This window comes from Lytechinus variegatus, chromosome 17, assembly GCF_018143015.1.
Source record: "Lytechinus variegatus isolate NC3 chromosome 17, Lvar_3.0, whole genome shotgun sequence".
Lineage (NCBI taxonomy): Eukaryota > Metazoa > Echinodermata > Echinoidea > Temnopleuroida > Toxopneustidae > Lytechinus > Lytechinus variegatus.
In genome coordinates, this window is record NC_054756.1 from 30,073,951 (window position 1) to 30,132,197 (window position 58,247).

Here is a 58,247-nt window from a genome sequence, read left to right on the forward strand (position 1 = left end):
TACTACTACTACTACTACTACTACCACTACTACTACTACTACTACTACTGCTGCTGCTGCTGCTACTACTACTACTACTACTACTAGTACTACTACTTCTACTACTACTACTACTACTACTGCTGCTGCTGCTGCTACTACTACTACTACTACTACTACTACTACTACTACTAGTACTACTACTTCTACTCCTACTACTACTACTACTGCTGCTGCTGCTGCTGCTGCTGCTGCTGCTACTACTACTAATTATAAAATCAATAATAACATTAATAATAATGAAATAACATTCTGCTTGTTATATAGTGCTTACACTGGAATGATATTTCTAGTCAGATACTGGCTTGCTTGCACACAATGTATGCACTTCTCCATTCCCTGGGGAGAATTCCAACAAAGTTCAATTGCTAGGCACACAAGATTCAATCAGAGGATTGAGTTTGACAAATAACTTGATGAAGACAGGTGTATTGGAGATGAGTTACATGGTAAATAAAATCTGGTTGTAGAGGAAACAACATCATGCAATCAAGGATCATGAGACCAGAAAATACAAGATTTACCCCCCCCCAAAAAAAAAAAAAAAAAAAACAAGGTCTACTTTTGATTGAATGTTAAAATACAATCTGCATATGTACAATCACACTCTAAATGAACTTGAACTCTCCTTGATTGATGGTATTAATACCACAAACACTGTACGATAAACATTTCAGTCAGGTGCTTGAAAGGGGAGAAAGGGCTCACATATAAATCAACAAGCTTTAAGTTTGCAAACCGAGTTCTCAAAGTAATTGTATCAAATTTGTTTTGGCAGTGAAGATGCAGGCAAAATAACCAGCTTCATGCATTGCGTACCATTTTGAAAGGGAGGTATTTTCATCAGACTGACAGATCTGTATTTATGAAAGTTTCAAAATTAATAATATGATTATGAGTATGATTCCAAGTTCAAATTTTCTTTCTAGTTTATATCATGATTCAAAAGAAATAAGAAATTGAAAGACAGGGACCTACTTTCTAATTTCCAGCTCATCTAAAGCCATAATGGCTTAACCAATTTTGGTTCTTTGCTGCAATCAAATTTTTATCTAAACAACATCTGGGGCCTGTAACACAAAGTTTAGAAATGATCGTATAACATTTTTCTATGATTGCTTAAATTGACTACAATGCACAATTAATTGTGAAAATCAAGCCTACGATTAATTGTTATGCTTTGTGCTACGTGTCCCTAGTCAAATGCCCACTTTGGCTACATTGTTATTCAGTCTAATGATTAAATGATCTGAATCACATTCAGAAATAAAGGTGTACAATTTTCAGAAAACTCCAAAGGTGCAATCTTTGGCATATTTTTTGTGCAAATATCAAATCTTAACTTGAAATGGTGTAACTTTGCCCCTTTGATAGTCTCAAACAAATGCTGTCTTATAAAATTAAATGAAATTAAATCTTTGTTTTCTTATATCAGTAATCATTCAAGGATGTAACTGATTATTTGATCAGTTATGTAATGACATCTCCAAGCTATTTGGTCTAACATTTGAACCATACTTTCAATGACATTTTTTGAAAAGCTCTTTACCATGTAGAATCAATAACATCTAAACATGTTCAAATAATCAAGGATCACTAGCCACCGGAAAGTGACGCACGAGTCAATTCCTGCCTGGAGAATTACTATGGTAGGATCTTTATCACTACACATACCGTGGTGAATAACTTGGTTTATGAACCTCTGGCCATTTCTGCCTGAATGAGTCAGTAATTTCATGATCCTGAATAAAGTGACTAACTGCATTCAACAGATACATGATCACTCAAGTCATTTGATCCAGTCAGGCTTGCCCATAGATAATACACACTATCCACTCCCTGAGGAGAGTTTACTTTTACATAGCAGTGATCAGCAGATGAATGGACATCATGTTCCATCAGAGCATACTTTCTCTCTTAATACTGGAACCTGGAATAAAACAGTAATTAAGGACAATAAGAAATAGCAATAAATATTAAACTTGAGAACTAATAATTATTTTATGAAGAAACAACTCCCAAAAGTATGAAATTGAGCTCATTATAATTATTCCCAGACAGTGACGAAATCTGTATAAATATAATGGTTGCTTGAATAATTATATAAGTCATATAATATGAACATCAACTGTTCAATACATATTATTGTAAGAAGTCCCAAAGCTGACATGATATGTTTGTTTTTTTGTTCCATGATTCATTCCCACAACATACTTACTTGTTCACTCAACTAACCCTTACCACAACTTACTAACTCATTTAATTCAGCTTACTTACAGTGAGTTATAAGTCATGGAAATGTGTTAACAAAGGTCATACTAGCAAAATTCTGATTTGGGTAGTATGTAGGTTTTAACCCATTGCCTACTAGAACCAGGTGATCTCTGTACAAAGCCTATGGGAATCACAGAATTCAGTAGTCAACAGGTTAACCCATTGCCTACTGGAACCAGGTGATCTCTGTACAAAGCCTATGGGAATCACAGAATTCAGTTGTCAACAGGTTAACCCATTGCCTACTAGAACCATGTGATCTCTTTACAAAGCCTATGGGAATCACAGAATTCAGTTGTCAACAGGTTAACCCATTGCCTACTGGAACCATGTGATCTCTTTACAAAGCCTATGGGAATCACAGAATTCAGTTGTCAACAGGTTAACCCATTGCCTACTAGAACCATGTGATCTCTTTACAAAGCCTATGGGAATCACAGAATTCAGTTGTCAACAGGTTAACCCATTGCCTACTGGAACCATGTGATCTCTGTACAAAGCCTATGGGAATGACAGAATTCAGTAGTCAACAGGTTAACCCATTGCCTACTAGAACCAGGTGATCTCTGTACAAAGCCTATGGGAATCACAGAATTCAGTAGTCAACAGGTTAACCCATTGCCTACTGGAACCAGGTGATCTTTGTACAAAGCCTATGGGAATCACAGAATTCAGTTGTCAACAGGTTAACCCATTGCCTACTAGAACCATGTGATCTCTTTACAAAGCCTATGGGAATCACAGAACTCAGTTGTCAACAGGTTAACCCATTGCCTACTGGAACCAGGTGATCTCTGTACAAAGCCTATGGGAATCACAGAATTCAGTTGTCAACAGGTTAACCCATTGCCTACTAGAACCATGTGATCTCTTTACAAAGCCTATGGGAATCACAGAATTCAGTTGTCAACAGGTTAACCCATTGCCTACTAGAACCATGTGATCTCTTTACAAAGCCTATGGGAATTACAGAATTCAGTTGTCAACAGGTTAACCCATTGCCTACTAGAACCATGTGATCTCTTTACAAAGCCTATGGGAATCACAGAATTCAGTTGTCAACAGGTTAACCCATTGCCTACTGGAACCAGGTGATCTCTTTACAAAGCCTATGGGAATCACAGAATTCAGTTGTCAACAGGTTAACCCATTGCCTACTAGAACCATGTGATCTCTTTACAAAGCCTATGGGAATCACAGAATTCAGTTGTCAACAGGTTAACCCATTGCCTACTGGAACCAGGTGATCTCTTTACAAAGCCTATGGGAATCACAGAATTCAGTAGTCAACAGGTTAACCCATTGCCTACTGGAACCAGGTGATCTCTTTACAAAGCCTATGGGAATCACAGAATTCAGTAGTCAACAGGTTAACCCATTGCCTACTGGAACCAGGTGATCTCTTTACAAAGCCTATGGGAATCACAGAATTCAGTTGTCAACAGGTTAACCCATTGCCTACTAGAACCATGTGATCTCTTTACAAAGCCTATGGGAATCACAGAATTCAGTAGTCAACAGGTTAACCCATTGCCTACTGGAACCAGGTGATCTCTTTACAAAGCCTATGGGAATCACAGAATTCAGTTGTCAACAGGTTAACCCATTGCCTACTAGAACCATGTGATCTCTTTACAAAGCCTATGGGAATCACAGAATTCAGTTGTCAACAGGTTAACCCATTGCCTACTAGAACCATGTGATCTCTTTACAAAGCCTATGGGAATCACAGAATTCAGTATTCAACAGGTTAACCCATTGCCTACTAAAATTGGATGGACCTTACATACAAAATAAAGGGTAATATTTTGAATAGTCAACCGTCTAAGTTATATCTCTTACCTTTGTATGTGTCTTTCACTACACATGATCCTGAGAGAACTGCATGACATCAGAGTGTGTAAATGGTTACCATGATGTCCATATCTTGAAAGGTCTTGGAGATTTGCTTCTTGACTTCATCCCATTTCAATCCATCTAATCCACAACCAATACGAGGCATAGAGAGAGCTTTAATCCCATTTTTCTTGCAGTGTTCTGCCATAGAATGGAGAGAGTCTTGGAGGGATTTGTAAGTGGGCTTGTGCCAGAACTTCTCTTTGGTCACCTGGAAAGATCAAAGAATACATTTTAAAAAAAACTTATCAAGTGACCAGCCCCCTAACATCAGTCTGTAAGTATTATTCTAAAATGTCTTTTCTTCACAGCCTGAATAATTGCCAGACATAGTAACAAATGTTGCTATGTCTGGCAATATGTTTTTCAAATATTGTGTGTCAATCATTAAATAAAGGACAAAAGAACAGAAGAGAAACCATCCAGAAGTGTGATCAGCTTCATAGTTAAGGAATAGAAAAAGATCATCTTGATAAATACTGTAGACTCTGCACAAGCCGACCTTCTGTAATTTGAGTAATCTCTGTAATTTGAGTAATTGCCTAACTTGACACATTCTGTCAAACCAGAATATGCAAAATATGTGTCAATAACATCTTCTATAAAGTCCAATATCTGCAGAGTCCTAAAAATGTTTATGGTCTTGAATGTGGCAGACTCACCATTATGTAGAAGAGAAAACAAATAATTATCTTTTGAAAGAAAATGTTAATGGAACTTTCATAAAAAAAGTCTACATCAGAGTTGCATTTGAAAAACTATTTTCTGCAGGTAAATAGATTTGATTTTCATTTTTTCATCTTTTCTGACAGATAATGAGCAGAAGAAGAAAATATAATGTGATTTAGATTTCATGAAATATCATACTGACAAAAGATAACAATTCGGTGAAATGATTTTCTTAGTAAACAAGGAAAATATGTTGTTGTTTTATGCTCTAGAAATTTTCAAAAAACGGGGGGCTAACATTTAGCATCAAGTACATACAAGAAGTATCCCTAATCAAGAAAAAAAGCCAATTAAAAAAAAAAAGAATTAGAGTTCTTTTTGTCAGTGGATGGCAATGTATCAAGAGCGGAAGGAGATCTTTGGAGACTTTAATCCAATAGAGGCCTATGCCCATTCCCCATCGATAATCTTCACCAGTGGTGAATGACATTCGCCATTTGAAATGACAAGAAAATCTAAAATTGTGCTCTTCACAATCACCACCTATCAACTGAATAAAAAGTTTTATCTTAGAATGAACTTACCATGTAATAAATAAACCTCTGTTCTCTCTGCAGAACTGCTACTCCTCCAGGCTTTACTCCTGTAAATCAAGAAAACATCATCACGAGAACATGAACACTGAGATTACCTTAACAATGTGAAAGGTATTCAATAGAAAAAAACCCAAATCATTATCAACAATATTGATCTATTCAGCCATAAAAACACACAAAATATACAATGAAAATACAATATGAATAACTAAACATAAGTTACTCAAATGACAAAAAACAGGGTAAAAATGATTTTTCTATTAGCCAGGGCTCAGGGAAGTAGCTTAAATGGTGATGTACATATGTGGGCAAAAAGATGACAACTTGAAAAAGATCTAAATTTTTGGATAAAGATGAGTGCCCTGTTGTACAATGAGCTGTGATTGTTCAAATCAATTTCAGGTATGGAAAGTCAGTTTGTCCATAATTCTTCATCTTCACTGAATTCCATAGAGAATACTAGCCATTGCACAAGTACATCACAAAATGATACCTTGAGCAAGAAGATCTTGAACTCCTCCAAACTTCTTCTTGAAGATGGTTGCTATACCCTTGCCCATCCTCACATCTGCACTAATACAATGGGCCAAACTCTCTGTCTGAGGAGCACCAAAAAGGTCACCTTTCACTTCTTTCAAGATAAATGATCCTGTTTTTCGTCTCTGAGGAAATAAAAAAAATCATAGACTGAGGTATTTTAGCCAATAGAGCATGACTTTCATGTCTCAACATCTCTTTGTATGTATATAATCCTCTTCTGAAGCTCTTTGTTTCAAACAATGCTTGTACAGTACAAGCATTTATGCATTAAAAAAAATTAATATGGCCTCATTAGGCCAATATAGGTTTGTTTAATTGTGGTATACATTTCTGCAATCACTAGATTAAAAAAAATAAAATCTACATTAGTTTTGCCCATTATCGCATGGGTTATATTGCTACCTGTATCCTAAACCATCAACAGAGGCCCAAACCACTACTGGGTGCTGCATTTACAATGCATATGGGAACTACAGACTTCATAAGTCAATATTATTAAAGGAACCAACGCCTCAAAAACCCAAAATGTATGTTACTATCTGCCTCAAATTATCCCACAACTAGTGTGGCAAAATTCTCTTATACATGCCAAAATACTTGATCAGGCTTCAATCATAAAATTCAGAAAATAATTCTTTACCTGCAAGAGTAAATCTGTCTACACTCACTGTCAAAGTATAACATGAATTTTGACAAAACTGAGCAATCACACCTTCCAGAAGACAATATAACTTTTTTGAACTGCTGAAGTTTTCAACAGCTATCAATTGGTACATATCATACTCATATTTGAGTGGATTTTATTAAGTGAATCTATCCATGAGGTTTTTCTACAAAAAATTAAGAATAATAATCTGCTTTTATATAGCACTAGTACATTGGAACGACATCTCTATAAAGTGCTTTACAGATAGTTTATTACCCCAGTCAACAGATCCTGACATGCCCACATACAATGTATGCACCTTCTCCACTCCTGGGGAGCATTCCAACAAGAGTTCCAAGACTCAATTGCTAGGCATACTACATATAGGCTTTCACATTCTACCGGATACCCATTTAACACCTGGGTGGATAGTGGCAAAGTGTGGATTAACGCCTTGCAGAAGGACGCTAGGCCATAGTGGGATTCGAACACACGACCCTCTGATTACAAGACGAGAGTCAAAACCGCTACACCAGCTTCCACTAGTATTCATATATAGGTTTTAATATGCCAATTTTAAAAAATAACATGCCATTTTAGATTTTATAATCTGCTTTCCAAACTAAAAAAAGTCAGCTTGGCCCAACTCATATTGTATTTTAACTGGGTGATAATTATTTTTGGACTGTTATACAAACCTTGCTCATCTGGGCCTGCTCCACCTCATCAGATTCTCCATCCCCTTGACCTTTGCCCTCAACTTTGGTGACCTTTGACCCTGTTGATGAAGAACTCTTCTTGACCAGATACTTATCCATAATATAATCACTAGCGTTGAAAACCAGAAAGATGCCAATCTGAAGTCTGACTGTAGCATATGAAAAATTATAAAAAGCCAAATTCGAATGGGCACTGATATTGAATCCTAGCTACATCAGAAAAACTTGGATACTACAACTAGTCTACAATATGTACATCAAGGGGTGATGCCAAGGTATTTTGATTGGGGGGGGGGGGGTGTGGGGGGGAGGAGGAGGCCAGGAGGGTACATATTCTTTTTTCTCATCAGCCGGGTATTAGAGTCTAACAAAGACCATTCCTTTTATTTTCAAGTCTTGTATCTTTTCTTCCTCTCTTTTTCCTTTTCTCTCTCCCTTTCTCTTTTTCTTTTTCGCCTTTTCTTCCTCTTTTTTCTGTATTTTGTTAATTCATGATCCCTTTCTCCTTTCCATTGGAATAAAAGTGGGGGGGGGGGGTAGTTAAACTCCTTCTGAATCCCTTCCTAATGTTTTTTCTTCTTCAAATGAGTAATGATGAACACCAAAGTGCCAATCGAATGGACTTCTGTCTGGAGGCAGAATTTCTTGTCTCTCTCTCTCTTTCTATAAACAATGAATGGAATTTAATGCACATTTTTTAAATTTCAATAGTGATATTTCAAAGATAGTTTTAGTGTGTCTATATAATGATATAATAATAATATACAAAATTTAAAAGCGATTTAAACTGAGGTTTAAAAGCACTAAGAAAGAAGAAAAAAAGAATCTAAGCACAAGATATCTCAGTAAAACAAAGAAACTGAAAGCAATAACACCATTATGAAAAATTAATTAGATCTAGTCTATACACACAAATAAAGAGATAATCGGCAAATATTAAACAAATATATCAGGCTTTGAGAAAGTATAGTGGAATTATTTATCCGAGGTTGGTCTGGCAATTACGATTCATAACAAAAATGGCCGATCGAGACGGGGGTAGGAGAGAACTTTTCGTTTTTTGGAGGTTCCAGTTTGTGCCCAGATGTCAGGAAACTGCCACTCGTTAGACCTTCATCCATATAATCGTGGTAAGTGCTTGATTTCTGTTTTAACTATTTATTCGGAGAATTATTTTGACCATACTTCACGCTTGTCGGGTGAGTATGCCAAATTACACGTAAGGTCCTAGGCTCCCGCCCGCGACGCGGGCGGGAGTTCCCTGGGTTAGACTTGGCCAATGCTCAAGCACTGGCACTTGGCAGCAGCGCCAGAGACGAAATAGATCGAGGGAAGGCCATTCTAAAATCGATTCAATTTGATATATTACTAGTTAGTCGTCGGTCTCATATCCCCCCACCCCACCACCTCCATATCCACTTAAACTCAACACACTATAAACGCACATACACACACCCGTTTCCAAATCATAATATAAAACAGAATTACTTACTTCCCGGTGTACTATTCTAAGCTCGGCTAATGGGCGAGGCATGTTCAGCGCGATCATATCGCACGTGTACTTTGTTTTGATATGCTGCCCTCTACGAATGTTTTGGTGAGGTCGCTGGGCGTTTTGTGTCCAGTGAACTTCAAGCACTGATCTCTCCCCTAGGGGACAGAGGCGTCGATCCTGGGGGGGGCAGGAGGGGCGATCGCCCCACCAATTAAAATATTGGGGGGGCAAACATATCATTTTGCCCCCCCAATAATTCCGGATATGCATTAAAAAAACAAGATTGTAATGTTCAGCAAGCGAGATGGTGATACACAACTCGTTCTTTATTTAAAATCGTGCTTTTCAATTTCTTTCAATTATTTTATTTCAATTGTGCTCAAAATGTTCGCTTTTCAAATTGGAATATACAAATTTTCAGCTCGCGCTTCGCGCTCGCATCATTTCTGTAGCAAAAACCCATACTTTTCATGATTAAATAGGTGAATGTAAATGTCCCACTTTCAGTTCTAAGCCTCAAAAGTACTCCTGCTTCGATTTGCAATCATCTTTTCTTGGATATATATCTTGTTCTTCATCAAAAACGTCCACTAAACTGTCATTTTTTCAGATCGAAATATCAAAATTTTCAGCTCGCGCTTCGCGCTCGCATCTATTGTTCTTTTAGATACAAATCTTATCATTGGTACCAAAAATGCTTAGAATATCAAGTTTTCAGGTCAGAATATAAGGAAATTTCAGCTCACTCTCGGCACTCGTACTATCTGTGTAGTGAGATATGTATCCTCCTCATGAGTTACTACAAACAGTCCTAAACAGGCACGCTTTTCCTGTCAGTATACTAAAAAAAAATCAGCTCGCGCTTCGCGCTCGCATTAATTTGTTTGTGAGATACGTGTCTGGGTCTCATGAGTCATATATATATGCATATATATAGATATATGTGTGTGTGGTGTGTGGGTGGGTGTTTTGTACGATCGAGCGCCTTTGGAACATTAATGATTTTGCCCCCCCAATCTGAAAAATGGATCGACGCCCCTGCTAGGGGAGAGATCAGTGACTTCAAGGCGTGATGATGCAGAGGTACTTTCAATTTGGTCAGTGGTAAAGCTATTAAAGGTCGGTACAGACGTAATGATTGATACACGTCATTAGAAAACTCAAACACACACAACATACATACACAGTCCAGTGGCGGATCCAGAGGGGGGCGCCCCGGGCGCGCGCCCCCCCCCCCTATTTTCGCCGGATTTTTTTTTTTTTTTTGGATGGTTATATTTACTGGATTGGTACAATGTAGTCAATTTCAAGGGCTAGATCTAGTCAAAACTATATTTTAACTTACGCTCATGGCCTTTGTGTTCGCACAAAGGCACCTCTGTCATACTGTATTGCAATTTGTAAATTCCGGAATTCCAGGGCGCTCAAGTCGATTGGTTGGAAAGTTGCACCACTTGTAATCGGGAGTTGCAGTGCAGTGACCAGTGTGAAGATGTTGGACTGGATATCATTTTTTCCCGATTCCCAATCATTCCAACGAATTATCAAGGAGCAAAATTGTATATTCTCAATCACCAGTCGACCCCACTCCGCGTTTGCTGTGTATAGGCAGTATATGTCAGCGTAAGGAGCGAAGATTTTATGTGACGGGGGGGGGGGGGATTAATAAAAATACTTTCGTGCTGGGGAAAAACGTCCCGAGGACACATTGTGTATTGTTAAAAAGTAGAAATTGTGACATTAACCCCCCCCCCTTACCTCATTTTTAATGTCTGATAATCTATAGGTTTGCTGATTACAATATATCTTAAAAAAAAAATTGCCAGCAAAATCGAAAAAAAAAATAGTTTTAAAAATCTAGGGGGGGGGGACGACCTCCCCCGAAATATTTGAGGGAGAACGTCCCCCGTCCCCCCCCCCCGATCGCTGCCGATGATATGCGCGTAAACCCAAATCCATCTGACCAAGGAGGTTGGTGGAAGCCAGATTTCCCCCTCCCTGATGTGTTCCTCCGCGCACCCGTCCGATTGACGTGACTTGAGGCAAGCTATACGCGTGCAGTAATTACTTTGATGTTGTGCAGAATGACTGGATTATTGAAGATGATTTGAAAATAATACGAGGGAAAAGGTTGATTACCAGAAGATGATGTCGTTTTTTTTCTGTAGTTTGTAACAATTTACTGTGCATTTTGGGGGAAAAAAGAACCAAATTTTATGCATGTTGCCATACGACTAAACAATTCTCGTTTGAAACACACAATGTAAATACACAAATGACACTGATAAACAGAATGGATTATTCGGAACTTATCGATTACAAGTCTCAGTTTCGTATCATTTAAATTTGACGTTTCAATCACACGATGCAAGCAAGTGAAGAGCCTTTGCCAAATGTATGTTTTGAATGACCGCTTATACGGTGTGTGACTGGAAACCAACTCCTAAATGAGACAGTATGTGTCTTTTATTCATGAAGTTACAGTGATTTAAGTGTGCATTTTTCTTCTAAAGGTGCTCTCAAAATACGACTTTTGGACATGATTTTTTTGAAAAAGTCCTTGCCGTGGGAGGGGGGTATACCCCCTCCCACACCCTCCCCCGCTCGGTCGCTTCGCTCCCTCGCCGCTGGCGCCCCCCCCCTATTTCAAAATCCTGGATCCGCCCCTGCAGTCTGTATCGAATGTAGAATTCAAATCAATTGTTTACCAAAAATTAAGTTGAAAAGATGTTTGTGTCATTAAAGCCATTATAATGTGAATTTGTCATCGAGTTTCATCTGACATTAAAACCTTTATACAGCATCGTTTGTTAGTTTTTATCATTGAATTATTCGTAATTTTTTTCGTAGGAAATCTTATAGTTGTCTTCAAAAATAGCGATATAAGCATTTTTTTTCGTATGACAAAATATTAAAAAGCCTGACGCAAAGTCTGAAATGCTAGCCAATTAAGCCAGTTCGTACATTCTGTGCATGATCAGATGGTACTAAAGTGACATGGAGGTTTAATAGGCCTATCTAATGAGACAAACACCAACTTTGATGCCTTGATTATGATTTTTTTATTTGTCTTTTTCACTAGATCCAGAAATCAACAAGACGTCCACTAGCGACTGGCATTTCTTTGTTGACAAGTACATTGTTATGCTAATGCCCCGGGGGGCCACTTCCATTCACGAGTCATGCGCGACCATGGGGTCTCGAAAAGCACCCTAAACACGTAATTTCCATATTCTGAAAATGCACCCCTTAACAAGTATTGGCGTGTGAAACCCTGCCCTTAACAAGTATTGTAGACAAAACGATACTCTTGGCAAATATTCCCTGAAATGAACCCCTAAACAAGTACAGGAATGCTTTATTGTTACGGGTCCTTCGGTCGTTGGCTTTAACTTATTTGGTTTAGTATACGACCCCACATTCTACACCTCGCGCAAATCGGACTCTAAACACACACAAAGTGTTGGGGCAAAAAGGACATCCTTTATAAAATATTTTAATTTTCTTTTATCATCCCCGCAAATCGACCCTAAACACGTAATCTTCCTAGCGAAATAGATACCCTTTTTTCATTATTTTTGTGTTTTTGACACCCTTATCACGTTACGTACGTAACGTGCCCTATCGTGAAAAAGACATCCCTTTTACTACGTGTTTTTTTGGTCGCGCATGGTATCCACTCGTCAATGTAAGTGCCCCCCCCCCCGGGCTAATGCATTCAAATTATAGAAATGCAACTAATTTCATAGAGCGTTCATTGGTGTGCTATTCTAGTCATCTGGTCTATTTTATTTATTCACCATGTTATGAAAGGCATGCTTACGTAATATCTTGCTTTGAAATCTGCCTATTCATAAATGAAGAAATGAAAGGTCTTTGACTAACAATGTCCATGAAGAAAAGTAGTCCAGAGGATATATAACTTCAAAATGAAAAGACCTGATAATAACTGTCTGTTACGAATTATGCTGATAGTAATGATCAACGAACTTTAGGAGAAAGTTATATTACAAGAACTAAATGCATTTTGACAAATACATAAAAAAAATAAAAAAGTTTTGTCTTCATTTGGTATAGGAATGTAGAAGATAATTGGATTCTTGGGAAAAGGTGCTTTATATTTATTGCTGTGCTTTATGTTCTTTTCACATCACCCCCCCCCCTTCCTCGAGCGGCCCTGAGTCGCTCTTGCTTTCGCTCCCCCACCCTCTCTCTCTCCATAAAGTGGGATCCAGCTTTCGTCAAAGGGGGTGGCAGAAAATATTTTCATCAACACTTTCCATGATTGGAATCTGGTATACTATTGTTAAGGCGGTAGTCTACAAAAGAATGATTTTTAAAAGTCCATCTATTTCTACTCAAAAAAATCATTTATTAATTCATAAGGTATAAAAAGATGATACGAGCGCGAAGGGCGAACTCATTAATAATTAATGGGCTTACAAATGTACTATGTATCGCATATCTGAAAATCGATCATTCTGAGCTTTTTTAAATCATGAATAAGATGTCCATCTAAAAATAAATCATGAATGCAAGGGGCGCAAGCGCCAGCTGATTTTTTGTTTTGTTTTCGACCTGAAAAACTGAACGCCTTTTGAAATCGTTTAACACGGAGGTATCTAACTAGTCAACTGATGCAAAATTGATATTCAGACCCGAAAACTGAAAAGTTAAACACATTTTGAAATAAATGGGGAACAGCTAGTGCAACATAATGTTAAATAAATTATTTCTTGAAAAGGCTACGCGAAAGTCAGGTTAATTTTCGACACCATACTGACTGTCTTTTTCATTCAAACAATACCCTGAGAATTTACTAAAATCTATCGATTGAATCTTGCTGTATAGCATGTAACAGTATAACAACCATAAATTACCCTTTGTTTTAACAATGTATTTCGAGTAAATAATGAAATTACCCAACTAGACAAATTGATTTGTATCTCCTGCCAATGACTCGTACGGCACTTACGCTGAACACGTTTTTCATTCACTGCCCCCAAATTTTGGAATTCTCTTCCCCCAGTCTGAATATGAGAGAGAGATCTTAAGTATATTTAAAACCACTAATTGTATCTAACGACAACCCCTCCTTGATTATTCGTGAACAACAAAGATCTCTTTTCCCCCTTTCCCTACTCCCTTTTTTGTGTCCCCCCCCCCCATTTATTCTGTTGTTTCTTATTCTTTCTCGGTGGATATCCTCCCCCTATCCCTGGCCCATTCATTATTCAGATATGTTAATCATACATGAACATCTTCCCTGATACCCACCGTCTTTCTGCCTTTTCTCTGCCGACACTCTATATTATATTAACTATATTAATTAAAATCCTGTTTAATTCAATGAATATTTGAGTTTTATTAATGTACTTTTTATGTTTTCAAAAAAACCCAGCGTATATAAGCAATTTGGTTTATTCGGGTTTTTTTTTTCATTTTCATTTTTTTAAAAGCATAATATACATTCAATTATTCATACTTTCGTAAGTGTTTTATTATCTGTTTTAGGAAATGATATGAGTTTATTGAGTTTGTTTGTTTTTATTTCTTCCATTAGCTACTATAAGCTCATTGTTTTTTTTATAATTGATTTGTATATATTTCTGTATGTTGAAAAATGTACATTTATGTAGAATTGAAATAAACCAATAAATTCAAATTAAGAACAAAGTATGGCCTATGAGATGAAGAAGCGCGAGCTGTTTTTTTTTATATATATATTTAGACCTAATAAAAAGGGACATTCTAAGCATATTTTATTAGGATTCGAACTACATGGGAAGCTAAACAAACAATCAATGCGAGCGCGAAGCGCACTAGCTGACTTTTTTTTTTAATATCAACCCGAATGGGAACATTGTGAAGACGATATGTGTCTTCATAAAATTGATAATTGATGCAAGCGAAGAGCGCATGCTGAAACGTTTAGACTTGAATTATGGGACATTCTAGATTCTAGAACCTATTTATAATCATGAAGAAACAAAAACCAACAAAAAATAAAATAAAAAATCAAACACAATAGACCTACATAAACAATCACAACAACTTTTGACCTGCTTTTTTCCATGAAGAATACGTTATTTATTTTCATTCAAGGCAATTATTAAATTCAGGTTTCTTTTAAAAAAAATTGTAAATACTACAATAAACCTTGTAACAAGACACAATCAACTCGTAAATTACATCGGCTCTGTACAAAGACCATCCGGTTCCAGTATGATAGAGGTTAATGCATGGATTAACCTGGTGGGTATTTCATAAAGCTATTTGTAAGCATGTTACTGGTCATCCTTTCTTATTGTGGTAAATGGTATACACCAAATGTTCATTGGTGATGATACTAGCACCTAAAAAGGGATCACCAGTCGTTCCTAAAGTCGCTCTTAACTTACGAACGGCTTTATGAAACGGCCCCAAATGACTACTGAATTCTTTTTTTTTTTTGGGGGGGGGGGGGGGGGTAAAATTCAATAAGATCCCTTTTGTAAAAATACCAGTGTATGATTATCTTCAATTCAAAGGTTTAAAATTTAGATTTTGATGCATGGGCGGATCCAGGTTTTTTTACTAAAGGGGGGGCACATTTTCCCAAGGAAAAATTTGACAAGCAAAAATATAAAAAAGGTCTTCACTTTTAAGGGGGGTCACACTTCTATTTCAATACCATGTTTACATCAAAAATTGTAATTGTGCCTCTCAAAAGGGAAGGGGCGCGGGCCGGCTCCCCCCCTTGATCCGCGAGTGATTTGATGTACTGATGAATAAGAACCACCAATTGTCATATTCTCAAGCATCGCTGCCCAAAGTTTCTTTGTCATCATTTTGTTTGTTTACTTGGCATATCTATATTTTCATTCACTCTCTCCCATGAGAAGAAATTTCAGGTCGTGATGGTCTTGAAACTATAACTCTATACCTAAATAATATGATGTGGAATTATTTTTGACACTAAATTTATATAAAATGAGATTTCCGTCCCTGGTGTGGTGAGTTATAAATGCGATACTCTACTTTGAAAGAGATTGAAGCAAGTGAGCACTATAAAAATAAAAATAGTTATATAGACATTGCATGTAAATCATCAAATTTACCGAATGCTTAAAGGGGAATGAAACCTTTGGAACAAGTAGGCTTATGTCAGAAAAAAAAGAAAGAATAAGAACAAAGAAAGTTTGGAAAAAATCGGACAAATAATGAGAAAGTTATGAGCATTTGAATATTGCAATCACTAGTGCTGTGGAGATCCTCACATTGGCAACGCGACAAGGATGTGTGATGTCCACTCATCTCTCCAGAGAGATCAGTGGTGATGTCACATGTGAACAACTTTCCCTTTGATGGACAATAAAATACATCAAAAATGTCTCTTTTTGCTTTTTCTTATGGTGATACAATCTCTTTATCCATGATGTATTCTTTGAATTTCTGTATTACATGCCCTCCTATAGAAAGAACACATGATCTACTGATAGATGTGATAAAAGAGGCAATTTAAGTGAAATATATACTAAAGTAATGGGGAGAGTTGTTCACATTGCAAGTGACATCACACATCTTTGTCGCATTGCCAATGTGAGGATCTCCATAGCATTAGTGATCGCAATATTCAAATGCTCATAACTTTCTCATTAGTTGTCCGATTTTTCTCAAACTTTCGTTGATCTGTTTTTTTAGATTTTTGGGGCTTTTTTCACACAAGCTATTTTGTTCCAAAGGTTTCATTCTCCTTTAATATTGAAATGAACCGCTTGATTCATAATAAATATCATCATGAATGATTTGTCTGAAGGGAAGTTTAGAGCCACCCAATGATTGCTCACATCAGAAATCTCCCTCCATCAATAGAAATGAGCATACCAGTCACACATCGTGCATCATCAGATATCAAATACTCGGTTGCCTTGACAACCTCATCCACAGTCCCATGGCGACCAATAGGATGCATGGATTTAGACCACGTGATTACTTGTTCGTCTGTCTTACCAAGATGTCTATAGAGAGGAGTGAGTATCACACCTGGACTGTTTGGGGCGGAAGAAAAAAATGAAATCAAATAAAAGGATACTTTTGAAAAAAATGGAATGACTATGTTTGAGACAGAGATTTACAATACATGCCCGTGCTATAGAGAAGGTGTGATTGCAACAAAGGTAAATAAAGCGTAATAAATTGCTATTAGATTTAATTCAATTTTTATTTTATTTTGTTCCCTGAAGCAGAACAATTATAGTAAAACAATCTATAGTAAGAAAGAAAGCCAGCTAATGTGAAGTGTCAAAATAAATTTCTTTTAAAGACTCTGAAATTGTTTTTGGGACACTCTTCATTAAGAAAAAAAAAAAATATTCATACGCTAGACTAGAATGGGATGAAAGATATACTCACTTGAGAGAATTAACTCTGACTCCAAAGGGACCTAATTCTGTACCAAGATAGAAATATAAATAGAAGATGAGGAAACCAAGAAAGAATATGTACAAAAGATAGGTAAGCTGGAGCGATTAGGGAGGGAAAGTAAGAGTGACTGAGAAAGAATATGACAATGGACGTGTTCACACCGAGGAAATGATTACAGAGAAGGTTGGCTCTATAGGGAGAAGAAAGAATGAGGGATGGATGGCAGCAATGTTATAGGTGACGAATGGACACAATGCGGAATACACTTACTGGTAAAAAAAAAATGAATAAATAAGGGGAAGAATAAGTAGTTCCCCCGAAATAAAAAAAAATAGATAAATAAATGAATGAATAAATAAATAAAGAATAAATAGATAAATAAATAGGTAAATAAACAAATATATCAACCAATCAATAATAGGCCACACACCCATATATCATGGTGAACGGCAGACCCCCACCTTTCTCCCAGAAATGATGAAAATCCGTTTTGTCAGATTTTTACTCAGAAATCATCCAAAGTACACCATGAGTCCTATAAGGCTTTTGATATCAGCTCGGTCTCTTCGCTCTCCCGGCTTTGATATTTTACAATACAAATTTTGTTTCAAACAAAAATGATGCAACCCCACCCCCCCCCCATTGGCGGCGGAAGCCAAAAATTTTAGGGGGGACGCAGGAAACAAATTGTCAAGCAAAAAAAAAGTCATCAACAAATTTAGGGGGATCGTACCCCCACCTCAAAGTAAGGGGGGACACGTCCCCCCCACCCGCTTCTTCCGCCGTCTATGCCCCCCCTCCATAAACACATACACAAACCTGCACTCAATATACACTTATTTTATTTGACTTACCCACTGCGAGACTTTTTGTGAATTGATCAAGGGCGACTTTGGAGATTGAATAGGTAGGATTGTAATCACACTGTAAAGAAAGTGAATGTAAGCACCATTATCAATTAATTCAGTGCAGTGCATCCCCATGATTTTTTTAATCTAGGAAAAAAGAGGGCAGAAAGAAAGTGGAGAAAAGTATAAAAATGAGAGATCTGAATCTATATAGTAACCTTGTATTACACCTGTTATTCAACTGAGAATAAATGACGTCATATTCATTTCATCTTCCTTCCTTAAAAAACATGACTATGAATTTGATATGACTGATGGATTGTCTTTATTCATTCATTCATTTATTAAAATGGTTGATTGTTTTACGGCTTTCCCTTGAAATTAATTAAGTTGGCCACATCAGCTATAATTATGGTCTTAGTGTTGACCTCACGTTTCACTTTGCCGTGTGACGAGAATTTAAAACATGATGATTTAATATGCACCAACAAAGAAAAACAAACGAAGTCTGTATTACAGGCCACTTTTTAAGATTAATATTTTGATGGAAATGAATACTGAATATAATTTTCCTACACCCCTTCGATTCCTCTCAAAGTTAAGTAAGTATCCTGACGAAGCCTTACGCAGAAAGTTTTCCGGGTAGGTGGCAAAAAGTTTTTGGACAGATAAATGATATTTATAGTGAAATCCAGTTCGCAGCCAAATGCTAAATTATATACATGACTTTGCTCAGAGTAAAAATTAAATATGAATATATAAACAGATCATATTCATGAATAAGATTTTAACATAAATAACATTTTAGTAAATAAGTTGGAAAGAATAACATTGATATCCGTGTAATTACTTTGATACAAAGAGTGGATTGTATGAAATAAAAGTTGTCTGTTGGAGAAAAAAGTATAAAAAACAGAGCATATTTAACGAAATAATATGCCTAATGGTAAACACTTCCGACTGTTCTGATACAAGGGTTATAGGTTGGTTTGAGCATATAGTGGGGCATCCATCCGAGGGAGGTGGAACTAAAGTGGTATGGGGGTGCACATCTTGGGGAGGTGGAACTAAAGTTTGGAAAATCAGCTGTTGAAAGCAGAAGGGGTACAAATTCCAATTTGCTTGCCAGTGCCCGGACTGCATGCTCTGCCTCAACGGGAGGGTAATTTTAACCCAGTGCACCACAGCCTATGCCCTCGTGATAAAATGGTGTCGGATTATGATGAAATATAAATGAATTATTAGTGCTTTGACACTTACTGTAGTTTTTGAAGCGACACTTGACATGTTCACGACACAGCCTGTGTATAAGAGAAGGAAAAGCTTTATTTTCAATTTAAAATTCATTTTTTTTCATAAGCCAATATAAAATGTGTGATACAATTTTGCTTAAACAGAAAAAAGGGAAAGATAACAAAATATCAACTCTCTAAATAATGAAATGTTAAAATAGACATTTCAAAGGTTGGAAGAGTGGCAACTTTTTCCATTATGTTATATCTAACCCTGCATAAAGCTGAATACAAAATTTTAAGTGTTGTATCGAACCATATAAAGTGATAAATACAAACATTTAGAAAAGTTTGTGTCTCCTATAACCTTTCAAATGTTGATTTAACATTTTAAGAGTGAATTCATTTGAATTATTATTCTTTCTCTCCCCCCTCCCTCCCCCGGGTCCCTCCCCTCTCCCCCTCTCTCTTTCTTCATCATTTTTTTTGTTACTTTCTACGCATTGCCTAAATACATACTTCACTATAGTCCACATTCTTATTGTTCTATACTCCTGATCTTTCTTGATTATACTCCCATAAAGCAACCGGTATGGTCACAAAATTATTAATAATAACCTTTGGATTCTTTCAAATATGGGATGGCAAGCTTTGATAGGTATACAGCGGATCTGAGATTCAGGTTTATGACGTCATCAAAGAATTTCATCTGAAGATCATGAAACCTCCCTTTAGCTGGTCGACCTGCATTGTTTATCTGTAAAATAATAAAAATGATGGAAATAATAACAATAATTAAATGAATAATGATAATCATTTCTTGAACTATTTAACATAATAGGCATGCACTCCAAAAGTTACTTTTAATTATCACTCTGGTTTCAGCCCTGCAAGACTTATACAGTCCACTTTACAAAGGAGAAAATTCAAGCCAGGTGATTGGGAGTGCTGATCAATTTCTTCTTCATTGTTCTTATTTTCCATAGATATTTTCCACCCCCTTCTTCATCCACAGTTTCTCAGCTTCATCTTTTTCCCCTTCATCTCTTCTATTGATAGTCTATTCTTCCTCAGTCCCTTTTTTAATTCTTTCTCTCCCTTTGCTCTCTTCTTCTTCTATCTCCCTCTTCGTTTTTCTAATGCATGTAAGCCACAATTTCAAACCAAATTTTTTATTTGATTTCACTTGGTATTTTCCTTTTACAAGTGGCGTAACGGGGGGGGGGGGGGCAAGGGGGCATGTGCCCTCGTGTTATTATTATTTTGATATGCATCCTATATATTCAGCACACTTTTGAATACCAATCAGTGCTTAAAACGTTCCGTTTTGGGGTCAATACATAAAATAAAACCACGCTTCGCGCTCGAACTTTTTATTTACTGAATTACGTGACATGAATCAGCTCTCATTGCTTCATTTGATCAATGAGATACGTTTGTTCTTGAAAAATCCTTTTTTTTCAGGTCAGTGTACATGGATATTTGCCCGTTCAGATCAATAAGTGACCCAAAATATTTGTTTTGGCACCCCCCCCCCCCCTTGCCATGACCCGTGGGGCGCCACTGCTCAGTTCTAGAGTCTTGTATATTTCACATGGTAAAAAAGAAAATCGTAATTTGGATGATTCCAGTGAAAAATAAGGCTAATGACGAATATTTAGCACGTGTGAAAACCAAACTAGAACATGATTATAGAATCACAAATGCTAATCAAAGTCACGATTACAATAGCAATCATCATTACTCTGGGCCTTTTCACACGTGAAACTCGAATCATCATAGATTCTAAACATGCACTAGTTTGGTTTCACACGTGCTAAATATTCATAATTGGCCTCATTTTTTTTCACTGGATTTTTTTACCGTATGAAAGGGCGGAATGATGATTCAAGATTCACGTGTGAAAAGGCCCTTAATATTCTAAAGATTTTTCTGTACGCTGGAAATTGAAAAGGGGATGACATATATATTCTCATTTTATCTATCTATGCTTAGGTTATTATGTATCCTTACAAGAATATCCAGACGTCCAAACTTTCCTATTGTTTCTGAAAATATCTTGTCTATATCTTCGTCCTCGGTCAAGTCTCCTGGAACAAGTAAAATCTGAAGAAAAAAATATTGTAGAGAAGATGAGGATGATAATAATAATAATAACAACAACTAATAATAATGATAATAACAACAATAATAATAATATGATGGTGATGATGATGTTTATAGTGATGATGACATGATCGGCAACCTTGAGACATGATCCTGGGATGACTATAAGAAAATAAAAGCTGTGGGAGCACAGCACTTTCAAAGATGTTTTACTCTCTCATTTCTCACCATCAGCAAGGACTTGAACCAAACGGTTCCTTAAAGGATGTGCAGCTTTCTGTACATTCAGTGTTTATAGATGCTTTTAACATATAGGTTTGTTTGTTTTCTTTCCGAAGTCATTAAAACACAATATCACATACACAATAACTTACAAAATAACAATAATAATAACAACACGAAACGGTTGGATAGCTCATGTCGGAGCTGTTTAGCATAGCAGCTCTGTTTTACCATAATTACGGTAAAACTATAAACCCAATGATTATTTGAAACTCAACAAAGTTTCGATATTTACCCTTGTTTCTTTTTTGTTAAGGACTACCTCACTGACCTTTTTTTCGCTGAGCCCACATTGTCGGCATGATGTCTCAACATCTTTCAGCTTCCCTGCATCTCTTCCAGTGAGTGCAAGACTGCAACCGAGCTCAGCGAAACGTTGTGCAATACCAGCTCCTATTCCAGAGCTTGAACCTGTTATTAATAATTATGCTAAATTATCACATTTTGAATATCAAGGCAATCGAACACATTATGGGCCCGTTGCATAAAACTTTTTACCAGAGAAAACTTACCTTAAAAAACTCAGGTTGTTTTTACCGGAGTTTTTGCCCTGCGTTAAAGTCAATGGCAGAAATCAGACTTAGTTTTCAGTTTTTACCAGTTACAAAGTTCTATGCAACAGGCCCCTGGTATGCGACTCGATTTTATGATACATAGAACGTAGTAGAATATGATGCGAATATTGAAAATAAAATGTATTTATACGTATACGGATAGGCCTAGTTATGATCATACCCGTGTCTTATATGCTACCATTCTAATTAGAATAAAATCATTTTGAATATCTAAATAATGATTAGTGCAATATTACACTCATCTGAGCATAGTTTAAGGGTGCATGTTAGCTATTAAAGGTCAAGTCCACCACAGAAAAACGTTGATTTGAATAAATAAAGAAAAATCAAGCTAGCATGATGCTGAAAATTTCATCAAAATCGGATGTAAAATACTAAAGTTATGGCATTTTTAAGTTTCGCTTATTTTGCACAAAACAGTAATATGTGCACAACTCAGTAAAATGCAAATGGGACAGTCAGAGATGTCCATCACTCACTATTTCTTTTTTTTTATTGTTTGAACTATAAAATATTTCATTTTTTACAGATTTGAAAATAAGGACCAACTTGACTGAACCATAGTATTAAACAATGCTATATCCCTCATGTTCAGGCAGGAATTAATTGTTGTTTCACTTGACAATGAGGAGAAAATTATAATATTTCATATAATAAAATACAAAAGAAACAGTGCATGGATGACGTCATCATTGTCCTCTTCTTGGATACCGACCACAGGATGTGCATATTACTGTTTTGTGAAATTAAGCGAAACTTTAAATTGTCATTATTTTCTTATTTTACAGCCGATTTGATGACATTTTCAGTGTATTGCTTGTTAGATTTTTCTCTTTTTATTCAAATCAACTTTTTGTTGGGGTGGACCTGTCCTTTGCATCATAGCGCGCAGAAATGAACCATGTTTTTTAATATAACAAGTGAATAGTTCAAGCTTTTAGGGTGCAAACGAGCATTCCCTGGTGCAAAATACTTATGTAAAAAGGTGCATTATAGGAGATTACACCCTGGATACTAGTGTTTCATTTAAGGTGCAAAATTTCTTAGCGCGTATTATATTCAATTCAAATTCAAATTGTTTTATTCTCTCAGTAAAACCTTTACATAGAAAGAAATATTTTACAAAGTTAAAATACATGTATTACAAATCGGTGTAAAAGTCTAAAAATTGCATTATGGTTCAGAATCATACTAATATATAATAGGGCTTACCTGTGATCAAAGCAACCTTGCCTTCCATGATAACACTATGCAGATTGATGTCAGTTTCCTATCAACGTTTACATAGATTGGCCTCCATCGATTGTAGGAATTCTCATGATAGGAGTAAATGGGTAGACTGTGAAAGGAATACTGTGGATGAAATAATGCGGGCGGAAAATGAATACTAATAAAACTGACAAAATAATTTGCAGGTACACTGACTGTTGAAATTAAAACTGTAAAAAAAAAACATTATTACTGGCAGCTGGGACAGTATAATTGTTAAATTACAATGGGCTGTGAGTGCAAAAATACTGGATATCTGTTAAAAACAACAACAACAACAACACCATTTTAACATTCAATTAACTTGAAAATTGCCGTTGAATAGGAACACTATTTGTACGATAGTCGATAGATGAACTGCAATCAACGTAAAAACATGATAGTTTGTAATAGTATTTTTTATAAAGGGTTTTAAAAGGTAAACATCCTGCAAATCTACTATTTTCCTTTGTAAAATAATAGTGTCCCTGTTGCACGGAATGGGAAAAAAGTCAAGGAAAGAAGCCGGGGGGGGGGCTCTTTCATTGATACCATATGCATGACCATGGGGTTTTCTGAAAATGCACCCTTAACAAGCATGGCGTGTGAAACCCTACCCTTAACATGGACCTATTAATAGGTCCATGCCCCGAGCAAGTATTGGAAACAAATCGGTATAAAGACAAGTAATTCCCTGAAATCGTGCTAGCGATATCGTGTCCATTGACGCTGCTGGCGCTCTTCACATTTCACTTTGGCTGTAGTTGGTCAGTTGGAGATCTTCTAAAATAAATCGTAAGTAGTGTTTGATTGTTTTCAGGTCGTAGATCATGCTTATTTTTTCCATTAGCTAATGCATGAGTTAATTTAGTCGTTTCTCTGTACAATGTGGCTTTATCATGCTTTTTAATTGAGGAGAAAAGGTGTTCACGATCGAGAATGGATAGTCACCTAACCCAGGCCAAGGCAGGGGGCTCCCGGCCGCGTAGCGGTCGGGAGCCCAGGATCGAATTCGTACTACGTGCAATTTGGCATACTCACCTGACAAGCGTGAAGTATGGTCAAAATAATTCTCCGAATAAATAGTTAAAACAGAAATCAAGCACTTACCACGATTATATGGATGATGGTCTAACGAGTGGCAGTTTTTCTGACATCTGGGCACAGACTGGAACCTCAAAAAACGAAAAGTTCTCTCCTACCCCCGTCTCGATCGGCCATTTTTGTTATGAATTGTATTTGTAACAAAATGGAGAGTCATAACCTATGCACGTTAAAACCGATGCACTATTCGTCAAAGAGTAGGCCTAGGGTGTTTTACCCGGTGTATTGCACTTGCCGGTCCCGGTAAGTCAAGTCAATCTTGACATTCATATGCCATAATAATCAATACAAAAGATTGTGGGCATTGACTGAAACTAAAGACAAGACACAAATATTTTTAATAGGCCTATAATAAAAAGCATGTAAAAACAGCAAAATTGCTCACCTCGGCCTGCAAAGTGGCTTCCCATGTCTCTTCGTTGAAAATAAAAGGAAGGATGTTAGTCACAGCATCAACAGTCAATCACTTCAAAACAAAACTAGACAAGTTTTGGTCTGCATGGCATTATGCTCATGCATGGGATTAGTACTAGTCACTGCATTGGCACAGCAAAGGACAAATAGCACAGATAGTGATTTATCCAAGCTAGGAAGACAACGTACAGTACAAGATAGACCTGGAAACTTGACTGCAGACACAACTGTATTTTTCCAGTAGATGCGGTATAAAGGTATAAAGGTATGTTGGTGGCGCTAATACAATTCACAACCTTAATTCAGCATGTCGGTATTTTTTTTTTTTGATAAAATAGAGACACCAATAAATACAATAACTTAAAAAACATACTTTTTATATTTTTGCTGACTATCATACTTGTTGGAAAATATTCAAAGATGGCAAATTAAACAAAAGGTATAGAAAATTCTACGTATCTTGAATGAAGCCCCGCAAGTGCTACCGTTCGTTTGTCAATTAACATTCCACCAAAGTCTTTACAGTAAAAAGATTGAACACTTTGCTACTTTGCATAATGCTTTGCATTGATTTACGTGTAAAATAGTTTTTGTGCCTAGTCTTTACCTGTAGTGTCTTTGATATGAAGATAAATTGCGCTGCCCTTTTTAGCTCATTAGACAAAAACTTTGGGAAATTGCAAGCTCGCTCCGTATTTTTTCAATGAGAAGAAAAATCAACGCTTAAATGATGCTAGTAATTGAGGGATATTCATCATAGTAAGGGGAATTGAATTCACATCATTTGGTAAGTTTCGTAGGAGGACTTGATTCTGTAAATCCTCTTCTGAAATTTGCGGGACTTTGTTGCAATTTTGCATGCGCCTTGCCTTCAATTTTCCTGTACACAGCGGCAGTAATGCACCAATGGGTGGATAAAACCTTGCTCTCTGTTGCCTGTGTGGTGAAATAAGGTTGGCAATGTTTAGCTTATTTTCTCTTGTATTAGGGGACAAATGCTTGATTTTTTGTCACTGTTGAGTTCCATTACTCTTTTAATTATTTAATCTAAATATGAAGAGTTTAGTTGCAAAAGGGGTTAGGTCCACTTTGGACAATTCCGAGAAAAACCATGTTTTTTTATTCGCACTTATTGCAATATTTATATACTTATAGAAATATATTTACACTTACATTCTTCTCTTACATGTAGTTTGTTTAATGCTTTATCATATATACTTATATGTCTTTTGCACATTATGAGTTGTTCCCCATTCTTTCCCTTTTCCCCCACTCTTATGCACCAGCTCATTATGGCTCTCTTTGTTACCTGTTTGACCGACCTCTCACTAATTCTCTTTTCATCTCTTCCTCATACCCTCTATCACTGTTTTGTTCCAGATCCTGTTTCATGTTGCCTGCCTCATTATCTTAACTCTTCATGCGTTACGTTTGCATTATTGCACATCCGTAGGCGTGTTTCGTTTGCATTTTTGCACAACCACACATTTCCCATAGACGTCCCATGTCCCATTGTTTTTCGAAGAATTGCATTCCCCGGAGCGTGCCTAGCTACAATGAATAGCCTGGCGTTTGTGTATACTGTACATGTGTATCGATCGATCGCTCGTGCGACATTAGTTTAGCATTCGACGGATTATGACAGTTTACAAATTACAGAATTGTTGAGTTTTCCTTGAAAATTAGTACTTACAAAATGTATATCGCGTTTATTCCCCCCAAAAAATCAATACATCCCGATCACAGCCAGGAAGTTCATTGAAAAAGGAGAGGAGAAAATCAATAAAACCCTCCTCACAAACAATACCATGGCCAGGTTTATTGTTAGGAGTCTGTGACTCATGGCACGAATGTGAATAAGACCCTTTCAATGGAGTACAGTACCTTGACCAGGCAAAAATTTACTCTCTTTTATTTTCCACTATATATAGGCTATTTGTATCAGATTATCATGATTTTGTTATCAATACATAGCTTATGTAATGAACAGTCCAAGTGGATAAATAAAAATCATGCCACTAGCACAAGAACCAAAGTAAAAGGGGGGCTAAATTTTGTTGGAAGTATTAGGAGAAAGCATTTAGAAAATGTAATTTACTATACATTTTTCCATCATTTATCCAATAAATTTCTATATGATAAGAAAGCCCATTTTCTTTCAAAATGATCAGATAGAAAGTTATGGCACTCTAAATAACAGAGTGTATTATACTGCATAGAGGGGATCACTGCTAAAATAATGCAACACACAGGGGGTTTATAGGTGAACGCATGAAGAGTTTATCCCTGTCTCTGCCTACTCCTTTTCTTTCATCCCCTTCACTAACCTGATTGGTCATCTCTTCTCACTAATGCCCCTTTTGTCTCCTTGTTTCTAGTGTTGCTGTTGAATGTCTGTGGTCTATATTATGGTTGTTCCGCTTCATATGTTTGTCATTTTGCCTCCAACGAAGATTCTGCTAGGATCGGGAGCTGAGGCCCCTTTTGACTCTCTGAGAAACTAACTTGTCATGATGTACTACCCTATCAAAATTGGTTTTAAAGAAATCTACCTGTCTTCAATTTTTTATATTTTTTTAGATCAGTGTGGACCTAACCCCTTTTGCAAGTAAATTGAAATGAATCCAATCTCTTTTGATTAAAAAAGTTATTTTTCTTTGCCACTTCCATTCACGTTTTTATTTGAATTTCAAATTTTGTTTTATATTGTCAGAGTGACTAAAAATTTAGAGGTTTAGAGACAGAAAACAACAAAATTTATGAAAAATGGACCTAACCCCTTTTGGCAAATGAGTTCTTCAATAGAGTTTTGTTGCAAAAGGGGTTAGGTCCACTCCAAGAAGATCATTTTTTTAATTCTCCCATATTGCAATATTCTTATGCGAAAATGGTTTTTCATGATACCCTTCCATGAGAACATGAAATTGGGTACTGGTATAAAAGAAACCTACCTGTCATAATATTTGTTATGATATTCTTTTTCAATAAAATTCTGCATGGATCTAACCCCTTTTGCAACTAAACTGAAATGGACCTAGCCCCTTTTAAAAAAAGGGGGTTTTCTTTGCCATGTTAGTTCACTTTTTAATAGGAATTCAACTTCTCTTTGGTATCATCTTATAGAGCTACTAAAAAATCTATATATTGAGACATAAAAATCAAATTCGATGTAAAATGGACCTAACCCCCTTTGCAAGTGAGCTCTTCATATTTATAGAGATTGAAAAATGAAAATTCTCGTGAAATTTTGCTTTTCCACTTATAGAGGGCGTGCACAAAAATAGGCCCAAAATTCAGGTTTTTGAGCTCTCTTGGATTAGTTGGATAATACAAAAATGAAAAATAAATTGTGCACTGCAAATGTAATGATTATGATGGAAAATGGAAATTAGTATTTTTGGTTACAAAGTAGAATTTTATGAATGTTTACAAATGTGTATTGTGTCCTGCATGTCTGCATATCATTTAGATTCCGCACGGGCAGCATGGTAGCAGTGAACAAGTGATATGCTGGCAGAGATTTTATAAAAATTTAGGAGTAGGACTGTTTCATACTATAACCATTTGGTTATACCCCTTTCATAAACCCAATTATGCGGTTAATAGCAGCATAATTTGGTCGTAAAATCAGAGGACCAGAGTTATCTGCAATATTTTGATGCTGCAATTATCCGCGTAATAGCAGCATTGGGACCAGATTTTTACTTTTGAACACATTTCGAAAGTAATGCGGATAATTGCCATGGAGCGGTCACAAGGTCACCCTTTTCCAATGCAACCACATCGGAGGGGATGTGTGCGGTTGCCATGACGATTATCCTTTTTCAGGACGGGCACTCATAAAAATATTTTTGGAGTTTATGAACGCAAGTTTTATTGAATTATCCGCATTACTCTTAGGCGGCTAATTGGAGGATAGGTTTATGTAAGGGGTATTAGCTTGCATGCCCTTTTCCATGAACAATATGATCTTTTTGCATGCGCGTTATTTACTTTAATTAATTTACTATTCAGCGAACATGTGTAATATCTACATGCAGGCCTAATTAAAATTATGGGTGACCAATCAATATTCAATGGTACAACCTTGTTCTCTGTTAACCCTAAACAGGCCGGAGGGGGGGGGGGCGGGGGGTTGAATCAACCCCCCCTCAACATTTTCTGCGATCATTCCGCCGCACAAGTTTTTTTGACCGTGCCACTTGCAAAGTTTATACTTCGTAGTCTCGCGCATCTTTTGAGACCAAATTTACGACACCTGGGTATGCAGTTTCGAAATTATGCAACATTTTGTAAGTGCATGTCAGACCAAAATTTTTTCCAAAACGTGATTTTATGTACAGTCAATGCAAATTGAGTTTTCTTATCTTATTCATAAAGATATGATTATTTTTACTTTAAAGAGCTGAAATCAATTGATTGGTAGCATAATTATGCTTCAAAAAGGTTGTGCAGTAAATCTGGTGAAAAAACAAAGAAAAACAAAAGGTTTAAAAAAAGGAATACATAAGAAATTCATAAAAAAATAAAATACATAAGAAGTTGATTTCCAAACTGAAGCTTTTTTTCAATTACGATTGTTAAGAATGCTACAAAGAATATTTTTACCAAAGATTTGCATTCTAGGAGCTTTATTTAGTGAATTTGAGAAAAAGAATGATTTATGCATAAATTAGCATAATTAATTCATATAAAATGAAATCTCATTATTTTGGAAATTTTACCATACAGCCTTGTAGATTACATCGCACACTACCAGCGTGCCAATTTTTTAGGCGCTCGCGCGATCATCGGTGGCCGAGATCTCAGGGGGGTGAATCAACCCCCACCCCCGGCCAAAAAAGCCCGGCCTAGTTTAATAGGTTAATACTACTCCATGTGTGGTAAAATATATAATTTTTTTTTTTTTTTATTATGTGTTTTATTGGTATTCAAAATCACATATAATCACAATATTTACAGGTAATTGGAATGATTTGAAACAGTTCAAAAGCAGTAAAATCACAAAACAAAGATGAAATGAAAAAATAAATGGAAAAAAATGAAGGGTGACATAAATCAAAATAAAACATTGGACGATACAGGTTACTCTAAAGGGAATACACATCGAGATAAATTTACATGTATAATCAATTGTAGCATATTACTCTGTGCATTGTACAAGTCTCAATTTAAGATACAAAAACAAATAGAATGGAAAAGGGGGAACTACCTGTATCTAAAATAAAAATCATATATCAAATCGCCACTTCTTAAAGTGTACAGTGAGTTTGTTTCTTTTCTTGGCTAGGTGATGCTCAATTTCCTTTTGTTTCTTCACAAAACTTTTAAATAAATCCACATTTGGTAAGGTGTTCTTGAATTTACAAATATAAATATAATATTTGGCCAATAGTAAAAGGTAAGTAACAAATCTATCTTCTATTGACTACAATAAAAAAAACATATTTCAGATTTCAATCTCACTAATTTTCAAAAATTGTTTGGTGTATCAACGGATGGTAAAATAAGGTTAGCAATTTTGGCTTATTTTCTCTTTTTCTTTGTGACAAATGCTTGGGTTTTCTTACAATGTCAGTTTTCATTTAATACAGCTATTCATCATGTAACTTGGTTCTTAAGTGATGTTGTGTCTTAATTATTTTCCTGAATAAAAAAACAGATTTTCCACCAATAGAGGGTGTACAAAAAAATATGCCCCCCAAATCAAGTTTTTGAGCGCTCTGGTGAATACAAAAATTATTCCCAAAATACTAATGAAAATCAAATTGCAACTTTATGGAAATGGGTAGTTTTGGTCACAGAAGTGATATAAATGTATACCATAATGATTTTTTAAAGTGTGCATGTACTGCATTGGCATACCATAGTCCTACCTGTCGATTCCTCACAGGCAGGATGGTTGCAGTGAGCAAGTGCTTATTTTTCTTTATAATCATTACCATGGTTTGACTTTGACATCACAATGGACTTTCCTTACATGTACATGTAGCCAACGACGTCCTTACGAAAGCGACTGGCGCTTATAATCTGGAGAGATTGAAGAGGCCATCATATTCAACAACAACATTTAGTGTTGTATGAAGGGGAGCCCCATGTCTGTGCACCTAAAATTTAACTTAAGATTAAACCTGAATTCAGACTTATTCCACAAAAATTTTCAGTTGATGATGTTCCTTTATATTCTTATGAGTAATAGAGCCAAAAATCTCATGAAAAATTATAAAGGAATATATGTGATTTTCTTGGCTTGGGAAAACCCTCCGACAGTTATTTTCAGATTGATTCATGGAACAAAACATTCATGACAATGGTGCCCCATCATTGAACAAAATAATCATGACAATTGTGCCCTATCATTGAACAAAATAATCACGACAATGGTGCCCCATCATTTAACAACACATTCATGACAATGGTGCCCCATCATTGAACAAAATGGTCATGACAATGAATGGTGCCCCATGAATCAATTGCAGACTATCGCATCCGTTCACTTTACACACGATTCAAGGATTTGATGAGAAAGACTACATTGTGAGGCTGTCACATGAAGTGCCCAAAATTCATTATTTTCCCATCATATTGAGTCAGATTTTTTAATGAATATCTGTCTATGTATTTCAGGTGTAAAGTATGAGGTCATTGCTCATCTTTCTTTATTAGATTTGCGCAGATATGCGTGTGCGCAGACAAGGGCACTTTGCAGATATGGGGTACCTTATTATCTCTCTCTCGTTTCAGTTCCTCTGCTGTTCGGAGATCGGCAGGTACATTTGTATCACTGCAAAAATTGAGTCAATGAGTCTGGTAAATGTCAAGTCCAAAGGGATTGAAAGACAGGCAGTTTGCTGTGAATTGACAGGTTAAAACCCTTCCTGCAACGTACAGTATGTTTGCATTTTTTTATACGCCCGTCCTACATACGACGGGACGTATAATGGTATCACGCTCGGAGTCCGTCCGCCTGTGTGTCTGTCCGTCTGGAAACTTTTCCTTGTAAATGCGATAATTGGTGTGTATGTTACTAGCATTGATCCCAGGAAGCCTATTGATTTTGAGGTGAGAAGGTCAAAGGTGAAGTTGCCACCATCCACTTTTCTTACTTGACCAATAAACTACATTTTCCGCATTACAGGCGGGCGTATTATGTTCTCGCCTTTGTGACACTCTTATTTTTTTATACTTTTGATGTGAAATTATGAACTTCAGATTATCAAATGAATAGTTTGTCAAATTGAATAACAAATTAAAAAAAATGTCATGTATTTTTTGTATGGTTTGGGTTATACACATGTTAGACAGATTTTGTAGGCAGGTTATGAACTTCCTTTTCATTTATGAACTTCCATGTGAATAGTGTCGTGTGGTCCAGTGGTTAGAGCATTGGACTCATAATCGCAAGGTTGTGAGTTCGAATCCCAACTCTGCCATTGTCTCCACTTTGATAAAAAGGCCCGAGAGTGATATCTGTCGTCTATAACGTCAGCCACTATGACTGATTAACATAGACGTTAAATGTTTCATTGGTAATTGGTTATATACCAGCTTGGCGTTTACCAGCAAAATGCTGTCCTGCCGAGTTCCTACGGGAGTTACCACAAACAGAAACAGAAATGTTGTTCTAGATTTGAAACAGTCAAACATGCCATTTTTGCTTGGATATTGCCCTTATCCATTACTATCTGAACTTCTCCTTTAAGTTCTCTCGCATTACGAGGATGATGATAGTGAAAGCTAATGACTAATGTGCACTTCTGCAATTGAAGTTGGTATTTGATTTTGTGAAAAAGTTCCCAGCTAATATCAGTTGACACCACATAGTAAAGGACACACTGTGTGTGCGGCAGTGTGCAATACTATACCCTTTTATATTCAAGGGTGATAGGATGAGAGTGGATTATATTTCATTCTCTCAGATTTGTGGATCACTGAGGGTCATCTCCTTGAGCTGTAGGTCGGGAGAAGAGGAACTTGAGACTCTCAATCAAATACCCCTTTCATAAACCCATTATGCGGATAATAGCCGCATAATTTGGTCGTAAAATCGGAGCGGGACCAGAGTTATCCGCATTATTTTGATGCTGCAATTATCCGCATAATAGCGGCATCAGGACCAGATTTTGACTTTATGAACGCATTTCCAAAGTAATGCGGATAATTGCCATGGTGCGGTCACAAGGTGACCCTTTTCCAACACAACAGCATCGGAGAGGGTGTGTGCAGTTGCCATGGCAATTATCCGCTTTTGTCAGGTTGGGCGCTCGTAAAAAACATAGTGCGGATTATTTTCGGAGTTTGTGAATGCAATTTTTATTGAATTATCCGTGTGCATTACTCTTAGGCGGATAATTAGAGGATGGGTTTTGAAAGGGGTAAAAGATGAATCTTATACTTGATGGAAGGAACGCAGTGATGAGCCTATGAAGGACTAGTCCACGTCCTGGACGATTTTTACTGATTGGGCAAACCATAACCAACATACACACACGCCCGGGCCCGCGCCCTCCACTGATTCACTTACCCCCAGTGATTCACCTTACCCACTGACTATTCAGGGTGTGTGTATGCGTGTACTGTTATGGGCATTTAGTGTGCTGGGTGTTTGGTAGTCGTGTCGTACAAAATAACAACAGTCCAGGAGGTGGACTAATGAAGGACATGAGAAAGAGAGAGGGGATTGTGTTTGAGTGTGTTGGGGGTTGAGGGGGGATGGAGAAGGATTGAGGAAGAGATAGTGTGTGTTAGAGAGAGAAAGGAGATGACAGTTTAACATGGAGAGAGAGTAAAATACAGCAGGAGAGAGGAGAAAGAATAGGGAAGAAAGAGAGAGGAAGGAGAAGGAGAGATGAAAGAGATCAGAGAAAAGGGAGAGAGAGAGTGTAGAAAGAGAGTGAGGGAGGGGGTGGCTTGGACTCAGCAGGAGAATCCTTTAAATTTATGGGGAATACAGTGTGAAAAAGGTATACATGAAGATGTTATTCTTATTTGTCCTTTATTCAATGTTGCTTTGGTAATGACACATCTATTGCTATGGAAATGGTAATTACAATAGCATTTGTTTTGCATTTCCTCACATAATGCTTGCATGATACAGTGGGAATAGTGATCACCTTCAGAGTTATTTTTAGGGTAAGATATTTAAACAAAAACAATTTGCATTGGAATTTATTTCGAACACCCATTTGGATTTGTCCCTTTTCAAAACAAGGTCACTTTCATCAATTGCAATTTACATTCAATCATTCAGTTTTCCCTGCATCCAGATTATGAAACCATTTCTATAACAAAGTATTATAAAGCTATCATTGTAGGTTCAGTCTGTAACATGGAGACAGATAATTGATTTTTTTCTCAAGATAATTGTTATGGGGCCTGTAACACTAAGCTTAGTGATTAATTTATGTATGATTTTCATGATTCATTGTACATTGTATCTGTAGTCAAAACAGTCAATAGAAATTATCTACATGTACGATGATTGCTATTAAAGTCTTTCTGTTACAGGCCCCAGGTGCACCGGGGGGGGGGGGGGGGGCCATGTATAGCTGTACACATGCGTGTTCAAATTATTTCCAAACGGAGTTTTTCTCTGTGGGGGGAAAAAGCTTGGGGAAAAAACATACCCTGTAAAACACATTTGGCTAGTCTCAAAAAAAAAAAAAAAATTGGAAAAAAAACCACCCTAAATATTTATGACCCAACAATTGACCATTGACCTAGTCTTTTAAACCACCCATTTTTTAAAAAATCTATATTTTTGATGCCATTTGATGAGTGCATGCGTCGCCCACGTCCAAAACTAAAAAAAACCCCTTTAAACACGTTTTATTAGCCCCCCTTTTTTTCCACAATATATTTGACTGCCCCCCCCCCCCCCCAGAGGTGCACCTTTTAAGAAATGCATATAGATCAAGTTAGGGGCCATTTTTTATGCTATTACTGGGTGGGTTTTTACTTTAATAATGCTTGATTGTTTGCAATGTACCAACAAGGTAACTCAAGTTAACTCTTTAACCTGATAGTCTCTTCTGACTTTGAAACCCTCTCAAGTTTAACCAGCCTAATACATGATATGTACATTGTTTATTATTAGAGATTTAAAAAACAGAGTCGAAGGGTTTCATGTTGATGAGAAGTGAAGCAAGCAGTCAGTTTCTTGATCTGATGTAGATGCTCTCAGACTCTGAGCAATTACAATGTCTTGAGTGATGAGACACATGTAATAGCTTGTCAAGGATGCATCATTTAGAGAGGGAGATAGTGAGAGATGGCGAGACAAACAAAATCAAATACAGAGAGACAACAGTAAGAGAGAGGTAGAGATGAGATGGAGAAAATTAATAGGCAGAGCCTTAGGGTCTCGGAGGAGGGGGGGATCGAGGCCAAGACTATGGGATGTGAGGACAAAGGGTGAGTGAGAGAAATATGTTTTATTTTCTGAAGCTGCTTTTCACATGCCCAGGGTGGATGCCTTGTTGCTGGTTTCTGTAAGATTTTACCCCTCTTCATTACAGTAATACCAGGGGCCCGTCTTACAAAGATTCGCAATTGATTGATCCAATCAATCGCTACTATGGATGGCCAGCGACGTCAACATCTATCATGCATGTTTGTTCAAAATATTTTCCAGCTATGATGTATATTCATGCATTAATTGTTTTCCTGAAAATTCACCGCACTTCTCTTTGTTTACAAAGGACATTGTGCAAATTTCCTGTAGAAAAATTATGACACTGATAGATTTCCATAGAGTTACGATTGATTGGATCGATTGTAACTCTTTGTAAGACGGGGCCCAGGGATGATTGCAACACTTCTTTTATACACAACACATGTACATGTACTGTCAACTCACAATTATAAAATTTTGTATTTTTAACTCTTTTGAAACTGAGCCTGCATATTACACTGTACATGTATGTGGGCTGGAGTCTAGAAAACCTGTGTTGTAGCAAAGTAATTCAATCTGTAACAGTTTCAGTTGTTATATACAGTCATAGTTCTTAATTTCCTGATGCTGGAAGGTTGCAAAGATTTTATTAGTAGTAATGAATGAATGATTTCCTTTCCCTCCTACATGTACATGAATGCATACCCAAGGCATTTCTTTCATGCCCTTGTGTTCATCAGCCTGTGCACACTAGAGCTTCATCAGACTTGCATGTCTACCTAGTTGAGCCTTTATAATTAAAGAGCGCTGTAATCTAAACATATTTCACAGTCAACTGACAACTCAGTTCATGCACTCTTCCTTGACTTAAGAGAGATAGATGATATTAGAGCTTGGGGAGGGGTCAAGATATGATCTCATGGGATTACAAAATGGGGACTTAAAGAAATTGGAAGCAGTTATAAAGAATTGCAGAGAGTCTGGGCCGTGAGTCTTTCATGATAACAGCCATTTATCAAAGTCATCTAGATATAGAAATTAAAATCTTCTGAGGTGCATTACCTGGCTTTTGCTTGAAATACTTTTTGTAGCGCTGTGTAAAGAAAAAAAAGGAAAGAAATAACTTGTTTTTTTTGCATTTTGCTGTTAACATTTGTAGCATGAAGCTGTATGGAGAGTTTTCTATTAAAATGTCAATTATGTGATCTTCAATGTTCTAAACATCACATTCCCTTTTCTTCGTAGACATACCTACGTACATGAAAAAACAATTTTAGATAGTTTTCAATAATTTGTGTCAGCCTGAAAAATTTGTGTTTTCCTTGAGATCTATAAAATATTTATTCCTCATGAAGTAGATGATTTTTTGGGGGGTCATTTTCTGTATCAGAGGAAACTGGATCCTCTACGGTAAAGGCTTTATGTGGACTGTACAAATGTCATTAAGATATATTTTGTAGTTGCAGTAAACACTGATTTCACAATATAAGTCTTTAATACCAAGACTCATTGTCACCATATCAGCAAAGATCTAGAAGTATTTATGAATTCTGAAATCTTAAAAAAAAAAAAAGATCACCATCCAAGACAGAGCACATGTTGGACAGTGTATATTATTATTGCTTGGAAAAATACCTAACATTTTGCAGGAATCCCATGCATACTTTTGCTAATTTTTCAGCCATCCTGCACTTCTCCCCAAATCCATTGGCACATTTATACAGAAATTTTATTTATTGAATTTTGTACAAACTCACATTTGTATTAACCACAACAATGTATCTACATGTACATGTGTAGACTACCTTTAAACAGGATGAACAGGATAACATGTTCATATCTCCTAGAGATAACTACATGTATTCATCATGAGCTCTCTCCATTTCAATAGTCACTTCCACATACATGTAGCCTAATGCTTCTTACTGAGTGAAATGTTTCACCATAGATGACCTGAAGCATTTGAAAACATGTTCATATCTTGGGAAGATATCTGGTCTTTCTTTCTTTATGCAGCTCATAAAATTCTAATACTAAGCGAGATACTATGTACCAGGTTTTCTTTTCTTTCATGGACATTCCCATCGATCCTTTGAATACACCTCTATAGTAATGCATTTTCGTTTTCTTAAAGGACAAGTGCACCCAAATGAATAGTTGATGTAAATATAAAGAGAACAAAATAAATCATCAGATTCCTTCCTGAGCATGTGAAATTCACATTAGTGCAGCATAATGTGAATTGATGAAGAGTCTCAATATTGTTAAATCTGCATGAAATGAAAAATTGTAATTATCATGAAATACTGAATAGTGAGGATATTTAGTATGTCTCTTGTGTATCTGTTTTGTGAGAAATAAGTGAAATTTTAAATGTCACAATTTTTTTTCTTATCTTACATATACATGCATGCCTCATATTTGGATGAAATTTTTAGTATTATGGTTGCTTGAAAATTTTGTTGGGGGTGAATTTGCCCTTTATCATTTTTCCTTTTTCCCTCTTTCTCCCCCCTTCCCCTCACCATTTTCTTTTATCTTGCTCTCATTTACCCTTCTTCAATCTCCTAGTAAATATTTTTGCATCCCTTATTTTTTTCCCTCCTGCTCTCTCTCTCTCTCTCCATCCTCACAATAATAACACTTACACCGAGTCTGCAATCATTTAATGGAAATAACCCCCTTCCATTAGTTATATTACACTGTAGCAACAACACCCTAAGAAGGTAATGGCCTGTCTGATTCATCCTTCTCACATCACCCCACGAGGGAGCCGTTAGCCATTCATCTACAATCCCATCCATTCCGCTCTTTCTCTTCACTGATCACCTAGCCCTCGTATCACATTCTCTGATGCTGCTACAATTCCATCTTCTCCGCTGATATAGGCATCAAACACAGATGCTCAAATAGTCCAATCTACATGGGTGTTAAAATCGGTTCTATTCTAGGATATTTTTATCTTCTGGTCGAGCTTGTCAAGCAGTGATTTGTCTTCAGTATGAGGTAAAATGCATTTGAAGATGCAGTTGTCTGGGGTTTATTTTGCAAACCATTTCTGTTGAACTGTTGTTTGTCAAATTATTAAAGTACCGTATCAGCTTTCAGTGTAGCCTGTGTAAATGATACACATTTACCGTGTTTACAGGCTGCATTTGCTTTTTCATTGCGTGTAAACACGATTAATTTGCATCAGCTCCCGGTTCAGAATCGGCAATTTTGCACCACCAAAGTAGTAGGTTCAGAACCGTGAGCCGATGCAGAATCGGCTTTCTTACCACATGTATAAAACAGAGAGCCATTTCTGCATCGGCAATTGGTGCACATTTCATTTACTCTACCATTATGACGTACTTGTAAACACACGGATCCAGTGTTGTCTTTATTATGACGTATAATGTTTGTGCGCGGATCAGTTTTTGCCCCAAAAGCCGATTCTGCATCGGCTCGCGGTTCTGAACCAAAAGCCGATCACATGTAAACATGGTACTTGTGGCTCTAATCCTTGATGTATTTTAGTGTAAAAAACTGATGGTTAACAATCTACATTTACCACTCTCCACTCAGGAATAGGGTACCCAGTAGGAAGAATCCTTGAGCATCTGATCAGGGTAGCCATACTAAAGCTGGGATCATACTAGTTTGAAGCTCTTCATAGATTCACTGAATTTATGTGTGTGTGACTGTAGGATTATGAAGATTATCTGTCTGTACACGTACAGTCTGTATGACATCCCCCATAGCTATTGATATTCACATTGTGAAAAAAACAACAGCATAGTTTAGATCTATTCCTGAAATTCTGTTGAACAAAATATGATTTCCTTTTTCATGTATGTATCTAGGATCTTTATATGGACATGGATCTATTCTAGATATATGCACAGTTTACATTGATGATTGTATATGACTGCACCTTTGATACTAAATCTAAATTTAGCTCATTTCTCTACAGCCTCCGAATGAGAGTTTATTACAAAGCTAATATTACTTCTAATGCTACAGATAAATGTCAAATTTAATGAGATACTTTTGCCATTTGTCTTATTTTGCTGAGAACGAAATTCCCTCTCTGATCAACACTGAATGTTGAAAGCAGTATAAACAGTGTGGAGGATTGATTAGAATTTTATTACTTTTCATATTTTAGTATCTATAGATTCTGTATGGAAAAGAAAGATTTTCAGTAATATTTCTGTCTTGGCCAGGAAGGTGAAGGCGGACGTACATGTAGGGATCCAAAAGACATTCCATCGTCTGTCCATCACAGAAAATTAATTTTATCAAGACTCTCTTTTAAATATGATGTGATCCTATGGCAACCAAACTTTGGTGCTAGATGCACCATGTTTAATGGTGCTGTCAGAGGTCACATGGTGGGTCAAAGGTCATTTGAGGTTACACTATTTTATATTTTGAACCTGCAGGACTTTTTGACATACCTTCTTGTGGCACCAAACATACAACTGTTGATCCATTAGAAACCAAATATGGATGCTAGATGCAACAATGTCGTGTTGTTTTGCCCTGAGAGGTCATGTGATGAGGTCAAAGGTCATTTGGGGTTAAACAGTTTTTACTGACTTGACTCCCGTGTAACAACTTTGCATCCATTGCTCCTTTTTCAACTAAACTTTGGTCAGATGCATTTTAACGAACCTTCATGTAATATTGGCATCAATATCAAATGGTATGGTCAAAGCCATCTTATTTCAAATGGTATTTTACCTTGGGGCTGCTTCATAAAGCTGTTCATAGCATGAAGCAACTTTAAGAACGACTGGTGAACCTTTCTTACGCACTAAACCAGCGTCAATGAATGTACCATTTACTACGAGAAAGGATCACCAGTCGTTCTTAAAGTCACTCTTAACTTTATTAGGAACAGCTTTATGAAACACCCACCAGCAACACTAAATATGAGTCATGACTGGACAAGGGTTGGTCTAATGGCAACCAAACTGAATATGAATTACATCTTTATTCTCCAAATTAACACGTACCCTCCTTCACCCAAGTAGAGTTACCTGTAGGCTTATATTGAATTATTCAATAAAGGAAAGAGATCAATGGAGAAGAGGAGTGAGATGTGTAGGTACCTGTATGTTGGTATTCATAGTCGAAAAGTACAATTTGATAAAGTTCTCTCGGTGAGTTTTATAGCTCAATTCAATCTCCATCTACTCTAGATAGTCCAATACTAATGTGTTCATGAGGGCGTGTGTTGTATGCATTTTGGCTGTGTGTGTATAGTGTAGACCCTACATGTGTGTCAGCTTTATCAAATTAACCTGTTGTACAGTTTTCCAATATCAGATTCTCTGCTAGGCATGGATGGTATGGAATAAAATGGGACAGTCTGGCTCTGGGAGATTTTAATTCTATCCTATCCACATAGATCCCTATTCCTAAAACAATTGAACTGCAACAGCTACATGTAGCAAGATGTGAAGAAACAAACATAGTGCATGGAAACCTGCAAAATTGTCTAATTTGAAAATTATTCTTGATTAAAAAAAAGGAAGTTTCTCAAATTGAATTTTGCTTTACATGTAGGTATTTTTTCAATATTTCTTGTTTCACAAAAGTAATTCTCACATTTTAGATCACAGTGTATATTAATGCACATAATACAATGTAAAGATTTGGTACATTAAAATGCAGCATCAGAGATGCCAAGTTCAAAGACCAGCTATGCATGAGATTTTCTGTGAATCTGAGTGAGATCACAGACATTGTGATCAATGTATATAATAATGATAGCCAATTTTTATAAAGCGCTTTTCCCAGAATGGCCCAAAGCGCGTTACAGCATATTATTACCCCGGTCATTGGATTCATTTCAATCAAGCACGAAAAGTGCACAATTTCCACTCCCTGGGGAGCATTCCTTGCATTCATCGCAGCCACATTATGGCGCTGGCAAAATCAAACATACAATATCTTTCGCATCCTACCGGGTACCCATTTAGCACCTGGGTCGAGAGTGGCAAAGTGTGGATTAACGCCTTGCCAAAGGACGCTAGACCGCGGTGGGATTCGAACACACGACCCTATGTTTACAAGGCGAGAGTCAGAACCACTACACCACAGCTCTTCCACATGGGGATATGGGGATAGGCTGTGAGATTTGAGGGGATGAACAAGAGTCCAAAATGCTTGAGTCTCATGCATAATGCGTGAGACTTGGTAGCTCTGCAGCATACATGTACATATTATGTTAATAAATCATTTTGTGTTTTAGGCCTCATTGCAAAAACTTTATTGCAATGCCCCATTATTGATTTTAGGATATTTTATGCTTCATTTGCAATTGAACACACATTACATTGGAAGTATCGTGGAAAAGCAGGTCTGACTCTTACCTTGCAATCTTAGGTTAGGGATGTTTGTTCGAATCTTTCCCAGGCTTTAAAAGCGTCCTTTGGCAAGGCATCAATCTACACTTTGCTTCTTTCCGCCCAGGTATTAAATGGGTACCCGGTACAATGTGAAAACCACATAGTCTTGCAGGCGTGTGGAAGAATTGTTTTGTATTATAAGGCTAATATACATGTACATGTATGCGTGTGCTCCTTGAAAAAGGTATGTTTTTAATTACAATGTATTTTGCTTATAAGCATTAAAGGTCAAGTCCACCTCAGAAAAATGTTGATTTGAATCACTAGAGAAAAATCAGACAAGCACAATGCTGAAGATTTCATCAAAATCAGATGTAAAATAAGAAAGTTATGACATTTCAAAGATTCGCTTATTTTTAACAAAATAGTTATATGAACGAGCCAGTTACATCCAAATGAGAGAGTTGATGATGTCACTCACTCACTATTTCTTTTGTTTTTTATTGTTTGAATTATACAATATTTCAATTTTTACGAATTTGACAATTAGGACCTCCTTGCCTGAAGCACAAAATGTTAAAATATGGAATTCCACGTGTTCAGGGAGGAATGAAACTTCATTTCACATGACAATGACGAGAAAATCAAAATATTTCATATTTCAAACAATAAAAAACAAAAGAAATAGTGAGTGAATGACATCATCGACTCTCTCATTTGGATGTAGCTGGCTCGTTCATATAACTGTTTTTGTGAAATGAAGCGAAATTTTGAAATGTCATAACTTTCTTATTTTACATCCGATTTTGATGAAATTTTCAGTGTTATGCTTGTTGAATTTTTCTCTTTTTATTCAAATCAAGTTTTTGTTGGGGTGGACTTGTCCTTTAAGTAGGCCTATAGGCCTACATTTGAAATGTAACTATTATAATTATTGTACAAGTTTCTTGCAATGCCCTGATAAAGTATACATGCATTTTAAGGATTTGTTTGTCGCTGCACAGTACATGTACATGTGTGCATTTTTTTTTTTTTTTGCTTTTGCACTTATCATTCATCCACTGGCAATAAATTATGTGCAGGCTGAGGAATACAAGATGAAAAGTAGTTCACTCAGTGACCTTTTACTGAGAAACGTAACATGGTGGGCTTCAGGCTTTTTCAATTAGCACATCAGTATTTGATTATTTATACTTCAGGAGGAGTAATGAGTTTCAGAGTACTTAATAGGCTACATGAGATGATTATTTTTATTCCTGCTATTTCATGCAAATCCTGAGCCATGATTTTTGGGGTGTGATTATTTGTTTTCTTATTCTACCTCCTTTTTGTTATTTTATTGTGGAATTCATTTCAAGATGTTTCAAGAGTATATTTTCATCATTATAACATGTACCAGAAATTAGAATGGAGACAGATTTTGCAATCGCATGAAATTTTGAATTTACAGTATATGCGTACTATAGGTGATACATTATTTTGCTATAGTCTTAACCCTTACTAGGCCAAATATTTGGAGTTGTATTATCTATGACGGGGGGGGGGGGGGGGGGGGGGTGAATACAAGGCTGTATGGTTAAGTTTTCTAAAATATTTTGATATGAATTAATTATGCTATTATGTGTAAGTCACACTTTTTTTATAACTCACTATAAAAACCTCCTAGAATGCTAATTTTTGGTGTAAATATTCTTTATATGTATAATCCTTGTTTGAAAATGAATTTATTATGGTATTGTTTTTGATTTTTCTATACATGTATTTCTTTGCTTAAGTTTTGACCTTTTGTTTTTCTTCGTTTTTTCACCAGATTTATAGCAGAACCTTTTTGATGCATAATTATGCTTAAGTCAATTAATTTCAGCTATTGAAAATAAGAATAACTATATCTTTATGAATAAGATGAGAAAATCAATTTACATAGTACATGTAAACAAAATCACATTTTGGGTCTGATATGCACTTACATTTATATTGTGTAATTTTTCAACCACATACCCGGGCATCATAAATTTGGTCTCAAAACAACATTTTCCCCAGCGGTTTTAGGGTTAAAATCTTAGAGTTAGGATAGTATTAGAGTTTTTGGTTCAGAAGTAATCTTATCAGGATTAGCGTTTAGTTTTGGAGGTTATGTTTTTCATATGTTTGGCTTAATGTACAGATTTTGCATGCATGCGAGCAATTGTCCCTTTAAAGCATATTTCATGGAATGGTTCTTCATACCAATACAAATCTTTCTCGTTCCCAGTATTGTCTCACCTGCGTAGCAGAGTGAGACTATAGGCGCCGCTTTTCCAACTCTAAATGAAAACCAATTTCATGACAATACAATATTTCAGTTGAACGGAGAGATATAATATTGTATGTTTAACTGAATGAAAATTGGAAAAGCATTTCAACACCATCTTTTTGTGGGGCGAGTTCAAGACGCATGGCCATGTGTAACTTGACTCCCATTTAAAAGAAAAAGATCTACACCTTGCAAACAGGAAAATTGAGAGAATCAAAGCCCCTTAGAAGCCTCTTGCAGAATTTCCTCGATATGTCATACAACATGTACATGTATTTATCTTCATGCGTCACTCTTGTTGTTCACCTATTTGTGTATATATTCAGTTTGGTTGCTGGGCATAATTTCAATTGAAATTCTAGCTGGTTTATTGGATTGGACTCACATCCCTAATGCTTTAAGCGATATCCATATTTGGATGGAGAAATTCTTTCTTTTTTGCTATTGTTTATAGATCATACTGTACATCCTTGTAAAATTTCTAAAGAATAGTCTTCCACTTTCCTCCTTTTAAAACATGTTTCTAGCATATTGTTGCAGGGAAGGAGGGGGGGGGGGTTGAGATGCACATGCAATGAATATTTTTTTGCATTACATGTACATACAAGTAGTAGAGTTTGGATAATGCTCAGAAATAAAATGCTCCCTCCCTAATACATACAATGTACTGCCTTGATGTCACCCCTAATATTTCAGAGTAGCTAGCCATGATAATTCACAAGAGCGTGTACTGCCACTCACATGCTTCATTTGATAGAGATGCAATTGACTTTCTCTCATCTTGAGAGTCAACAACATAGAGGCCTGTAGTAAATGTCCTTCATGGCATGTTCAGACCATGGAGCCACCTCATGTTCACACTTTGATTGAGAATGCTCACATACAAATCCCAGTTACTACATGTATGTGTGATATGCTGCACCTTTCATTCAATCTTGGATGCGGCTCAGATGTGGCTTTTTTCAGTTCATGAAAGGTCGAGGGTCAGAATGAATTATATATTTCAGTCATCCTTTCGAGAAGACTCTTGACCCATCTCCAAACTTTTTTTTTTATTAATGAGCAGGATTCTCAAATTGTGCAGTTTAATAATGCAGGTTATGTTTCCCATTACAGTTATGACAGTAAGCCACAGTATTTCCTCGCTGCACTCTTGAAAGATGATGTAGACTTTTTCTGAAATCCTGAACGCAAGTTTTGTTGCCAATCCGCATTTACGGTATTTTGAGGGTGAATCCTTGAAATGAATATAAGATGAAAATTGTTGCTGCGTGAGCACTGTGACTGAATATTTAATGTGAACAGGGCTCCAATAATCGTGTGCAAATTTATTGTGAAGTATGCGTTAAGACACTGTCCAATGACTTGTAAGAGTACGCTATTTTAGCCTCATCAAGAGGCCTTGTTTCAACTGTCCTCTGTGTGGTTGGAGGATAAGATACAATAGGTGGTTTCAGACCGCCTCTAAGTTCATCAGTTCCAGGTATTTTCTGATTGGAAATTTACCCTGATCAGAAAATACCAGGTGATTTCAGAAATGTGATAGCAAATTACTTGTAATCTCCCCGAAAGTACCTGTTATTTATAGTATTTATTTGTCAAAATTACGAGAACTTTCGCAGTGATTTTTCCAAGGTTGCAGGTATTTTGGTATCGTGAAAGTAAATTACGGAAACTTCTAGCTCAGCGTGAAGTTGGGCGCCTCCTGCTGAGCCAGAGATTTTTAATCTTGCGCCTTTCTTGCTTATCAGACCGTACTTCTCATGTTCTTAACTTCAGGAATTGATCTCGAAGAGTACATGTATGTTTCGGGACAGTGTGAATGTGGGAATAATTAATGGGTATTTTGTGGCCTAAAAAAGTTATTGTAATTTAATGGGGATTCTTGTAATCAAGGCGGTTTGAAACCAACTAATGTTGCTTCTTGATTTCTTTTCCCCCTTTTGAGAGAGCCCATCTGAATCTTAGGTAAAAAGTGCTGTGATATATCCTCTATCTAATTTTTCAGCATTACAGAGCCCAGTGATTCTATTAATTTTTTAAAATGATTAAATAGTGATACTAGTGCTCAGTGGTGTACGCAGGGGAAGGGGTGCTTGTCAAATTTTGTTTTGGGGTAGGAAATCACCTAAAATCTGTGGTGAAGACCTTTTTTTTGGGGGGGGGTGTCAACATTTCTCTCAGCTTGAACCCACCCCCTTCACAAATCCTGCATACGCCACTGCTAGTGCTCTCTCTCTCATTTATGTTTTGTTTTATTTTTCTCTAAAGTGGATAATTAGCTTCCAAACTTTAATAGTGATTGTATACTAGAAAGCTGCAGACAGAGATCTTGATATTTTCAGCTACCGGGGTATCAACATTTCTTGGAAGTCGTTTATATGAAAAATACAATTTTTTTGGGGGGGGGTTGAAATATTGATAATCCAGTAAAGCTGGTTTTGGTCATGCTTACACATCATATTATCTAGTAATTGATTTTGGATTTTGGAGTTTCTTTTTAAACTTAGAATAAATTTGTACAAAAATCTCCATGTATGTGGCTGAGCTGATGTTCAAACTTACTGTTGCATTGGTTTTGAAATGTGTGTAATGATATGATATTCATCCATTATAACATACATAGATGTCTTTCATTTGTCTCTTTGTATTCAGGGCCTTTAAATGTCTGGTCTGTGTGCATCACTAGTAAAACTACCAAGTAGGATTCCATCCCTGGTTAGTTTCACATCAATCCTCTTTCAAATTCAGCCAATCAGCTCTCTCCTCACAAACCATCAACCAATCAGAAATCACCGTACATCAAGTCCTACTTATGTACAGCAGAATCCTGCCTCAGGTGTTTGTAGTGGATTTAATTGTAGGAGGGAGGAAGGTCAGTCTGGAAACCGTCCAATCAGATCAAGAAGGAATTTGAATCACCCAATCAGCAATCAGTACATGTGCGGTAATTCCTATTCAAGCATGGCAGCACCAACTATAGCCCCTTCAGCTAAACACACAGCTACGGTTAGTATAATACATACACGTATCCCAATCCCTACACCTAGCATTTTGAAGTCTTTGATTTGATTGATTGAATGGTTTATTTATTTCAATATTCACTGAAAATAACAGCCAAAGGCTGAATTACATTCAGTTGACATATGGTTTATATACAGACATTTTAAAAATATACAAATTGGAACAAAATAGCCAAATATCAAAATTGTTCTACAAAATAATTATACATATATGAAATAAATTGAAATACTCAGCATATGAGAAGAAAGCCTCAGAGAAAGAATAAAGTACATGGGAAAACATGTTGGAACGAAAGACGGAATGAAAAAGAGGAAGACAGGGAGACAAGAACAAAGTTAAAAAGTTTGGGTATTTAACAAACATGAGAAAAAAAAAACCATCGGTAATAGTAATTATAATGCAACAAATGGAAAACTGAGGAAGAAACAAATTATATTGGAATATGTGTTTTTAAGCCAGTGCAACTAACATAATTCGGAACATTTCAACGATAACGAAAAATAACATCTTGAAGTATGAAATTATCCAGGTAGGTATGATTTGTCATAATGAAATGATGTTTTTTCCATAAAGGGCTATTTGGATAAAAAAAAAGAGGTGCCTGAGTAGTTTAATTAATAAAGCATATAGAGAACAGAGTTCTTTAAAATAAGTGTTTGTATTTACCTATGTATAAATCAAAATAAACAAAATATGACTATCAAATAATGTACGTTACAATAGACAAAATCGGGAACATCCAGTGGACATCATGGAAACATTAGGTTGGGTGTGGAAAATGATTAAAGATTATTCAATAGTTTAACAAGATATGGGATTGCACTGTCTCTTAATCTGTTTTTCCTGAATTTGGGTAGTGTGTATGGTCTAGAATGCCTTGTTGATCGAATATTCGAGTCTCTGGTTGGCAAGAGATGGCAGAAATGGGATGTTGGCTTCACCAGGTCCTTCGCGAATGAGAGAGACAATGCCTTACGTCGATCAGCAAGCGAAGGCAGTTTGAGAACAAAAAGTGCCTGCTCGTAAGATACATAGCTTTCATCTAATACAACTCGCAGGGCTCGCTTTTGTATCGACTCCAGTTTTCTTGCTTCCTCCTTGGTAATCCCGGCATTCCAAATGGGGGCCGCGTACTCTGTGACTGGTCTGACATAGCAGGTGTATATGGTGAGAAGATCAGAGGGTGGGAGGGCAAACTTCTTCAGGAGACGTAGCATGTAGAGTTTGCGGTTGGCACTTTTGAGAATTTCAGATATGTGTGTACTCCATTTTAGGTTACTTTGAATGCGCACACCCAAGAGCTTGACACATTCAGCCTGATGAAGTAATTCGTTTCCGACTCTGACTAATGGGGAAGGTGTTGGATTCCTTGTAAAATAAAACTCAACAGTTTGACATTTCTTTGGATTAAGGTTCATTTTGTTTGTGTGAGACCATTCACAGAGACGGTCGACTGCCGCTTGGATAGCAGGTTCTTGCTCTTTACCACGACACTCTATCATTGACAGATCATCAACATACTTGTATACACAGACATTGGGAGAAATAGGCTCAAGATTATTACATGCATCGTTAATCATGGCCAGGAAAATAATCGGGCCTAGTTTGGTCCCCTGGGGGACACCTCCATTTGTTGAAGTCCAGTCAGAGAGTTGATGTCTATAGCGAACACGTTGTTGTCTGTTGCTGAGAAAATCACCAATCATCTCCACTATACAAGGGCGAACATTCAGTTCAAGCAATTTACGAAAATTGCAAGCCCATGATCCACGTGGTCGAAGGCCTTTGCAAAATCTGTCAGGACAAGGGTGGATGACGACTTCGGCTTATCTGCATTAGTGTAGATTTCATGCAAGAGACTGATGAGGCAGTGCGAAGTTGACATGCCACGTCAATTTCCAAACTGATGCCGATCAATGAAAGGCTTCATATCCTCAAGTGTCCACTTTGCTAGAAAACTCTCAGCCACTTTCGCAAAATGATCAGTGAGAGAAATTGGCCTGATGCTGTCTAATGTAGTATGTGACGATTTCGGCACCGGTGTGATTGTGGCTTTCTTCCATACATGTACATCAGGGAAAGTTCCACAAGAAAAGGAACTGTTGATGATTGAGCAAATAGGCATGCTAAGTTCATAAGCGAATTTCTTGATGAAGCGGGCATTTACTCCATCGGGTCCACCAGCTCGTGATTGATTTATCGCTTTTAGTTGCCTATGCACCTCCCATGGCTGTACAAGTGGTACAGGGTGACGAGATGGTAAGTAGGAGGGTAGCAATCGACGATCAAGAGGTTGCAGGTCAGCAGAATAGGAGGCAAAACATCCATTGATGCGCTGAGCAATCTCAAACTCATTGTCAGGTTCAACATCAGGTACAGTTATTGTTATTGGTTGGGGGTCATTTGACGTTATCTTACGGATCCCACGGTACCAGCCAGCCGGATCCTCCCTTTTCAAGTTCTGAATTCTATTTGAATAGAAAGACCGTTTTGCATCTTTAATTGCTCGTGAAAGCTGGTTTTTGTAGCGAGCAAAAGCGACCTTGTCCCCCTTCTTAAATGCTTTTTGTCTAGCATTTATTAGTGTTTTGATGTATGGTGTCATCCAGCATTTATCTGTGGGGTGGAGCTTAACTTTACGAAGAGGACAGTATTTTTCCATGGCCGAATGCAGTGTAACGTAGAATTGGGTGCACTGTTCAGAAACACAATCTTGGTTATAAACCTCGTCCCAATTATGATTAAGGATCCATCGTCCAAATGCCCTCACATCGCTATCTTTCATTGGGCGTGATGTTCCTACAGATAGCTTATTTGTGTTGGGAACAAGTTCATTGGAAGTCCAGTAAGCGCTTGAGTGATCGCTTCGACCAAGAGGTGCGAGGATGTTCGGTTCATTGTATCTGCTATGTAAATTGGTAATGATCTTTTCTAGCGTCCGTTCACCTCTGGTTGGCTTGTTAACGACTTGGCGAAATTTGGCGTCACAAAGAAAGGGATTCAAGTCAAGCAAGTTAAAATCCCCCAAGAAAACGATACCTGCTTCTGGATGCTTTGTCATAATCTGATCTACTGCGTATTGCATATGTTCAATCAATTGAGTAGCAACTTCATTGTCTGGTTGTGGATAATAGATCACTGCCACAAAGAGAGACGAAATACCTCGAGGTAAACGACGAGGTCGGCATTGAGTCCATATGACCTCAAGATGATCTGGGGGTTGAAATAAAGAGACAGGCTTAGGTTTGAGCTCTTGTTTCATATAACAGGCCACCCCTCCTCCCGACCTATTACATCTGGGTTTTGAAAATGTCATAAAGCCTGGCAATGAAATGTACTCCAAGGGTGTATCTATCTTAAACCATGTCTCAGTGACGGCAATTATGTCGACATCAAGAATAGAAACAGTAGCATGCAATTCATCAAGTTTATGTTGTAAGGACTGGGCATTGCAAAGATAAAATGATGGTAAATGTGTTCCTAATTTACTGGTCCTATTAATATTAGCTAGATACCTTGGTCGTAGTTCGTAGCGTTTAGGGAATGGACGATTTCCAATGACAGTGCATATAGGACGTCGAACTCGACGACCTCCACGACATCCACGCTTACGTTTTCTTATCCTTGATATTCCTAATTCTTGGATTGTCGTTAGAATATCTTCATGAATAGGAACATTATTTGAGCGTAAGTGATATAATTCATCAGTACTATACATGTATACTGGCCTCCTGGTTACGTTATAGTCATGTTCACTGTTCAGTAAATAACAGCGGGGGTCGTTGGCCTTCCAAGCCGGCTACACTGGCGGGAGAGTTCAAAGGTACTATACAGTGAGCGATATGAGCAAGGTGAAAAATTAGACACAAACGAACTTGCATCGAAAGATCCATGTTTGCCCAAAATAATACAAGACGTTAACAAAATATCACTCAAAACGTTAGAAAATGGCATAGTCACACAATTGCAGCTCAGTAAAAGACACAGTCATGATCCAAAACTATGAAACTATGAAAATAAAGGATGAAAACAGAACTCGAAGTGAGGTAAATGTGAGGTAAATGTCGCTGTTTGATATATCAAAATCATTCACTGTAATTGAAATTTTTTTGTGTGTGTGTCATGTATGCTTTGATTATAATACCTCGATGATGGGATTCTGGCTTGTTAACTTGATAACTTTAGTTGAACTTAACCTAGGCTCATATAGTTTGTTGTGTATGATACTAGCATACATGTAGATCCCAGCAATTCTATTGATTTTGAGGTCAGAAGGTCAAAGGTGAAGTCGCCACCTTCCATGTTTCTTGCTTGACCAATAACCCTATTTTCTGTGTTACAGGCAGGCGTTTTATGCGCGCTCACCTTAGCGACACTCTTGTTTGGTATACATATTGTACATTGTATTTGCTTTCATTTACTACAGACGCTAAAGTACTATTGCATTGTAAACACTGGCTTTAAAGATAAATGTCCCAGTTTTTGTAACAATCTCAAAATGAGTTCAAACGGAATCCAATCAATGCTTAGAAATGGAATTCACTGAACTAATGCAAATTATCTTTCAAATGTCACAACTTTATTATTTCCAGCCGATTTTGATCACTTTTTAGTGTTTTGTTTACAAGTCTGCTTTTTCTTTAATATCTGTTCAAATCATATAATTTTCAGCCTGGAGTACCCCTTTTATAACAACATGTAATTGCGATTGAAATGTATTCCCATTTGGCATACATTCCATTAGGATAAATGTCTTTGCAGTACTGTTTATGCTACACTCCCAGGCCAGCTGCCTTCCGTGCTAATTACCATGGAAACATGGCTTAACAGTAAATCAAATCATGGTTTTCACAGAAGACACAATAAATGTGAAAATTAACATTACTTATAAATGATTCAAGAACATTTCACACATTTGCTTTTTTTTTTTTCTTGATATCACAGGTTATCTTTCTGCATGGACTTGGTGATACAGGGTATGTACATCTAACATTGCTATTTTTTCCCTTGTTAAAAAAACGGAACATTTACCACACTTTTGAAGTTGGCATATTCTAATTTGTATTTGTGTAATAGAATGAATGATTCAGTAATATTTATAACCATTATGTGGGTATTGATCGTTTCTGTAAAAACATTGTCTAAAGCTTTGATTTACACTGTATTTTCATGGTTTATTTATTTATTTAGATTTTATTTAGATTTTTTTTGGGGGGAGGGCCATAGATTTTAGTATTTTGTGAAATTCCATGTTACATATCACAGAATATAGTTAGTGGGGACTTTGTACTAGTGGATTGAGAATATTGATCAGCTACATGTATAGTGCTTTGCGCACATTTACTTGTTCTTCTAAGAAAGCAAAGAAGATGTAAATATTTCCAAATCTTGTGTTTTTGTTATTTTTTTGTGAACAGGCATGGATGGTGTCAGGGCTTTGAAGAGATTAAAGAGCCACATATCAAATACATATTTCCTAATGCGTAAGTACATTGAGAGTGTGTTCATACTCACACTTTGAACCACATGAAATAAATATTTCCTAATGCGTAAGTACATTGAAAGTGTGTTCATACTCACACTTGAGCCACATATCAAATAAATATTTCCTAATGCATAAGTACATTGAAAGTGTGTTCATACTCACACTTTGATTGGAGTCACATATCAAATACATATTTCCTAATGCCTAAGGGCATTTTCACATTAACTGACATTACACGGCACAATTTTACACACTTTTCATTGTGTGTATGATTATCTCTAAAACAACAAATGATGGGAGTTTGCTTTTAAGTTCCTGTTGACGTTATTCAATGGTAAAAAATGCAGATCCATATATTATGTGAATACACACAAATCATCTGCCCATCAGTTCCAACTCTTATTTGTCATATATTGACTGTGAGGAAATTTGAAAAGCAATCACTTGCAGTAAATCATTTTGTTGTGAAATTCTTCCGAGATATGGACACAATTTTGATGGTTCAAAAAAATAATTTCTGTCTTTCTCCAAACTTGGATTTATCTTCATTCTCTTATGCTAATAATTTGCTTTCAGACCAAATGCGAAAGTGACACTAAACTTTGGTATGGTTATGCCATCATGGTTTGATATCTACTCATTAACAGCTGATGGTCAAGAAGATACAGAAGGAATCAAAAAGGCATCTAAAAATTGTAAGTACATATTATTATTGTGATTATTATCATCATTAGACATGATATAGACTAGCACTTGTACATTGATTTTCTGCAAAAAAATATTGAGTTTGGGTGTTCCTTTTCAGGACCAACGGAAGAATACATGGTGTGCCATGAAACCACTACACTTTCAACAAAATCAAATTTTTTGCATGAACACTGACTCTATGCCTTTGTTTTGTCCATTTAAATCAAGTGAGCAGATCAAATTGAATATTGATTGAAACATCACAGAATTAAGAGACTGGTCAGAACAACACATTATTACGTTGATTTTATCATAATAATAATAGTTACATTTATTTAGCGCTTGTCTAATGGAGACTCAATAACAGTTCTACACATGCCATTTACCATATAGATTAATCATCGTCTGTTTATTTACCCTGATGAATTAATCAATTCAGCTGATAGTTGGAGTATCATAGGCTTGAAAAAAAATTTGTCAAGTTTGCACTGAAGTAAAAGGCTAACTTGTCTGCCTTTCGATCAGAATTGATCAAGAAAAATGAAAAAAATCAAGTAAAATAAAGCAAATTTATTTCGACTGCATATTTTCAGAGCAGACAGAACCAACTTTCCTTTCCTCATGGTATTAAGTTGAGGTGTGTCCACTTTCTGTACACTAGCAATCCACATACAATGTATAGAACCTACATGTAATAAAGTGCATTGCTATGCCTCCTATTCAAAAGACACAATGCTAGGCCAAGACAGTTATATCTTGCAAAGCTGAATAACTCCTAACCATCAATGGCACACTCTTTAGATACCTCTTCTCCACCTCTCTCTTATCTTTTTTTCTCCCTATCTCTCCTCTCACTCTCCTTTGTTCCAACTTACATTCTTTTTCAAATAATTATTAGTCCTTTACACATTTAAATCAAAGAGATTTCATTTTCAACGTGACAGCGATTGATTTTTGTTTCTAAGTGCTTTACATTGTAATTGTTATTACCCCGGTCATTGTATCCTTGCATGTCCACACAATTCTTTGCATTTTCTCCCCTAATGCCTTGCCAAATGACACTAGGTCGCAGTAGGATTCAAACACACACGACCCAAGAGTCCGAACCGCTACATCACGATGCTTCCACTTTTTATATTCATGAGTTGTTTGTAAATCTTTCACAGTATTAAGTCTGGTAGAAGAAGAGGAAAAACAAGGTATAACAGCAGATAGAATCATCATTGGAGGCTTCTCACAAGGTGGAGGTGTGTCACTCTACACAGCTATCACAGATCATAGACCATATGCAGGAGTATTAGCACTCAGTACATGGATGCCTCTACATAATACATTTAAAGTGAGTTCTAGCTTCCCCTTCCCTGAACTCTCTCTATATCTCCATCATCTTTCTTTCTCCAGCTTTCTTTTTCTCTTTCTTCCTACGACTATATTCCCAATATTAAGCCTTCATTTTTTTTTTTTGGGGGGGGAAGTCCCATTTTTCCACAATGCACATTTAAATGGGGGAAAAAATAATGCAAATAAGTGAAACTTGACAGTCACTACGAAGGTCATTTAGGCCTGTCAACAAGGCAACCATGCTATGGTCTTGGATAACAAAGCTCTATCATTACTCTCTAATTCATACGTAACCATATGTCATATCTATGTTGCTTTTTGAAGTTATTCCTTTCATTTGTTGATATAAAAACTTAAAACTGTGACAACTATAGACATTTTCTTGATTTTTTTTGAGTACCTGTTGGACATTTACAATGTTATATTGATCAACAATTTGGTTTTGATATCAAGGGTACCCACAACCATTAACCCAAAACAACTAGGTTGGGGTGGTCAATGATGCTGCATGGGCTATTTTATAATTTTATTTCAGTTTGGAAACTGCATTTTAAATGGAAAATAATATGATTAACTACCACAAAACTCTGCTGGTTTTATATAATTTATTTAGTCATTTCATAACCATTGGGGTGATATTTTCCATTTGAAATCAATTCTGGAACATTCGAATATAATAACAATTAAGTATTAAAAGTACAAAGAAACAATGAAATGAAAAATGACGATCTGTATAAAAAATTGAAGTTTTACATTTGGTCATAAGTGGTAATGTTTGAAATGGCTTCCATCATGTTTTTGCAAGATAATTGTTTGATTATTTAAACTATTCACTTTAATAGATGATTTTAGTTATTCCACATAAAGCTTGTATGTTCTTTGTACATTTATTTATTTGTGATGTTTACAGACAGAGGGAGTGAATAAAAGATCTCTTCCCGTAATACAATGCCATGGAACCGCTGATGCCGTTCTTTCTTTCAAACTTGGCGAGATGACACATAAGTTCTTAAAGACCCAGGTCAACGATCCACGTTTCCATAAATTGTCTGGTATTGGGCATAGTTCAAGTATGGAGGTAAGCTTGCCCTCATCCCCTCTCCTCATCTTCTATCTCTTACCCCCTATCCCTTTCCCCTCTCTTGGTGATTTCAAGTACGCTGTTGAAATGTGGTGTTGGTGTTGTGACAACACCAACACTAGCCACAACACTACTTGAAATCAGGCTAGTGTTGGGATTGACCTCGGAAAATATGAATTATTTCCAGCAGTTCGTTTTGAAGGATGATGTTGAATGTTGTCTGCTGAACCCAGTACTGCGGCTGGTGTTGATGATCTATGTGTAATTTCCCCATTCTCCAACGCCAACCCCCAGGGATTGGGAAAATCATGATTTCAAGTTCGGTGTTGGTGTTGGCAATCTTAAGCTTGAGAACAGGTGGCGAACACGATGAAACTGTAAATTAGCTTTACAGTTAAGATGAGTACAAATCATTAGAGCTTTATTTATTTTGATGAAAAATAATGTTCACTCTTTCGAATTCTTGAATTAATTAAAGCATTTGTATTCTGTACTATGAGACTTTAATGCATTTCTTTCCGATTTCATTTTCGTCGTCTGGACTTCTCGTGTGAAGTTGAGATGATTTAGCAGCGAAGCGCAGAGGTGTGACGTCATGTGCTATTGATAAACGCAACCGGTATCGTTCCTCTGAACCCAGCTCGGTGTTGGAGCTCGGATCAGAGGCCTTTTTACACTCTCAACACCAACACTGACCACCGTACTTGAAATCACCCTCTCTCTATTTCCTTTTATTGTACTCTGAACTCAGTTTTCCTTTAAACTCTGGTCTAAAGCTGTGGGCTAACTATGAATAGCCAATTGGAACAGGTATCTGTAGTAACAACACAAGTTTAATTCATCAGATCATTTGATATTCCAATCATTCATAACTGACAGTGAATAAAGTGTTAAAGGCTTGCTAGGGAACTTTGATATTATAGATATACATGTAATTTCTGACTTGCACACAGTATAAGGTTGCGTTTTCGATCTGAAAAATATGTGAGAACAAAATTCTTGAAACCAGCGACGTTTGAACCTCATCTACTGATTGCCGGTTAGTGACATTCCCACCAGGCATAGCAGAATTACAATATCATTACCCCTGTCATCAGATTCTTGCATTCCCTCCACTCTCTGGGGATCATTTAAACGAGAGTTTCAACTTCAATTGCTAGGCATACAGCATTTAACACCTGGGTGGAGAGTGGCAAAGTGTGGATTAACCCATATTAAACGGGGGGGAGGGTCGATTTGACATCCTTCCTCGACGCTACACCGCTTCACAAATTTTTTTTACCGCACTGCTTGCTGACTTTTTACTTTTAAGTCTTGTGCATCTTTTTGAGGCCAGATTTGCGACACGCGAGTACGTGGTTATGAAATGAGTAAGCTCATGTCAGTCCTAAAATTGCTCAAAAACAAGATTCCGTGTACAAAGTCAATGCAAATTGTATTTTTCAATCAAAAATCATAAATGTATGATTATTTTTACTTTTGTTGTTTTAGATGGATTTATTTTATGTTATTCATGATCACAAAAGGGTATCCCGACAAAGTTCATCCAGAAAAACAATAAAAATCAAAGGCTTGAAAAAACAGAGAAATAAAAGAATTAAAAAAAATTAACAATAAAATACGTGGGAAATGAATAATTTTTTTGGAGATTTTTGTTAGAAATTTGTTTGAAAAATATTGATATGTTCACCAAAAATTAGCATTCTACTAGCTTTATACATGTAAAGTGAGTTAAAGGCAAAAACATACACAAAAACAAATTTAAGACAAATTTCATACGCTTATTTGCATAATTAATTAATAGAAAAATATAAGCGATCAATTTTTTTGAAAATGTTACCATGTACAGTTTTGGAGTTTACATCTGGCTCTACGTGCGTACAAATTTTCGCGTCATGCAACGAGATCTGAGGTGGTTCAAATTGACCCCCCCCAGTGTATGTTGGTCCGAAATAGCCCAGTTAAGATAGTGTTAATGCCTTGCCAAAGAATACATGGTGGGATTCAAACACATGAATATCTGATTACAAGATGAAAGTCAGAACACTACACCCCAATGCTTCCACATAATAACCATCTTCATTTTTTTCTCTCTCTTTCATTTCAGGAGATGAACCTTGTGCGTGATTTCATACAAAAGACCCTTCCGTAGTATTTTCACCCAGCCAGATAGCATTCAACCTATCTTTGAATTATTCTTCATTGCAAATTATTTCATACCTAATCACCACTTCACAATGGAAATTATAGAGCTTGGAAAAAAGGACGAACAATTTATTATTTTTTCGATTATAGTGATTGGTTGTTATTATTGGTATAGTGTAGGTTTTGCCCTTTATTTTATGAAAGAGATATGAAGTCCCTAAATCATAAAGGGTGAGGATAGATATACATAGACCAAAGATTATGTGTCTATTACATGTTTGGTACCAGTGGGTGTTTTACAAAGGCCCGTATACAAAAATGGTTACAGTCACTATGATATCAAACCATGGTATATGCAGATTTCTCCT

General features: G+C 36.6%; 3 protein-coding genes across 4 annotated transcripts; 1 reads left to right on the top strand and 2 right to left on the bottom strand.

The window, feature by feature from the left end:
* Nucleotides 1-588: 588 nt before the first annotated feature.
* Nucleotides 589-8,954, bottom strand: LOC121431369 (ADP-ribose glycohydrolase OARD1-like). Its single transcript, XM_041628910.1, has 6 exons — nucleotides 8,872-8,954; nucleotides 7,359-7,528; nucleotides 5,968-6,136; nucleotides 5,463-5,521; nucleotides 4,156-4,420; nucleotides 589-1,969 (listed from the first exon to the last, which is right to left on the bottom strand). Exons 2-5 carry the CDS (start codon nucleotides 7,476-7,478, stop codon nucleotides 4,205-4,207), a joined length of 564 nt encoding a protein of 187 aa, XP_041484844.1. The 5' UTR covers nucleotides 7,479-7,528; nucleotides 8,872-8,954; the 3' UTR covers nucleotides 589-1,969; nucleotides 4,156-4,204.
* Nucleotides 8,955-16,563: 7,609 nt separating this feature from the next.
* LOC121430706 (17-beta-hydroxysteroid dehydrogenase 14-like) lies at nucleotides 16,564-23,676 on the bottom strand. Its single transcript, XM_041628062.1, has 8 exons — nucleotides 23,536-23,676; nucleotides 22,020-22,159; nucleotides 21,374-21,466; nucleotides 19,979-20,117; nucleotides 19,389-19,429; nucleotides 18,135-18,204; nucleotides 17,269-17,305; nucleotides 16,564-16,904 (listed from the first exon to the last, which is right to left on the bottom strand). Exons 1-8 carry the CDS (start codon nucleotides 23,561-23,563, stop codon nucleotides 16,700-16,702), a joined length of 753 nt encoding a protein of 250 aa, XP_041483996.1. The 5' UTR covers nucleotides 23,564-23,676; the 3' UTR covers nucleotides 16,564-16,699.
* A 609-nt stretch (nucleotides 23,677-24,285) lies between these two features.
* Nucleotides 24,286-57,978, top strand: LOC121430704 (acyl-protein thioesterase 1-like). 2 transcript variants are annotated; one of them, XM_041628061.1, is made up of 8 exons: nucleotides 24,286-24,366; nucleotides 46,772-47,125; nucleotides 52,085-52,116; nucleotides 52,558-52,623; nucleotides 53,202-53,320; nucleotides 54,479-54,651; nucleotides 55,564-55,731; nucleotides 57,842-57,978. In XM_041628061.1, exons 2-8 carry the CDS (start codon nucleotides 46,781-46,783, stop codon nucleotides 57,884-57,886), a joined length of 948 nt encoding a protein of 315 aa, XP_041483995.1. In that variant the 5' UTR covers nucleotides 24,286-24,366; nucleotides 46,772-46,780; the 3' UTR covers nucleotides 57,887-57,978. The 2 variants fall into 2 exon arrangements, with proteins under 2 accessions (XP_041483995.1, XP_041483994.1); XM_041628060.1 differs by lacking the exon at nucleotides 24,286-24,366 and adding an exon at nucleotides 40,610-40,632.
* Nucleotides 57,979-58,247: the final 269 nt, after the last annotated feature.

Excerpts from the sequence above, each read along its gene's own strand:
- LOC121430704 (XM_041628061.1), top strand. The coding sequence starts at position 46,781 with ATGTCTGGTCTGTGTGCATCACTAGTAAAACTACCAAGTAGGATTCCA. Across the intron at positions 52,117-52,557 it reads CATGGACTTGGTGATACAGG|GCATGGATGGTGTCAGGGCT; the intron begins GTATGTACATCT and ends TTTTGTGAACAG. Across the intron at positions 53,321-54,478 it reads CAAAAAGGCATCTAAAAATT|TATTAAGTCTGGTAGAAGAA; the intron begins GTAAGTACATAT and ends AATCTTTCACAG.
- LOC121430706 (XM_041628062.1), bottom strand. The coding sequence starts at position 23,563 with ATGGAAGGCAAGGTTGCTTTGATCACAG. Across the intron at positions 20,118-21,373 it reads TTGGACGTCTGGATATTCTT|ATAAACAATGCAGGTCGACC; the intron begins GTAAGGATACAT and ends ATTATTTTACAG. Across the intron at positions 16,905-17,268 it reads GTCAGAGTTAATTCTCTCAA|TCCAGGTGTGATACTCACTC; the intron begins GTGAGTATATCT and ends CGCCCCAAACAG.
- LOC121431369 (XM_041628910.1), bottom strand. The coding sequence starts at position 7,478 with ATGGATAAGTATCTGGTCAAGAAGAGTTCTTCATCAACAGGGTCAAAG. Across the intron at positions 6,137-7,358 it reads AGCAGGCCCAGATGAGCAAG|AGACGAAAAACAGGATCATT; the intron begins GTTTGTATAACA and ends TTATTTCCTCAG. Across the intron at positions 4,421-5,462 it reads AGAGGTTTATTTATTACATG|GTGACCAAAGAGAAGTTCTG; the intron begins GTAAGTTCATTC and ends TGATCTTTCCAG.